At 38.6% G+C, this 71,339-nt stretch overlaps 1 long non-coding RNA gene and 4 other non-coding genes across 5 annotated transcripts; all 5 read right to left on the bottom strand.

Annotated features, from left to right (window-relative positions):
* Window positions 1-20,184: 20,184 nt before the first annotated feature.
* On the bottom strand, window positions 20,185-20,257 carry TRNAA-AGC. Its single transcript has one exon. It is a non-coding gene; the product is annotated as a tRNA-Ala (tRNA).
* Window positions 20,258-21,927: 1,670 nt separating this feature from the next.
* Window positions 21,928-22,000, bottom strand: TRNAA-AGC. Its single transcript has one exon. It is a non-coding gene; the product is annotated as a tRNA-Ala (tRNA).
* Window positions 22,001-25,323: 3,323 nt separating this feature from the next.
* On the bottom strand, window positions 25,324-25,396 carry TRNAA-AGC. The gene has a single exon. It is a non-coding gene; the product is annotated as a tRNA-Ala (tRNA).
* A 1,098-nt stretch (window positions 25,397-26,494) lies between these two features.
* On the bottom strand, window positions 26,495-26,567 carry TRNAA-UGC. Its single transcript has one exon. It is a non-coding gene; the product is annotated as a tRNA-Ala (tRNA).
* Window positions 26,568-57,770: 31,203 nt separating this feature from the next.
* Window positions 57,771-58,219, bottom strand: LOC122035704. The gene is made up of 2 exons (XR_006127297.1): window positions 58,183-58,219; window positions 57,771-58,082 (listed from the first exon to the last, which is right to left on the bottom strand). It is a non-coding gene; the product is annotated as an uncharacterized LOC122035704 (long non-coding RNA).
* Between the last annotated feature and the right edge of the window lie 13,120 nt (window positions 58,220-71,339).

The following is a 71,339-nucleotide window of genomic DNA, read 5'->3' as shown; positions in this document are numbered from 1 at the left end:
TCAAGGACGCTATTATACTTAGTTATTTGACACCAATACAAGTAAGTATAATAACCATAAAGAAATGCCTTTATTTATATACAAGAATATGATACAATGAGTCCATACAACAATTATTATATGATTGGCTCTAGGCCTCTAACTAACACAAACACGATGGTCAAGCTCAAGAGGAAATAGGAGCCGAGGAAGGTGCCTAAGAAGAAGCAACAGACGATAGTGGTGGTGAAGCAGATGGTTGTTTCAGACCTACTATTGCTCCTGAGCAGCCTAGAGTTACGTAGTGTTGGATGGTGATGGAGGTGTTTCGTGGTGGTGATCAAGTCGATTGATCTGAGTGGCTGCGTGGATCATTCTAATTTTTTGTTAAGGTTTTAACGACAGACCAATTAAAATGTTGAGATAAAAAAAAAATATTATCGACTTAGAAGGTAATAAACGAATGGAGCTCTATTCGGGCTATTGGTTTTAATGACAGCCCGATTAAAATGTTGAGATAAAAAATTTATTATCATTAAAAGAGTTATACACAAATGGAGATGCGGGGTATCAATCCCCGTATCTCTCGCATGCAAAGCGAGCGCTCTACCATCTGAGCTACATCCCCTAATGTTTAGAGCTAACTAAGTATCTGTAGTATTGGAGATGTAGCCATCCGAAATTGACGAAAGGAGCCACGAAGAAGGAAGGACGCAACTACAAAGGTGATCCCAAACATAGGCCAAACACGATTGTCAAGCTCAGGAGGAAATAGGGGCCGAGGAAGGTGCCTGAGAAGAAGCAACAGCCGATACGATAGTGGTGGTGAAATAGATGGTTATTTCTGTTGGGGTTGCAAGGTTAAACATAGTCCCACATTAAAATCACATGGGAAAGATCATGGGTTTATAAGAGAAAGATATCTCCATTTGGCATGAGGCCTTTTGGGGAGAGCCCAAGAGCAAAACCATGAGGGCTTAGGCCCAAAGTGGACAATATCATGCAATTGTAGAGATATCTAAATTTCTTACGATCCTACAATTGGTATTAGAGCCCGGACTGCCAGAAGGTTTAACCGTTGACTGTCCATGTGGGTACAATATTGACCTTGAACAAAGAAGGTGGGGGGGTTCCTATGTTCGGATCAAGAGGACCAGACACTAGGCAAGAAGTCTTAGTTATAGCTAGGCAAGGAAGTCCTAGTAGGTCGGGTGGACCGAGGGGCAGGAAGACTTGGTGGGTCGAGGATTGGATATTGTAAGCCTGTGGTCCTTTGTTTGAAGGGGGGGGGGGGATTGTTGGGGTTACAAGGTTGCAAACATAGTCCCACATTGAAAACACATGGGAAAGATCATGGGTTTATAAGAGAAAGATATCTCCATTTGGCATGAGGTCTTTTGGGGAGAGCCCAAGAGTAAAACCATGAGGGCTTAGGCCCAAAGTGGACAATACCATGCAATTGTGGAGATATCTAAATTTCTTACGATCCTACAGTTTCGAACCTACTGTTGCTCCTGAGCAACCTAGAGTTGCGCAGCGATGGATGGTGATGGAGGTGCTTCGTGGTGGTGATCGAGTCGATTGATCTGAGTGGCTGCGTGGATCTTTCTAATTTGCTATTAAGGTTTTAACGACAAATCAATTAAAATGTTGAGATAGAAAATAAAAATATTATTGGCTTAGAAGGTAATAAATGAATGGAACTCTATTCAGGGTATTGGTTTTAATGACAAACCAATTCAAATGTTGAGATAAAAAAATAAAAAAAATTATTGGCATAAAAGGTTAAACAAATAGAGATGCAGGGTATTAATCCCCATACCTCTCGCATGCTCGCGAGCGCTCTACCATTTAAGCTACATCCCCTAATGTTTAATGCTAACAAAGAATCTCTAGTATTGGAGAAGTAGCTAATGACAATAATGGAAATAAACTTTAATTGATTTCAATCAATTGGGATTTGTTATATTTGACACTTAATTAAGATCGACATGAATCAAATAGGGGAAATTATATTTCCAAGTATATTATATTACTATGTTTATAATTATTATGATTGTATGCCTTATTTAATCTTTTCATTATTATTTTAGACAATTTGTATAAATAAGATTATTGACTTTAATAATAAGATTATCAAAAAAAAGCTTTATATTATTTCTTTCCTCTACCTATTGATTTCAACATGGTATTTTCCTCTTAATTTCCCTCTTCCAAATTTTTATTATAGCAGCTACAGGAATTTATACATCGAAGTTTGATATCATCGTCTACAATGCGGCAACCTCGGCAACTTCGGCAATAACAACTTTTCTTCTTCTTTCATGAACAACACTTTTTTATCGACGGTAGTAACTACGACAATATTAATCATAGCAAAGCAAAATTATTATTTGTTTGTTTTATTTTTCTTTGTATTTTTTTCCTTGTCTGTTTTTTTTTACTCTCTTCCGCTTCTGTTAGAAAAAAAACAAAAGCATAAAAAAATTGAGCAAAAACAAAAGGAAAAAAACGTGGAGAAGAAAAAAACAAAAAAAAAAAAAAACAGAGAGGAAAAAAAAGCAAAAAAAAAAAAAACAGAGAGAAAAAAAAGTATGTTCTCGAGTCTTATTTTTCTTTCTTTCTTTGTCTTTTCTTCTGGCGTTATATTTTTCTCGAGTATTATTTTTCTCTCTTTTCTCGAGTCTTATTCCTCTCCATAGTAGTAAGTACTTCTATTCACCACCGATAGCTGCCTAAGTCAACGCAGAAAATCCTCTACTTTCTTATTGCCATCGAAAAGTTTCTCTGCCACCCACAACAATTGGTCGTCACCATCCACCAAGCTTCTGATTTGTCGCTTCCGTTGGATAGCAAGGTTCTAGTGCCAAGTATTATTTCCAGTCACCGAAAATTCTTCCAGCAAGGTCTATTACTATCAAGTGACGAGTTATTTATTTTCGATGTCTGATACTCAACGTCATCAAGGTGGCCAAAAGTAAAGGTTAGATCGATGTCAAATTTATCACATCGTTAATCATACTGGTATTCATTGCTCTAGAAGTTTTGATTGGTCTTATAGTCAGAGAAGATATCAAATTTGTCTAAGAGTTAGACATATAGGTATTCAATGTCCTAAAAGATTTGACTCAAATTTTGTTGGTGGTCCTGCAGCATTGGGACAAACAACTATTTCACAAGGAGAGCATGCATCTTCAAATCGACCACCACCTTCTTGGCATTCTACTGCCCAATCATCTCATACTGGAGCATTCTCACATTCTATCTCTCCTAATATTGTTTGATCGACTCTTGAGAACCCAGGATGACATCTGGATTCTGGAGCAACTCATCATGTTACACCGGAATATAATATTCTCACACGAGCTTTGCCTTATGATGGACCCGACATGGTACAAATAGGTAATGCTCAGGTTTGCAAATTACTCACATTGGAAACACATCTTTTTACTCATGTGGTCGTACTTTTCGCATGCACAACACTCTTCATGTTCTTTCTATTACTAAAAATTTGCTTTCCGTCTATCCGTTTGCTCTTGATAACAATGTGTTCTTTGAATTTCATCCTCGTCATTACCTTATGAAGGATCCCACAATAGAAAATATTCTACTTCGAGGAAATATTAAAGACGGTCTTTATCATCTTCAGCCCACCTATACTAATGCGTTTGTTGGAGAACGCACTGATAAATTCTCTTGGCATGCACGTCTTGATCATCCGTCTCTACATGTTGTTCAGAATATCATTAACCAGTATGATTTACCAATTTCTTTAGCCTCCTCTTCTCATTTATGCGAAGCTTGCATGAAAGCAAAATCTCATAAATTACCTTTTGTGTCTTCTTCTAGCACTTCTAGTTTTCCTTTAGAAATTATTCACATTGATGTGTGGGGTCCTGCTCCTAGTCTATCTAATTAAGGGTTTCTTTATTATGCTATTTTTATTGACAATTTTAGCAAGTTTACTTGGATTTTTCATATAAAAAGAAAGTCTGACCTCTTTGATAATTTTTGTCGCTTTAAAAAACAAATTGAGCGCTATTTTGATCGTAAAATCCTCTCCCTTCATTCTGATTGGGGTGAAGAGTCTCAAGCGCTTCATCGTCATCTTACTTCCTCTGGCATCATCCATCAAGTCTCTTGTTCCTACAGTCCTGAAAAAAATAGATCCACCGAGAGAAAACATCGTCATGTGGTTGAAACTACCTTAGCTCTTTTTAATCATGCTTCGGTTCCACTTAAATTTTGGGATGATGTCGTCCAAACCGCAGTCTACCTTATCAATCGTTTACCCACTCTACTACTTTAAAATAAGTGTCCCTTGGAAAGATTTTATAATTGTCTTCCAGATTACTTCTTCTTTCGTATCTTTGGTTGTGCATGTTATCCTTGACTACGACCTTACTCTAAGCACAAGTTAAACCCTCGATCTTTACAATGTGTTTTCCTTGGTTATAGTAATTTGCATCATGGGTACCGTTGCCTCCATATTTTGACTGGCCGGATATATATTTCTCGACATGTTACTTTTGATGAATGTTTATTTCCATTTGCAGTTGCTACCTCAGATTCTCCTTCATATAATCAAGACAACTATCTAATATTACCAAGCAATATACTAGAAGCTCCACATATTGATTCATCAGGACAAATTGAAAGTACAAGGGGGATGATATCTTAGGTCCTACTCCATCTCCACAAGTTCCTGTAGACTCGGCGGCTAGTGGTGATCCACTCTCTAGTTCTGATTCTCATCCGTCTGACCACTCATCTCCGAGTAGCTCTGATGATGATATTCCTCGGCGGATGCTTCCTCTAAGCGATATTTATGCACGATGTCAACATGTTTCCACTCGTTATCTTCTTCCACGTGCTCTTATTACTTCTTCAAATTTTGTTGAACCTTCTAGTTTTACACAGGCAGTCAAAGATCCAAATTGGCGTGTTGTGATGGCTATAGAATTTGATGCTCTTCTTCGTAATGCAACCTGGAGCTTAGTCCCTCGTACCCCATCTATGAATATTGTGGGCTCTAAATGGATTTACCAAATTAAGTATCATGCAGATGATTCTATTGAACGTTACAAAGCTCGCATTGTTGCTAAAGGCTTTAATCAATAGTCAAGTATTGACTTTAATGATACTTTTAGTCCATTCGTCAAAATTACAACTATCAGATTGCTACTATCTATAGCTGTAAGCTCCAATTGGCCAATACGTCAATTAGATGTTTCCAATGCTTTTCTTCATGAACACTTTGAAGAAACTATTTATATGGAGCAACCTCCTGGATTCATCCACCCGCAACTTTCAACACATGTGTGTTAACTTCAGAAGTCTATATATGGTCTTTAACAAGCACCTCGTGCATGATTTCATTGTTTATCTACCTGGCTTCATACTCTGGGATTTTCTGGCTCAAAAAAAGACTCTTCCCTATTCTACAAATGTAATGAGGAATTTTCAATATTTGTTCTGATTTATGTGGATGATATATTAATAACTGGTAGTGATCAAAACGACATTACTCCTTTACTACATCTTATCTGTCAAGAGTTTCCTATTCGGGATCTTGGCAATCAATGCTCGTTTTTTCCTTAGAATAGAGTTTCTCTCACATTCTGAAAGATGTCTTCTCTCTTAGAGCAAATAGATTACTGAGCTCCTACAACGAGCTAAAATGGATGGTACACACCCTATCTCCACACCAATTATTGAGGGTGGTTTCACTGCACCTTCATTCTCCTCTTTGATGTCTAACCCCCAAATCTACCGTAGTATTATTGGCGCCCTACAATATATCATAATTACACGACTTGATATTGCTTTCGCTGTGAATCATGCATGTCAATTTATGCATGCTACTACTGAACATCACTAGGAAGGTCTTAACAGAATTCTTCGATATCTCAAAGGCACTATTCTACATGGTCTTCTTTTATATCGTCAGTCTTCACGAGAGTTGATTGCCTATAGTGATGCAGATTGGGCTGGATCTCCTAAAGTAGACGTTCTACTAGTGGATATGCTATATTTCTTGGGTGAAATCTTGTTTCCTGGCTTTCAAAGAAGCAACCTACAGTCTCTCGCTCGAGTACTGAAGCTGAATATAAAGCTGAATATAAAGCAACATCAGAAATTATTTGGCTATAATCTCTTTTTTCATAATTGCACTTTTTCCTAATTGTTGCGCCTAAACTTTAGTGTGATAATATTAGAGCAAATTATCGTGCGACAAATCCTGTTTTTGATGCTCGTACCAAGCATGTAGAGATTAATTTTCATTTTGTTCGCGAGCGTGTGGCGACTCGACAACTTTCAGTTTCTTATATCTCTACGGAAGATCAAATTGCTGATATATTTACTAAGCCATTATCTAGACAACATTTCACCAAGTTAGCACTCTAACTCAACGTTCAGACACTCCTGTTGAGTTTATCGAGGGGTAATGACAATAATGGAAATAAACTCTAATTGATTTCAATTAATTAATATTTATTATATTTGGTACACAATTAAGATCGACATGAATCAAATAGGGAAAATCAAATTTCTAAGTCTATTATATTACTATGTTTATAATTATTATGATTGTATGCATTATTTAATCTTTCCATTATTGTTTTGGACAATTTGTATAAATAAACCTATTGGCTTGAATGATAAGATTATCAAAAAAAGCTTTATATTATTTCTTTTATCTACCTATTGATTTCAACAGTAACCACCCCATAGCAACGAAAGGAGCCACTAAGAAGGAAGGACGCAACCACAAAGCTGATCCCAAATAGAGGCCAAACATGATGGTCAAGCTCAGGAGGAAATAGGGGTCGAGGAAGGTGCCTGAGAAGAAGCAATAGATGATACGATAGTGGTGGTGAAGCAGATGGTTGTTTCGAACCTACTGTTGCCCATGAGCAGCCTAGAGTTGCGCAGCGGTGGATGGTGATGGAGGTGCTTCGTGGTGGTGATCAAGTCGATTGATCTGAGTGGTTGCGTGGATCTTTCTAGTTTGCTGTTAAGGTTTTAACGACAAACCAATTTAAATGTCGAGATAAAAAATAAAAATATTATTGGGTTAGAAGGTAATAAACGAATGGAGCTATATTTGGGTTATTGATTTTAATGACAAGCCGATTAAAATGTTGAGATAAAAAATAAAAAACAATATTGACATAAAAACTTAAAGAAATGGAGACAAACCAATTAAAATGTCAAAATAAAAAATAAAAATATTATTGGCTTAGAATGTAATAAGCGAATGGAGCTCTATTCGGGTTATTGATTTTAATGACAACCCGATTAAAATGTTGAGATAAAAAATAAAAAACAATATTGAGATAAAATGGGTATAGAAATGGAGATGCAAGTATCGATCCTCGTATCACTCGCATGCTAAACGAGTGCTCTACCATCTAAGCTACATCCCCTAATGCTTAATGCTAACAAAGCATCTCTAGCATTGGAGATGTAGCCACCCGATATAGATGAAAGGAGCCATGAAGAAGGAAGGACGCAACCGCAAAGGTGATCCCAAACAGAGGCGAAACATGATGGTCAAGCTCAGGAGGAAATAGGGGTCGAGAAGGTGCCTGAGAAGAAGCAACAGACAATACGATAGTGGTGATGATGTAGATGGTTGTTTTGTACCTACTGGTGCTCCTGAGCAGCCTAGAGTTGCACAACGGTGGATGGTGATGGAGGTGCTTCGTGGTGGTGATCAAGTCGATTGATCTGAGTGGCTGCGTGGATCTTTCTAATTTGCTATTAAGGTTTTAACGACCAACCAATTAAATTATAGAGATAAAAAAATAAAAATATTATTGGCTTAGAAGGTAATAAGCGAATGGAGCTCTATTCGGGTTATTGGTTTTAACGACAAATTGATTAAAAAGTGGAGATAAAAAATAAAAAAAATTATTGGCATAAAAAGCTAAACAAATAGAGATGCGAGGTATCGATCCTTGTACCTCTAACATGCTAAGCAAGCACTCTACCATCTCAGCTACATCCCCTAATCTTTAATACTAACTAAGAATATCTAGTATTGGAGATGTAGCCACCCCATAGCAACGAAAGGAGCCACTAAGAAGGAAGGATACAACCACAAAGCTGATCCCAAACAGAGGACAAACACGATTGGCAAGCTTAGGAGGAAATAGGGGTCGAGGAAGGTGCCTGAGAAGAAGCAACATATGATAGTGGTGGTGAAGCAGATGGTTGTTTTGAACCTACTGTTGCTCCTGAGCAGCCTAGAGTTGCACAGCGATGGATGGTGTTGGAGGTGGTTCGTGGTGGTGATCAAGTCGATTGATCTGATTGGCTGCGTGGATCTTTCTAATTTGCTGTTAAGGTTTTAACGACAAACCAATTAAAATGTCGAGATAAAAAATAAAAATATTATGGCTTAGAAGGTAAAAAACAAATGGAGCTCTATTCAGGTTATTGGTTTTAATGACAAACCAATTAAAATGTTGAGATAAAAAATAAAAAAATTTATTAGATTAAATTAGTTAAACAAATGGAGATGCAGGGTATCAATCCCCGTACCTCTCGCATGCTAAGCGAGCGCTCTACTATATGAGCTACATCCCCCAATGTTTAATGCTAACAAAGCATCTCTAGAATTGGAGATGTAGCCACCCGATATCGACGAAAGTAGCACGAAGAAGGAAGGACTCAACTACAAAGGTGATACCAAACAGAGGCCAAACACGAGGCCAAACACGATGGTCAAGCTCAGGAGAAAATATTGAGGAAGGTGCCTGAGAAGAAGCAACAGACGATATGATAGTGGTGGTGAAGCATATGGTTGTTTCGAACCTACTATTGCTCCTGAGCAGCCTAGAGTTGCGCAGCGGTGGATGGTGATTGAGGTGCTTCATGGTGGTGATCAAGTCGATTGATCTGAGTGGCTGTGTGGAGCTTTCTAATTTGCTATTAAGGTTTTAACGACAAACCAATTAAAATGTTGAGATAAAAAATAAAAATATTAACTTTATTCGGGATATTGGTTTTAATGACAAACCGATTCAAATGTTGAGATAAAAAATAAAAAAAATTATTGGCATAAAAAGTTAAAGTAATGGAGATACAAGGTATCAATCCCTATACCTCTCGCATGCTAAGCGAGCACACACTACAAGAAAAACCCTCATAGACATCGGTGGAACAACAACGGTTTTAAGCAAAAACCGATGTCTTTGAGTATTTTACACCGATTTTTCTAAAAACTGGTGTCTATGAGCGCAGATTTTCGCTCATAGACATCGGTTTTTTAGCTGGTGTCTATGAGCACCTTTTTTTTGTTAATAGACACCGGTTTTAACAGCGGTTTTTAAAACCCGATGTTAATGAACCAAAAAAAAATAATTTAATTTTTTCACCGGCCAAAATTTACAAGACTTCACAAAATTCCCTCCAAACCTAAACCAATATCGTGCCCCTTCTCTCAGCATAAACCTAAACCTAAACCTAAACCTCAGCCTCATCTCCCTCTTCCCCTTCCGCCGTCCCCTTCGTCTGCAAGTCCTGGTACCGCGCCTCCCTCGACCCTAGCTGCTGGCGCCGCCTCAACTTCCGCTCCCTCGATTTCTCGCCGTCGCCGTCCCCTTTGAACAGTGGGTTCATTTCCTCGTCACATCTCCCTGCCCGATTCCGCCGACCCTTCTCTTCTTTCCATTTTTCCCGAGTCGACAGAGCCACTCGTCGCGCCATTTCGCTGCCTAGCTGAGCTTCGCAGGCGGCGCCACAGCTGACGGGGCACAACGCGAGGACGAGTGGAGGCGAGACGAAGAAGAAAGAGGCAAGTGTATCTACCTGTGATAACTCGAAATCCATGAGGTATAGTGGGGTGGAAAACCTATAGAAAGTGAGGATTTGGTATGGATTTCGACTGGTTTTCTTCTGGTAAAGGCTTTGATTGTTCTTCCTGGAGATGTTTTGATTTACTTCTTTTGTAGACGCTTTCGATATGTTTTCCTCTTCTGTGGATGTGTTTGATTGGTTTTTCTTTGTATACGATTCGGGTTGGATTATTCTCGGTGGGATGTGTTCTTGTTGGAGGTTTCGGTTGAAGGTTACTGCTTGGTTTGCGTATGTTACCCAAAATTGTTTGACAGTGATTTCTGATGTGTTCACAGTAGGTTTTCCTAGAGATTTTGGCTGGTGTTCGATGATTTGAGGTTGAGTTGTGTTGTGTTTTCCATGATGAACAAGTTGTAGAGAGTTGCACGTTACCTGTTTGTTAGAATGGGACACAGAGAGGTCAGAAGTGATTCGAGCTTTCCTTGAAGTTTTGGTTCCTAATTGGAGGGTTTCGGAATGATTTAGAGTCGAATTTGTGTCTTCGTGAGAAGTTGATTTGAAATCTTTGGGTAATTTCCACTCAATGAATTTTCCCCTGCAACATCGTTTACAGATTTCTTTTGATTTGGTTTCTGGTTTAGCTCACTTAGAATGTGATAGCAGATTAGGAAAATTAATGATGCATTGTCAGGACTGGTGGGTGGAAGACCTTTCTGTGCTAAAAATTGATCTTTATCGACGAGTTATCGCTGCAATGAGGAGAGCTGGTGACTACGTATATTCTTGATGTTTATTTGTTCCCATTCTGTAACCTCTGCTGGTTCTTAGGCAGTATTTTGTTACTTTCTCCTATAAACATGATGTCTTGAGTTTGTGAGTCAGTGATTATATGCAGCCTTAGCATTTCTTTATCTATGATCATATTTTTACTCAGGTTTGTTGATAAGTCTGTGCATATGTTTGATCAACGTAACCTAACTTCTGGTGGTGTTGGTGCACCAGTACACAAACTTGATGGTCACAAGGTTGTTGTTCTCTATGTTCAGGCATGCTGTATTACTATATTATTAGCATTGGAATACTTCTGTTAACTGCTTCTATAACTTACTGTTCTTTTAACTTTATTCCAGTGGTTTCTTGATAAAGCATCAATTTTTAGAAGAGCTGCTGAGGATGGCTTCCTCAATATATGGGATTATGAAGGTATTTGTTTATCTATAATGAAGGTTATGGAAAGTCATTTTCCCATATATTTTTTTGAAGCGAGTCTTTAAAGACAATAGAGGACCACACTCGTCTTCTGTCCATGTGATGATGCCATTCATGCCCAACACTAAAGGCATTTTTTTTTTGGAGAAATAAGCATCACTGCAATCTTCCATCGCCTATATTGTCGGGGTTGTTAATTTTAATATAATTAACCTTTATCATGTTAATCATGATGTGTTTGTCTTAATTATTTGGGCTTAACTATATGGATCTTATCTTAATGAGTGTAGATCTAATGCTTGATCATTAGATCTAATGAGGTATCTGCAGATCTAATGCTTGATCATTTGTCTGTGAGTTCAAGATGACTTTTTTTTACGCCGATCAGCAATCTGTAGCAATAGCACATAGTTGTATGCAGATCTAATGCTTAGATCATTCCTCTATGAGTTCAAGATTACTTTTTTTTAACACCGATCAGAAATAAATCTACATATTTCCCAGAAAATAGAGAGGTTTCATCTTTCTAAGTGATATGAACTTGTTATCTCTGATAGTTTTTGTGATCATAACATAGACCAAGGAAGAAATCTTCAAGAAATGAGTTTTTTTTTATTTAATGGATCAGGCAAATAATTGTTTTGATATATGAAATTGTTTTCTTCTTGTCCAATTGATTTACATAGATTTTTTCTTCTTTTAATAATTGATAGAAGATTGATTTTTCAAATCTTTGATAATGTGATATTCCATAATGAAACTCATAAAAGAGGAGCACAGAGATTATAGTCTTCATTTCCATGTGTTATTTATGTTTCCTAGTATTGTTATGTTCTTTGGAAATCTCCTTGTAAGAGTTTGCAAAAGTGTTCTGTTTGTCCATCCCTGAAGCCTTGTCCCTTTGAAGCCTAATGTCTAGCAATGGGTTCATCAAGGCCTCATATAATGTCATTGTGCATAAGAGAGATGCAAGTTCTTCTACAGTGTATTTCGATACCTTGCTCAGATACACTAGTTTTGAATAGCATATATAAATTTATGAAGAAATAGTGAAGCAAATTTTGTATAAGCTAAATAGCCTTACCGCGACATCTACATGTGTCAGGATGGGGAACTAATGAGAAGACACTGATCAACATTTTAGCGCATAGAAATGCCACCCAAAGAAAGCAGATTCAGTTGGCTTACGAGGAATTGTACAACGAGAGTCTCACCAAAAAGCTCGAATCAGAACTGAAAGGAAACTTTGAGGTGGTTATTTTTCTCAACCTTTATTGTCCAATGAATGTTTTTATCTGTAGGGGCAACATCATTTGCAGAAGCTAATATTAATTATTTGAAAAATTTATAAATGTGAAGAGATCGACATGAACTTAGATATGACTTGAACCAATACTATGAATGTAAGTACATAATTAATGGTAGATTGATAGGACTTGTGGCTTGTTATGCGTGATATGCTTATGTACACTATCACATTGTAGCGGTGTATCTGATTATGTTTGATTCTTCAGAAAGTTGTATACCGCTAGAAACATCCACACTTCCAATCAAAACTTGACACTCTTAATTTGATAGCATGTAAACGTTTACAAAAAGCATTAGATGTTTTGTTTCACAAGAGTGAAAACTAGTTGCTTCTACTTAATATGTACATGGTTTATGCATATGGCTTAGGTGAAAAGGAGAAAAGAACCCACACAAATTGGGACGAATTTAGCTCTGACATAGCATGTACAGTAGCTTAGGGATGACCTTAAGCAATTCACACAACATAAAACACATGAATTAAACAACCCATATTAATTGACCTACATCCCATTAAAGAAAATTTATATGTTGACTTAAGCAATCCTTATGCAACCATTAATGAGTGTAGCATTCTCTCATTTCATAAGCTTATATGGTTGCTTTATTTGCCTAAAATAAGTTACAAACCGGATGCTATGCTTTTGTTACAAACCAGATACTAGTTGGAGACTAAATGATTGCCTAAGAAGAAAGGAATTAGAGATTAGGAGCTGCAGTGAGTAGAGTGGCTGGATAAGCTATCTTAAATGGTAACCTTAGGATTAAAGTATTGATTACATTTTTTAAACCTGCTCAACTTCCTCTAAATATCTAACACATAGATACTCGAATTTAACCTAACCTATTAAGATAAATGGGTAATCAAACCTAAAGGGTACCCATTACCATATTTAGCTATACCAATGAATTTCAAGTTCAACTAGAAGTAAGAGTGAGTGTCAATATGCCTGTGGGTACCTCAAGAATAGGGAACTCTTTGTTTTTATGATTTAACCCCTCTTCATTATTTTACTCACCTCTTTTGTTTTTACCTATATTCATGTTTTTCATTAATCAGATAGAGACCCCTAACTACATTATTTAGGCTACAAGCTCGACCTCTACCACATGGCTATAGGGAGGAAATGATCATGTTGATCCCTAATCTTATCCCTAGCCGATCATTAAACATTAAATGTGTGGGAATTTACTAGAATCTACTCCTACATGAAGCAAATGAATAAAAACTACAAGTAAAGTTTACCTACCCTGTTACTTCAAGTAAACATTGCAATTTTCCATGTATGCTGGCCTTTAATATAGAGGGCTACAAGAGGATTATATCTTAGGTCAAGACACTCCAAATCCATCATAAACCAAAGGGAAAATAGTTTCTACTTACTAGAGGATTGAATGGACCCAAAAGGAAGCTCTAACTTGCTATTTTGGGTGCTGAACTAAGGAGGCAGCTGCCTTCTTGCCGCATTCCTTGCTGCTGTGGTTGGTAGCAGAAATCACAGAAAATAGGGGGCTTAGTGCAGGATATTCAGGATACCAAGATGATATCAGAGGTAGTACAATAAATAGTATATCTCTTCATCAGAGGTAGCTTTGTTCTTCTATGCTTCACTAGATTTGTTGTGTAGTCATATTTCTTTGTTCAACCATTATCATGCCTAGTAAGTTGTTGTATGATGCTGTCGGTTCTTATCAATCTGTACACTTGAATTAGAAGGAGCAAATTATCTATGTTATATTCTAAGCAGCATATACTAAGTGTCATATATGAAAGTTTTAGATTCTATGTTATATTCGTTATCTTGCACAGTAGCCTTTAAAAACTCAGTATTCTATTTTATTTGATACATGTACACATTTGTTTTAGTTATTTGACATATGGTGGATTTATGTGTTTTTACAGTTTACAAATCTCAAGTACTCCAGAGTTGAAATTGATGAAGTGCGGTTCGAGTGGGCTGAATGCATGCTAGATTACATTTGAAGTGCGGTTCTACCTTGATGTGTTAAAAGAATGTTCTACCTTGATTTTGATATCTATTAGCTAGCTTTTGATGTAAAAAGAATGTTTGGGTATTTTATGGATATTGTTGTAAGAAGATTATTTATATAATTTGTGAATATTTGTGTATTTTATGGATATTATTGAATGAAGAATATTTGTATAATTTGTGAATATTTGTGTATTTTTTTTTGTTATTGTCGGTTTTTCATTGTTTCGGAAATCAAATATGCGCTGTTAAAAAATATACATATTACATCGGTTTTCCACCGCTGCAAAACCGGTGTTATTAACTAATATTACATCGGTCATTTGCTGCTGCCAAAACTGGTGTTATTAACATACAATATTACATCGGTTTTACACCGTTGATAAAACGGTGTCGTTAAGTGATACTACACCGGTTAATAACCGATTCGAAGACTGGTGTTGTTAAGTGATACTACACCGGTTTTAAACCGATGTCTAAAATGGCAGACTTTTAACATCGGCTTCATAGACATCGGTCGAAAATGAAATAGACACCGGTGGAAAACCGATGTCTATGAAGGTTTTTGTTGTAGTGACACTACCATCTGAGCTACATCCCCTAATGTTTAATGCTAACGAAGAATCTCTAGTATTGGAGATGTAGCCACCCCATAACAATGAAAGGAGCCACTAAGAAGGAAGGATGCAACCGCAAAGCTGATCCCAAAAGAGGCCAAACACGATGGTCAAGCTCAAGAGGAAAAAGGGGCCGAGGAAGGTGCCTGAGAAGAAGCAATAGATGATATGATAGTGGTGGTGAAGCAGATGGTTGTTTCCAACCTACTGTTGCCCCTGAGCAGCCTAGAGTTGCGCAGCGGTGGATGGTGATGGAGGTGTTTTGTGGTGGTGATCAAGTCGATTGATCTGTGTGGCTACGTGGATCTTTCTAATTTGCTATTAAGGTTTTAACGACAAACCAATTAAAATGTTGAGATAAAAAATAAAAATATTATTGGGTTGGAAGGTAATAAACGAATGGAGCTCTATTCGGGTTAATGGTTTTAACGACAAACCGATTAAAATGTTGAGATAAAAAATAAAAAAAATTAAGGTACAAATGGAGAAGGTAACCAAGCCACAGAGAGGACTTGCAGGCCTCGCCAACGACCGACCGACAGCCAGACCGCAAGGGGGGGATGACCCATGGGTCCGGGGAACAAGGGGAAGACAACTGAAATTGAAAGGGAAAGGCGACATAAATCATACTAACCAACAACACAGACCGCCGAATAAGGGAAACAAAAAGACTAGGCCTACTAAGGCCTTTTCGTTTTTTGGCCAAATTTTTCAGAACAACACTTTAATACCCTACAAAACACATAAACCTAGTAGTCGCTGCAGGCTTCCGGCTCGACCAAACGTCTATGGTCGAGTCCTCAGCTCAGCAGCTACATTAGTCGCTGCAGCCTTCCAGCTCGGTCAAACGTCTATGACCGAGTCCTCAGCTCAGCAGCTACAGGAGCTACAGGTAAGAATACACTCTCCTGCATCCACTGGGTTTTGTGGGCTCTCTTTTGGGGACGCCCGCAGCTCAGTGGATGCAGATAGGACATTACATTCTGAACTACCCTAACTACTGAGAAACAAACGATGCAAGGTATCGATCCCCGTACCTCTCGCATGCTAAGCAAGCACTCTACCATCTGAGCTACATCCCCTAATGGTTTTTGGTAACTAAGAATCTTTAGTATTGGAGATTTAGCCACCCCATCGCAACGAAAGGGGCCACTAAGAAGGAAGGATGCAACCACAAAGCTGATCCCAAACAGAGGCCAAACACAATGGTCAAGCTTAGGAGGAAAAAGGCATCGAGGAAGGTACCTGAGAAGAAGCAACAGACGATACGATAGTGGTGGTGAAGCATATGGTTGTTTCAAACCTACTGTTGCTCCTGAGCAGCCTAGAGTTGCGTAGCGATGCATGGTGATGGAGGTGCTTCGTGATGGTGATCAAGATTGATCTGAGTGGCTGCATGGATCTTTCTAATTTGCTGATAAGGTTTTAACGACAATCCAATTAAAATGTCAAGACAAAAAAAAAATATTATTGGTTTAGAAGGTAATAAACGAATGGAGCTTTATTTGGGTTATTGGTTTTAATGAAAAACCGATTAAAATTTTGAGATAAAAAATTAAAAAATTATTGGCATTAAAAGTTAAGGTCTACCATCTGAGCTACATCCCAGGATGTTTAATGCTAACGAAGCATCTCTAGCATTGGAGATATAGCTACCCGATATCGACGAAAGGAGCCACGAAGAAGGAAGGACTCAACTACAAAGGTGATACCAAACAGAGGCCAAATATGATGGTCAAGCTTAGGAGGAAATAGGGGCCGAGGAAGGTGCCTAAGAACAAGCAACAGACGATACGATAGTGGTGGTGAAGCAGATGGTTGTTTCGAACCTACTGTTGCTCCTGAGCAACCTAGAGTTGCGCAGCGGTGGATGCTTATTGAGATGCTTCGTGGTGGTGATCAAGTCGATTGATCTGAGTGGCTGCGTGGAGCTTTCTAATTTGCTATTAAGGTTTTAATGGCAAACCAATTAAAATATTGAGATAAAAAATAAAAATATTAAATCTATTCAGGGTATTTGGTTTAAATGACAAACCAATTCAAATGTTGAGATAAAAAATAAAAATAAATTATTGGCATAAATGGTTAAACAAATGGATTACATATGTAGAGTATCATTCCCTATACCTCTTACATTCTAAGCGAGCACTCTACCATCTAAGCTACATCCCCTAATGTTTAATGCTAATGAAGAATCTCTAGTATTGGAGATGTAGCCACCCCATAGCAACGAAAGGATCCACTAAGAAGGAAGGATGCAACCGCAAAGCTGATCCCAAACAGAGGGCAAACATGATGGTCAAGCTCAGGAGGAAAAAGGGGCCGAGGAAGGTGCATGAGAAGAAGCAACACAGGATACGACAGTGGTCGTGAAGCAGATGGTTGTTTCGAACCTACTGTTGCTCCTGAGTAGCCTAGAGTTGTGCAGCGGTGGATGGTGATGGAGGTTCTTCATGGTGTAGATCAAGTCGATTGATCTGAGTGGCTATGTGGATCATTCTAATTTGTTGTTAAGGTTTTAACGACAAACCAATTAAAATGTTGAGATAAAAAATAAAAATATTATTTTGGCTTAGAAAGTAATAAACGAATGGAGCTCTATTTGGGTTATTGGTTTTAATGACAGACCGATTAAAATGTTGAGATAAAAAAATATATTGGCATTAAAAGTTAAACAAATGGAGATGCAAGGTATCGATCCCCGTACCTCTCGCATGCTAAGCGAGCGCTCTACCATCTGAGCTACATCCCCTAATGTTTAATGATAACAAAGCGTCTCTAGTATTGGCGATGTAGCCACCCGATATCGATGAAAGGAGCCACAAAAAAGGAAGGACGCAATCACAAAGTTGATCCCAAACAAAGGCTAAACTTGATGGTCTAGCTCAGGATGAAATAGGGGCCGAGGAAGGTGCCTGAGAAGAAGCAACAGACGATATGATAGTGGTGGTGAAGCATATGGTTGTTTCGAACCTACTGTTGCTGCTGAGTAGCCTAGAGTTGCACAGCAATGGATGGTGATGGAGGTGCTTCGTGGTGGTGATCTAGTCGATTGATCTGAGTGGCTGCGTGGATCTTTCTAATTTGCTATTAAGGTTTTAACTACAAACCAATTAAAATGTTGAGATAAAAAATAAAAATATTATTGGTCTTAGAAGGTAATAAACTAATGGAATTCTATTCAGGGTATTGGTTTTAATGACAAACCGATTCAAATGTTAAGATAAAAGATAAAAAAAAATTATTGGCATAAAATGTTAAAAAAATGGAGATGCAAGGTTTAAATCCCTATACCTCTTGCATGCTAAGTGAGCGCTCTATCATCTGAGCTACATCCCCTAATGTTTAATGCTACCAAAGAATCTCTAGTATTGGAGATGTAGCCACCCCATAGCAACGAAAGGAGCCACTATGAAGGAAGGACGCAACCACAAATCTGTTCCCAAATAGAGGTCAAACACGATGGTCAAGCTCAGGAGGAAATAGGGGCCGAGAAAGGTGCCTGAGAAGAAGCAACAAACGATAGTGGTGGTGAAGCAGATGGTTGTTTCGAACCTATTGTTGCTCCTGAGCAGCCTTGAGTTGCGCAGCGGTGGATGGTGATGGAGGTGCTTAGTGGTGGTGATCAAGTCGATTGATCTGAGTGGCTGCGTGGATCTTTCTAATTTGATGTTAAGATTTTAATGACAAACCAATTAAAATGTCGAGATAAAAAATAAAAATATTATTGGCTTAGAAGGTAATGAACGAATGGAGCTCTATTTGGGTTATTGGTTTTAATGACAAAACAATTAAAATGTTGAGATAAAAATAGGGGATCTGAGCTACATCCCCTAATGTTTAATGCTAACGAAGAATCTCTAGTATTGGTGATGTAGCCACCTCATAGCAACGAAAGGAGCAACTAAGAAGGAAGGATGCAACCGCAAAGTTGATCCCAACCAGAGGCCAAACATGATGGTCAAGCTCAGGAGGAAAAAGGGGCTGAGGAAGGTGCCTGAGAAGAAGCAACACACGATATGATAGTGGTGGTGAAGCAGATGGTTGTTTCGAACCTACTATTGCTCCTGAGTAGCCTAGAGTTGTGCAGCGGTGGATGGTGATGGAGGTTCTTTGTGGTGTAGATCAAGTCGATTGATCTGAGTGGCTGTGTGGATCATTCTAATTTGTTGTTAAGGTTTTAACGACAAACCAATTAAAATGTTGAAATAAAAAATAAAAATATTATTTTGGCTTAGAAGGTAATAAACGAATGGAGCTCTATTTTTGTTATTGGTTTTAATGACAAACCGATTAAAATGTTGAGATAAAAAAAATATTGGCATAAAAAATTAAACAAATGGAGATGCGGGGTATCGATCCCCATACCTCTCGCATGCTAAGTGAGCGCTTTACCATCTGAGCTACATCCCCTAATGTTTAATGCTAACGAAGCGTCTCTAGTATTGGCAATGTAGCCACCCGATATCAATGAAAGGAGCCACAAAGATGGAAGGACGCAATCACAAAGGTGATCCCAAACAGAGGCCAAACATGATGGTCTAGCTCAGGAGGAAATAGGGGCCGAGGAAGGTGCCTGAGAAGAAGCAACAAACGATATGATAGTGGTGGTGAAGCATATGGTTGTTTCGAACCTACTGTTGCTCCTGAGTAGCCTAGAGTTGCGCAGCAATGGATGGTGATGGAGGTGCTTCATGGTGGTGATCTAGTCGATTTATCTGAGTGGCTGCGTGGATCTTTCTAATTTGCTATTAAGGTTTTAACTACAAACCAATTAAAATGTTGAGATAAAAAATAAAAATATTATTGGTCTTAGAAGGTAATAAACAAATGGAATTCTATTCAGGGTATTGGTTTTAATGACAAGCCGATTCAAATGTTAAGATAAAAAAAAAAAATTATTGGCATAAAATGTTAAACAAATGGAGATGCAAGGTTTCAATCCCTATACCTATTGCATTCTAAGTGAGCGCTCTATCATCTGAGCTACATCCCCTAATGTTTAATGCTACCAAACAATCTCTAGTATTGGAGATGTAGCCACCCCATAGCAACAAAAGGAGCCACTAAGAAGGAAGGACGCAACCACAAATTTGTTCCCAAATAGAGGCCAAACACCACCAATTAAAATGTCGAGATAAAAAATAAAAATATTATTTTGGCTTAGAAGGTAATAAACGAATGGAGCTCTATTTGGGTTATTTGTTTTAATGACAAACCGATTAAAAAGTTGAGATAAAAAAAATATTGGCATTTAAAAAGTTAACAAATAGTGGAGATGCGAGGTATCAAACCCCGTACCTCTCGCATGCTAAGCGAGCGCTCTACCATCTGAGCTACATCCCCTAATGTTTAATGATAACGAAGCGTCTCTAGTATTGGCGATGTAGCCACCCGATATCGATGAAAGGAGCCACAAAGAAGGAAGGACGCAATCACAAAGGTGATCCCAAACAAAGGCCAAACATGATGGTCTAGCTCAGGAGGAAATAGGGGCCGAGGAAGGTGCCTGAGAAGAAGCAACAGACGATATGATAGTGGTGGTGAAGCATATGGTTGTTTCGAACCTACTGTTGCTGCTGAGTAGCCTAGAGTTGCACAGCAATGGATGGTGATGGAGGTGCTTCGTGGTGGTGATCTAGTCGATTGATCTGAGTGGCTGCGTGGATCTTTCTAATTTGCTATTAAGGTTTTAACTACAAACCAATTAAAATGTTGAGATAAAAAATAAAAATATTATTGTTCTTAGAAGGTAATAAACGAATGGAATTCTATTCAGGGTATTGGTTTTAATGATTCAAATGTTAAGATAAAAAATAAAAAAAAATTATTGGCATAAAATGTTAAAAAAATGGAGATGCAAGATTTAAATCCCTATACCTCTTGCATGCTAAGTGAGCGCTCTATCATCTGAGCTACATCCCCTAATGTTTAATGCTACCAAAGAATCTCTAGTATTGGAGATGTAGCCACCCCATAGCAACGAAAGGAACCACTATGAAGGAAGGATGCAACCACAAATCTGTTCCCAAATAGAGGCCAAACACGATGGTCAAGCTCAGGAGGAAATAGGGGCCGAGAAAGGTGCCTGAGAAGAAGCAACAAACGATAGTGGTGGTGAAGCAGATGGTTGTTTCGAACCTATTGTTGCTCCTGAGCAGCCTTGAGTTGCGTAGAGGTGGATGGTGATGGAGGTGCTTCGTGGTGGTGATCAAGTCGATTGATCTGAGTGGCTGCGTGGATCTTTCTAATTTGATGTTAAGATTTTAATGACAAACCAATTAAAATGTCGAGATAAAAAATAAAAATGTTATTGGCTTAGAAGGTAATGAACGAATGGAGCTCTATTTGGGTTATTGGTTTTAATGACAAAACAATTAAAATGTTGAGATAAAAAATAAAAAAAATTATTGGCATTAAAAAAGTTAACAAATAATGGAGATGCGGAGTATCGAACCCCGTACCTGTCGCAGGCAAAGAGAGCGCTCTACCATCTGAGCTACATCCCCTAATGTTTAATGCTAACGAAGAATCTCTAGTATTGGTGATGTAGCCACCTCATAGCAACGAAAGGAGCAACTAAGAAGGAAGGATGCAACCGCAAAGCTGATCCCAACCAGAGGCCAAACATGATGGTCAAGCTCAGGAGGAAAAAGGGGCCGAGGAAGGTGCCTGAGAAGAAGCAACACACGATATGATAGTGGTGGTGAAGCAGATGGTTGTTTCGAACCTACTGTTGCTCCTGAGTAGCCTAGAGTTGTGCAGCGGTGGATGGTGATGGAGGTTCTTCGTGGTGTAGATCAAGTCGATTGATCTGAGTGGCTGTGTGGATCATTCTAATTTGTTGTTAAGGTTTTAACGACAAACCAATTAAAATGTTGAGATAAAAAATAAAAATATTATTTTGGCTTACAAGGTAATAAACGAATGAAGCTCTATTTGGGTTATTGGTTTTAATGACAAACCGATTAAAATGTTGAGATAAAAAAAAATATTGGCATAAAAAATTAAACAAATGGAGATGCGGGGTATCGATCCCCGTACCTCTCGCATGCTAAGCGAGCGCTCTACCATCTGAGCTACATCCCCTAATGTTTAATGCTAACGAAGCGTCTCTAGTATTGGCGATGTAGCCACCCGATATCGATGAAAGGAGCCACAAAGAAGGAAGGATGTAATCACAAAGGTGATCCCAAACAGAGGTCAAACATGATGGTCTAGCTCAGGAGGAAATAGGGGCCGAGGAAGGTGCCTGAGAAGAAGCAACAAACGATATGATAGTGGTGGTGAAGCATATGGTTGTTTCGAACCTACTGTTGCTCCTGAGTAGCCTAGAGTTGCGCAGCAATGGATGGTGATGGAGGTGCTTCATGGTGGTGATCTAGTCGATTGATCTGAGTGGCTGCGTGGATCTTTCTAATTTGCTATTAAGGTTTTAACTACAAACCAATTAAAATGTTGAGATAAAAAATAAAAATATTATTGGTCTTAGAAGGTAATAAACGAATGAAATTCTATTCAGGGTATTGGTTTTAATGACAAGCCGATTCAAATGTTAAGATAAAAAATAAAAAAAAATTATTGCATAAAATGTTAAACAAATGGAGATGCAAGGTTTCAATCCCTATACCTATTGCATTCTAAGTGAGCGCTCTATCATCTGAGCTACATCCCCTAATGTTTAATGCTACCAAAGAATCTCTAGTATTGGAGATGTAGCCACCCCATAGCAACGAAAGGAGCCACTAAGAAGGAAGGACGCAACCACAAATCTATTCCCAAATAGAGGCCAAACACGAAGGTCAAGCTCTGGAGGAAATAGGAGCCGAGGAAGGTGCCTGAGAAGAAGCAACAAACGATAGTGGTGGTGAAGCAGATGGTTGTTTCGAACCTATTGTTGCTCCGGAGCAGCCTTGAGTTGCGCAGCAGTGGATGGTGATGGAGGTGGTTCGTGGTGGTGATCAAGTCGATTGATCTGAGTGGCTGTGTGGATATTTCTAATTTGCTGTTAAGGTTTTAATGACAAACCAATTAAAATGTCGAGATAACAAATAAAAACATTATTGGCTTAGAAGGTAGTAAACGAATGAAGCTCTATTTGGGTTATTGGTTTTAATGACAAAACAATTAAAATGTTGAGTTAAAAAATAAAAAAATTTATTGAAATTAAAAGAGTTACAAATGGTGGAGATGCGAGGTATCGAGCCCCGAACCTCTCGCATGCAAAGCAAGCGCTCTACCATCTGAGCTACATGCCCTAATGTTTAATGCTAACGAAGAATCTCTAGTATTGAAGATGTAGCCACCCCATAGCAACGAAAGGAGCCATTAAGAAGGAAGGATGCAACCGCAAAGCTGATCCCAATAGAGGCCAAACACGATGGGCAAGTTCAGGTGGAAAAAGGGGCCGAGGAAGGTGCCTGAGAAGAAGCAATAGATGATACGATAGTGGTGGTGAAGCAGATGGTTGTTTCGAACCTACTGATGCCCCTGAGCAGCCCAGAGTTGCGCAGCGGTGGATGGTGATGGAGGTGCTTCGTGGTGGTGATCAAGTCGATTGATCTCAGTGGATGCGTGGATCTTTCTAATTTGCTATTAAGGTTTTAACGACAAACTAATTAAAATGTTGAAATAAAAAATAAAAATATTATTGGGTTAGAAGGTAATAAACGAATGGAGCTCTATTCGGGTTTATGGTTTTAACGACAAACCGATTAAAATGTTGAAATAAAAAAAAAAAAATTAAGGTACAAATGGAGATGCAAGGTATCGATCGAATACCTCTCGCATGCTAAGCGAGCACTCTACCATCTGAGCTACATCCCCTAATGTTTTTGGTAACTATGAATCTATAGTATTGGAGATTTAGCCACCCCATCGCAACGAATGGAGCCACTAAGAAGGAAGGATGCAACCACAAAGCTGCTCCCAAACAGAGGCCAAACACAATGGTCAAGCTTAGGAGGAAATTGGGGTCGAGGAAGGTAGCTGAGAAGAAGCAACAGACGATACGATAGTGGTGGTGAAGCATATGGTTGTTTCAAACCTACTGTTGCTCCTGAGCAGCCTAGAGTTGCGCAATGATGCATGGTGATGGAGGTGCTTTGTGGTGGTGATCAAGATTGATCTGAGTGGCTGCATGGATCTTTCTAATTTGCTGTTAAGGTTTTAACGACAATCCAATTAAAATGTCAAGACAAAAAAAAAATATTATTGGTTTAGAAGGTAATAAACGAATGGAGCTTTATTTGGGTTATTGGTTTTAATGAAAAACCGATTAAAATTTTGAGATAAAAAATTAAAAAATTATTGGCATTAAAAGTTAAGGTCTACCATCTGAGCTACATCCCAGGATGTTTAATGCTAACGAAGCATCTCTAGCATTGGAGATGTAGCCACACGATATCGACGAAAGGAGCCACGAAGAAGGAAGGACTCAACTACAAAGGTGATACCAAACAGAGGCCAAACACGATGGTCAAGCTTAGGAGGAAATAGGGGTCGAGGAAGGTGCCTGAGAAAAAGCAACAGACGATACAATAGTGGTGGTGAAGTAGATGGTTGTTTCGAACCTACTATTGCTCCTGAGCTGCCTAGAGTTGCGCAGCGGTGGATGCTTATTGAGATGCTTCGTGGTGGTGATCAAGTCGATTGATCTGAGTGGCTGCGTGGAGCTTTCTAATTTGCTATTAAGGTTTTAATGATAAACCAATTAAAATATTGAGAAAAAAAAATAAAAATATTAACTCTATTCGGGGTATTTGGTTTTAATGACAGACCGATTCAAATGTTGATATAAAAAATAAAAAAAATTATTGGCATAAATGGTTAAACAAATAGAGATGCAGAGTATCAATCCCTATACCTCTCACATGCTAAGCGAGCACTCTACCATATAAGCTACATCCCCTATAATGCTAATGAAGAATCTCTAGTATTGGAGATGTAACCACCCCATAGTAACGAACGGAGCAACTAAAAAGGAAGGATGCAACCACAAAGCTGATCCCAACCAGAGGCCAAACATGATGGTCAAGCTCAGGAGGAAAGAGGGGCCGAGGAAGGAGCATGAGAAGAAGCAACACACGATACGATAGTCGTCGTGAAGCAGATGGTTGTTTCGAACCTACTGTTGCTCCTGAGTAGCCTAGAGTTGTGCAGCGGTGGATGGTGATGGAGGTTCTTCGTGGTGTTGATCAAGTCGATTGATCTGAGTGGCTGTGTGGATCATTTTAATTTGTTGTTAAGGTTTTAACGACAAACCAATTAAAATGTTGAGATAAAAAATAAAAATATTATTTTGGCTTAGAAAGTAATAAACGAATGGAGCTCTATTTGGGTTATTGGTTTTAATGACAAACCGATTAAAATGTTGAAATAAAAAAAAATATTGGCATAAAAAATTAAACAAATGGAGATGCGGGGTATCGATCCCCGTACCTCTCGCATGCTAAGCGAGCGCTCTACCATTTGAGCTACATCCCCTAATATTTAATGCTAACGAAGCGTCTCTAGTATTGGCGATGTAGCCACCCGATATCGATGAAAGGAGCCACAAAGAAGGAAGGACGCAATCACAAAGGTAATCTCAAACAGAGGCCAAACATGATGGTCTAGTTCAGGAGGAAATAGGGGCCGAGGAAGTTGCCTGAGAAGAAGCAACAGACGATATGATAGTGGTGGTGAAGCAGATGGTTGTTTCGAACCTACTGTTGCTCCTGAGTAGCCTAGAGTTGCGCAGCAATGGATGGTGATGGAGGTGCTTCGTGGTGGTGATCTAGTCGATTGATCTGAGTGGCTGCGTGGATCTTTCTAATTTGCTATTAAGGTTTTAACTACAAACCAATTAAAATGTTGAGATAAAAAATAAAAATATTATTGGTCTTAGAAGGTAACAAACGAATGGAATTCTATTCAGGGTATTGGTTTTAATGACAAGCCGATTCAAATGTTAAGATAAAAAATAAAAAAAAATTATTGGCATAAAATGTTAAACAAATGGTGATGCAAGGTTTCAATCCCTATACCTATTGCATGCTAAGTGAGCGCTCTATCATCTGAGCTACATCCCCTAATTTTTAATGCTACCAAAGAATCTCTAGTATTGGAGATGTAGCCACCCCATTGCAACGAAAGGAGCCACTAAGAAGGAAGGACGCAACCACAAATCTGTTCCCAAATAGAGGCCAAACACGAAGGTCAAGCTCAGGAGGAAATAGGGGCCGAGGAAGGTGCTTGAAAAGAAGCAACAAACGATAGTGGTGGTGAAGCAGATGGTTGTTTCAAACCTATTGTTGCTCCTGAGCAGCCTTCAGTTGCGCAGCGGTGGATAGTGATGGAGGTGCTTCGTGGTGGTGATCAAGTCGACTGATCTGAGTGGCTGCGTGGATATTTCTAATTTGCTGTTAAGGTTTTAATGACAAACCAATTAAAATGTCGAGATAAAAAATAAAAATATTATTGGCTTAGAAGGTAATAAACGAATGGAGCTCTATTTGGGTTATTGGTTTTAATGACCAAACAATTAAAATGTTGAGTTAAAAAATAAAAAAAATTATTGGAATTAAAAGAGTTAATAAATGTTGGAGATGCGGGGTATCGAACCCCGTACCTCTCGCATGCAAAGCGAGCGCTCTACCATCTGAGCTACATCCCCTAATGTTTAATGTTAACGAAGAATCTCTAGTATTGAAGATGTAGCCACCCCATAGCAACGAAAGGAGCCACTAAGAAGGAAGGATGCAACCGCAAAGCTGATCCCAATAGAGGCCAAACACGATGGGCAAGCTCAGGAGGAAAAAGGGGCCGAGGAAGGTGCCTGAGAAGAAGCAATAGATGATACGATAGTGGTGGTGAAGCAGATGGTTGTTTCGAACCCACTGTTGCCCCTGAGTAGCCCAGAGTTGCGCAGCGGTGGATGGTGATGGAGGTGCTTCGTGGTGGTGATCAAGTCGATTGATCTCAGTGGCTGCATGGATTTTTCTAATTTGCTATTAAGGTTTTAACGACAAACTAATTAAAATGTTGAGATAAAAAATAAAAATATTATTGGGTTAGAAGGTAATAAACGAATGGAGCTCTATTCGGGTTAATGGTTTTAACGACAAACCGATTAAAATGTTGAGATAAAAAATAAAAAAAAATTAAGGTACAAATGGAGATGCAAGGTATCGATCCAATACCTCTCGCATGCTAAGCGAGCACTCTACCATCTGAGCTACATCCCCTAATGTTTTTTGGTAACTATGAATCTATAGTATTGGAGATTTAGCCACCCCATCGCAACGAATGGAGCCACTAAGAAGGAAGGATGCAACCACAAAGCTGCTCCCAAACAGAGGCCAAACACAATGGTCAAGCTTAGGAGGAAATAGGGGTCGAGGAAGGTACCTGAGAAGAAGCAACAGATGATACGATAGTGGTGGTGAAGCATATGGTTGTTTCAAACCTACTGTTGCTCCTGAGCAGCCTAGAGTTGCGCAGCGATGCATGGTGATGGAGGTGCTTCGTGGTGGTGATCTAGATTGATCTGAGTGGCTGCATGGATTTTTCTAATTTGCTGTTAAGGTTTTAACGACAAAACAATTAAAATGTCGAGATAAAAATTAAAAATATTATTGGCTTAGAAGGTAATAAACGAATGGAGCTTTATTTGGGTTATTGGTTTTAATGACAAACCGATTAAAATTTTGAGATAAAAAATAAAAAATTATTGGCATTAAAAGTTAAGGTCTACCATCTGAGCTACATCCTCTGATGTTTAATGCTAACGAAGCATCTCTAGCATTGGAGATGTAGCCACCCGATATCGACGAAAGGAGCCACGAAGAAGGAAGGACTCAACAACAAAGGTGATACCAAACAGAGGCCAAACACGATGGTCAAGCTTAGGAGGAAATAGGGGTCGAGGAAGGTGCCTGAGAAAAAGCAACAGACGATACAATAGTGGTGGTGAAACATATGGTTGTTTCGAACCTACTGTTGCTCTTGAGCAGCCTATAGTTGCGCAGTGTTGGATGGTGATGAAGGTGTTTCGTGGTGGTGATCAAGTCGATTGATCTGAGTGGCTGCGTGGATCATTCTAATTTTTTTTTTAAGATTTTAACGACAGACCAATTAAAATGTTGAGATAAAATAAAAAAAATATTATTGACTTAGAAGGTAATAAACGAATGGAGCTCTATTCGGGTTATTGGTTTTAATGACAACCCGATTAAAATGTTGAGATAAAAAATTCAAAAATTTATCCGGGTATCAATCCCGGTACCTCTTGCATGTAAAGCGAGCGCTCTACCATCTCAGCTACATCCCCTAATGTTTAGAGCTTACTAAGTATCTCTAGTATTGGAGATGTAGTCATCCGATATTGACGAAAGGAGCCACGAAGAAGGAAGGACGCAACCGCAAAGGTGATCCCAAACATAGGCCAAACACGATTGATAAGCTCAGGAGGAAACAGGGGCCGAGGAAGGTGCTTCAGAAGAAGTAACAGACAATAGTGGTGGTGAAGCAGACGGTTGTTCCGAGTCTAGTGTCGCTCCTGAGCAGCCTGGAGTTGCGCAACGGCGGATGGGTATGGAGGTGCTTCGTGGTGTGGGTGCTACTGCATGGTCATCAACACTGGCATGTGGCAGCAGCTGAAGCCAGAAATGATAATGGAGATTGATCTACCTCGTGGAGCAGCAGCGGTGGGAGTACATCAACAGACAACAGCCTGCACCGCACTGTCGACAACCTCAAGCTGCAGCTCCACATACAGAGTACTAATTCTATTACCATAATATAAAAGTAGTGCTGTATATTGTAAGCAATGGAAGAAAACTAACAGTTATGATATGTATTTTACTGTGAATGTCTAACCTTTTGAATGGATGATCACATTTAAAAGCGAATTGATTTTTGGATTACTCTTTCATGATATGTCAATTTTTTACTTTTAGGTACATTTGTGATGATTAAAATTTAGATTATCATATTAAATAGAGGTGCTTTTACATTGCTTTTCAAAAGACCTATAAATAGATATATTTCTCTTATTCTCTTTAAAATTAAACCTTTTTATTTTCTTGATATTTTATTTTACGTTATCAGCATGAATTTTGCTCGAATTTTATACAATCTTAACATCAAGATCATCTTCGACAATCTAAACTTGTTAGCAAATTGTTGCCCCCATTGATGTTTTGCTTTTATCTGAAAAAGTTAATCCTACTATACTTATTAATTTTAATCACATTTTGGTGACTTATGCAATTCAAGCACCTACAATTCTTTAAGGCCATGATGATTTTATTTGTCACCGGATCATCTTTCTCACAATTTTTTTTAGCAATTAAGAATATATTCTCTAATTTTATCTCATTGATGACATCTTTGAAATTTACATGGTATAGTGGAAATGTGTTAATTGCTGTTCCTTATGATTCTTTAGGGCACCCTGTGTGTCAATTTATTGGCTTTTGAGATTTCGGAAAAAAAAATTACTTGTCATGGATCGTTGGCGTTTAAATTCATTTAACAAAAATAGACTTAGAGAAATAATTAAAGATAATAAATAATTAAAGAAAATAATAAAGATACTTTACAAAATCAAGCCAAGGTAATCACTACTAGAAAAGTACTTTTGCAATGAAATTTGTCGTCACTAGAGTCATATGATTTCGTCGCTAACATTAAATAAAGGTGATAAATATTCGTGTATTCATCGTTGACATCGTTGCTATAAACTTGTCGCAAATCATATTTAGCAATGATATATAGTTAATATTTCGTCGCTAATATTACTTACTACCATAAAATATCACTAAAAATAAACATATTATTGGCATAAAAGGTAATAAACGAATGGAGATACGGGGTATCGGTTTTAACGACAAACCAATTAAAATGTTGAGATAAAAAAATAAAAATATTATTGGCATAAAATATTATAAACAAACGAAGATGTGGGGTATCAGTTTTAACAACAAACCGATTAAAATATAGAGATAAAAAATAAAAATATTATTGGTGCAGTTTGTACTAACGGTCTAACTCAGGTTTTGATGAATAACAAATAAGTTAAGTTAGATATAATTGTGATCTAACCACTTTACCAAGTGTGCAGGAGTTAACCAGATAGGTCGACAGGCCGATCGAATATCTGGTAAGAAGTCCAGATAGGTTGACGATATCTAGTGGGAAGTCAAGATAGGTCGACAGACCGATCGGATATCTGGCGAGAAGTCTAGATAGGTCGACGGGCTGATCAGATATCTGACAGGAAGTCTAGATAGGTCGACGGGCTCACCGGATATCTGACAAACTGGTAAGTAAAGGTAAGTCACTAGAGGAGAGTGACTAGGTGAGGACGCATCCCGATTGAGGGGACAGTAGGCGTCGATCCAGGTTAGGTCCATTTCGGATCTCTAATCTGAGACCTTGACTAGTTCCTAGTCTTGGGAGGACAAGAACTAATTACTACTACTCATTATTATTGTACTAACACTTGTCTTACAGGTTATTACTTGATTTATTGGACTAACATTGTTTTGCAAGATAAGGGAGCAAATTTACCTTCTGATGAACAATATCCGAAGGCGCCTTCTGTAGGACCGTTAGATTCGATAGAGGGGAGGGGTGAATATCGAGTATAAGCGCAGTGGAAAAGTAAAGTATACACAGGGTTTTTTACTTCGTTCGGAGCCTGTGACGACTCCTACTCGAAGGCCCGTACTCCTTGAGTACTTTCGTTGGGCAATTCACTAGCAATTCGGATAATTACAATTTAAGTACAAAAAGATGCTAATGAAAAGAAAAAAATCTTAAAGGAATTTAAAAGAGCGGATCGTCGTCGGGCTTTGTGAGCGCGAGCGCGAGCGAGTAATCTCGAGTTCTGGATGTGAAAGGTTGATTCAAGCTCCTGGCTTTATATGTTGCTCGGATTCCTTCCTCGGCGGTCAAACCGAGATGCTCCACGTGGCGGACTTGGCCCGGATATAATTTGCTTCCGGACGCCCCCAGAAAACTCCTTTTCCCGCAAAACAAAGTTAGTCCGAGGCAATATATATCCTGAAACATTGTTAGCACATTTTATAATAGTATGAATTAGACAAATAGTATGACTTAGATTCCGTCTTTCCGAGAGAATCTAGTCACGATCTCGAATTAGACATCCGAATTAAGTCTGATCGACGCCTAATGTTCCTTCCCGGGAACCTCCCCTCTGGTGACTTACCTCACTTACCTGCCGCCTTAACTTACCTGTCAGACATCCGGTCAGCCCGTCGACCTGTCTGGACTTCTCCTGCACACTCGATCAAAGTGTCAGATAACAACAAAACTAACTTAACATATTTGTCATTCATCAAAACCTAGGTTAGACCGTTAGTGCTACCCGCACCAACAATCTCCCCCTTTTTGATGGAATGACAACCTGGTTAAGTTAGTGAAAAGACGCAATAAATAAAACAGGTACATGGGTTTTAGTGTTTTCAATTTGGTTTAGCTTGGTTTAGCTAACTTAACCACCTAACCCTCCCCCTTTGGCATTCATCAAAAAAATAAGCAAGGGTAAACAAGCATAGTATAAGGTTACTGTAAAAAGTAATCAATTAAAAAACAGTTAATTTTAAAAAATATCTAAGTTTGATTCAAAATTCAAAGATATTGATAAAAGTATAAACACCAAGTTAAAAAGATAGTCAAGTTGACTTGGGGGAGACAAGTTTAATTTTGAAAAGTATAAGTTTAAAGTTAATCAAGTTTAACTTTTCAAACGTGTAAAATTTTTCAAATCAGGTTTTTCAAATTTACTTTTCAAGTTTAAGTAACATTTACTTGTCAAAAGGTAATTTCTACTTTTCAAATTCCAATTTTCAAATTTGATTTTTCAAAACAAAACAAAATTTTTAATTTTTCAAAAGACACGTAAAATTTTACCCAAAATAAATTTGTTAAGGTTAATTTGATAAAAGCTAAGTTTGGAAAGTTTAAGTGTCAAGCATATGTTACAAAACTGAATAAGTTTAGATTTGTAATAATTTTCAACTTTAAAATCAAGTTTAAAAATTAGGTGGGATTTTTAAACTTCCAATTTTTCAAACACTCAGTTAAATTTAACTTTTTGAAGACTGGTGTTCAAAAATAAGTTAGTTTTAAAATAGATGTACAAAAACATACAAAATTTTAATTAATTTCTCCCCCTGAACTTGACACTTAAAATTACACAACTGTCTAACCAATTAGGTACTAACTAACTATCAGAAGATAGTAGCTTTCACTTGGTTAGTCAGATTAAGTTGATTATAATGTCTGATTTGTATTTAACGTCCAGACTTATGCTGATGCACTGAAATAAGCATCTTAAGTCCAGACAGTTGGCCTATGCATCTCACCCCTTTCTATATTTGTCAAACACAAGCAAGGTAAACCTAAGGTGTTGGTGAGATGCTCAAAAACTAGTCCTATGGGTACATGTTTTCTAAGGATTCAAAAACTAATCTAAGGCCAAAACTATTTTTGAAAATCTAAAAATGGAAAGTTTTAAAAACAAACAGGTTTAACTTATAATTTGAAAACAATTTTTGAAAATAATTTTGAACTATGAAACTCCTAGTCTATTAAGATTGGACATGATCAATTCATACCAGAAGGAACACTAGGTAGATCAATAAGTATATTACAAGTGATGTAAATGTCTGAAATGTCACAACTAGAGCTACTGAGATGAGGAAGGGGGTGGGCCAGATCCCAAGCGTGACGTGGTGCTCGAGCTGGGGGCGGTGGTGGAGCCGGTGCGGCTTCCTCTGGAAACAGTGCAAGCATGAACTCGCCCCCCTCTGCGTCTGGATCGGGCTGGTGCTGTGCCCCCCTCCGCCAAGACATAGTCCCGTTATCCCTATCTACGTGGTAACAAGCAAGGTATATACAAATTTCCAATGACTAAACATTTACAATGAGAATATATCTCAACACAGGTAAGCATATCAACATATGTGAACAACAGCAGTAAGTAAGCAATAACAGCATATATAGACAGCAGTAGCCAAAGCAAATATAATAACAACAGCGTATGCACGGATGGTCACTCCCGCCCACCTCTCCGCACCATGACCCCGGTATGGTCGAGAGGCCGGGTCAGTGACAGACTGTACACCACTCCAGCTACCACTCACACGAGTGGCCGAGGGGACAGTTGCATAGTAGCTAACTAGCTACATCTGCGACGGGGTTCCTGCTGCTCGTACTCCAGCTACCACTCACACGAGTGGCCGAGTGCGACACGACAGGACAAGCGGCATCAACTCCAGCTATCACTCGCTCGAGTGGCCGAGGATGCGGCATGCATGCAATGACATGATGCGAACAATGCAACAGTCATCGTATATATATAAGTAGAAACAGGTATGCTACATGAAGCCAGCATGCTCAATACGGTACATAAACAAACAATAGTTAAAACATATAAATATGATATTTAGTATCTGCTACTGATCATGGACAATAACAAGAGATTGTATGGATATAGAAACGAATTTCTCAAAGATTGCGTGGAAGTATCAAGTGCAGGAAAGTAAGAGTGGAGTCAAGGTAAACAGTCCTTATCCAAAATAATTCATGCACTAAGGTCAAAGTACTAAAAGAAAATAAAGCAAGAAGTACCCGCCTTAAATAGAAGATCATGTCAAACAACCTCCGCGTCGAAGTGATCTTCTCGAAATAACGTCCTGCGAGTCATATACTATACAATTTAGCTAATTTCATAAACAACAACTAGCGAAACCCAAACCAACTTAATTAGGGAAAAACCCTAATCCAACCATGAACCTCGATTCACCCAAATCCTTCCATGATCACCCAATCTGACCAGCAAATTGAAAACAATGGGAAGAATAAGACGTGATTCACCAAGGTTTACCCGTCAACATCTGTGCGAAACCTGACGTCTGTGCGAAACCTTCGAAACACCAGGAGAAAGTAACTCACAACCAAACCAGCTAAACCCACAGCCATTTAAATAAACAGATCACCAAATGGAATTCTCACACAACCTTAGCTATCAACTGAAAGGGAGTACAGCAACCTGATTTCACCCAAACCCGTAGCCATTTGAAGAAACAAATCAACCTTGCATTGATACCCTCATCATCCCAGGTTATGCAATTAGGCAGTACACCCTCGACATAAATCCATAGAGAACCCACAACCAGTCAGGGAAATCGCACATCATCAAATCAGACCTACCCATTCCAAATCCGTTTAATCTCACCGAAGCAATAAGTCAACCAGAACATCACCGATCAAGGCTTAAAACTCCACAATATGAACTTCTCGAAACTCAACCGATGAGAAGAAACACAGCACATCAACTTCAACCAAAAGCCCCAAATCCGTGATTGTAAACCAAAATGAATCGCAGAAGAAAACAATCAAGGCAATCGAGAGTCGCAACTACCCTATGCTAAATTCTCCCTAAAAGCCATCCGAGAGCTCAAATCCAACAAAAAGAGACCAGGCGCTACAGGAAACAATACGGAACCCGTGCGATAAGAAAAGAACGATCAAGAATAACAAGAACATCATGATGACCTCAAATCGTAGCTCATTCAAGTAGAAAATCACCACAACCAAGCTTATCGTCTCCTCCCAGTACCTCACCATACTTCACTGATCTCATACCCACAAAATGAAAAGTACTTGCTATTAACCTACCAAAATCATCCAATCCATACTATAAGGGAAATTACTTACCGGGTCAGTTAGGGCACGACTCGGTGAAAAGGTCGTCGGATGTGGTTGCGGGAACTCGCAAGGAGAAGAGGGATGAAGGCTCGGTCGAAGCCGGGATGAGCAACGCCGGCACGATCCCGTGCTGTGGACAGAGGCGGCGGTTTGGTGATCGCGGGAGGGAGCGAGGTCGCGGCTATGGTGCACGCGTGAGGAGGAGATCGCCGACTGTGGCTTGAGGGAAGAAGAAGGCCGGCGGCGTCGCGAGGTGAGGGCTAGGGAGAGGAAGTCGGCGGTGGTTCGACGCGAAGGGAATCGGCCGCGTGAGGGGTTTAGAGGAGGAAGGGTTTCGGCGGTGAAGAGAGGAAGGAAGTTAAGGTTTTATTTATAACTTAGGTTTTGATTAATTCAACTATACGTTAATCAAATTGATCAACTCCCACTTTGGGTATTCCAAACAGACTTTTCTCCAGCCCAATAATTGATCCCCTTAAAATACATCATGCGAGCTCCAATTAAATCCCAGAAAATTTCTAAAAATTCTAATAAGATTATTTGTCAAATAATCCTATTTTTAATTATTATTTTGTTACCGTATTTTACAGATTGCTCCAGACACATGATTGGGGATCACACACCAAGTTTACTCAATTAATATACAAAAGCTTAAGAACCGTTGCTTTTGGAAACAATGAAAAACTCAAGGTAATTAGAATAGGTAATATCGAACTCAAAACTGGCTTTATTGTTAAAAAGGTGTTACTTGTTGATAATTTCAAATACAATTTACTTAGTATTAGTCAGTTGTGTGATTCTAGGTATAAGGTTATGTTCCTATCTTCTGAATGCTTAATTAAGCACATAGATAACCCTAACATAAATCTAAAAGGGTTCAGAAAGGACAACATCTATACAATTAACTGAACCATTTCTTGATTTAAGTGTCACTTGACACAAAAAGAAGAAACTTGATTATAGCATAGAAGAATGTCCCACACAAGCTTTAGAAACCTAACCAAATTAAATGGGTTAGTTAGAGGCTTATCAAAATTACTTAACTTAGACTCAACAATTTGTAATGTCTGTCGTCAAGGAAAACTAACAAAATCAACTCACAAATCAATTAATCAAACTTAAACTAACTCGATACTAGAACTATTGCATTTGGACCTATTTGACTCCTATGGAATCAAATCCATAAATGAGAGTCTTTATTGTCTAGTAATAATAGACGATTACTCTAAATTCACAAGGGTAAAATTCTTAAAAAATAAAGATGAAACATTTGAAGTCTTTAGTAATTTTTGCAAACAAATTGAGAATGAAAAAGATCAAAAAATAAAACAAATAAGAAGTGATAATGGAGGTGAATTTTAAAATAACAACTTTAATCTATTTTACCTTAAAAATGGTTATCATCACGAATTTTCATGCCCTAAAGTACCCCAACAGAATAGAATAGTTGAAAGAAAAAAATTGAACCCTACTTGAAGCCTCTAGGATAATGCTAAATGAATACCAACTTTCAAAATATTTTTTGGGTAGAAGCTGTTAATACAGTCTGCTATATACAAAATTGAACCATTATAAATAAAAATCATAATAAAAAAACTTCATTTGAACTTTATTATAATAAAATACCCAACATCAAGTACTTCAAAGTATTCGGGTTCTCAGTGTATATATTAAACACAAGAGAACATTTAGAAAAATTTACCTCAAAAATAGAAAAGAGAATTTGTATGGGTTATTCATTAAATAGTAGAGGTTATAGAGTATATAATAAAAACACTCTAAGAATCGAGGAAACTACAAATGTAAAATTTGAAGAATCCAAACAAGACTTAGAACAAAACCCTATTGATTTTATTCAAGGTAACACTAGTCAAGGGGGAGCAATTGAAAGTCTAAGTCATGAATACGAAGAAGAACATCAACTTTAGGAGAATGATGCTACTAAAACCATAAGAGCTAACCCAAACCATCCAATTGATCAAATAATTGGTGACCCAGACCTAAGTGTTCAAACTAGATCCACGTTTAGAAATCAAAGTCAAATTGCCTTAATCTCTAAAATTGAACCCAAAACAATAGAAGAATCTCTACTTGACCCATATTGGATCATAGCCATGCAAGAAGTACGAGCTCAATTTGAAAGAAATGAAGTATGAGATTTAGTATCACTACCTGTTAATAAAAGAGTAATAAAAACAAAATGGGTATTCAGAAATAAACTAAGTGAAAATGAAAAAATTTTGAGAAATAAGGCTAGACCAGTGGCTAAAGGGTTTAGTCAAGTAGAAGGACTTGACTATGATGAAACATATGCCCCAGTAACCAGACTTTAGTCCATTAGAATGCTACTTAGCTATACAGCCCATAAAGGATTTAAACTTTATCAAATGGATGTTAAGTCTACCTTCTTAAATGAGCTAATAAAAGAAAAGGTTTATGTAGATCAACCACCTGAGTTTGAGAGTCTAGATCATCCTGATCATGTCTTTAAACTTAAGAAGGTCTTGTATGGTCTTAAACAAACACCTAGGGCCTGGTATGAGAAGTTGACCTCTTACCTAATTTCCAAAGGATTCAACCAAGGAAAAATTGATCCAACACTATTTGTAAAATCAATCAAAAAAGATATCTTTATAGCACAAATATATGTAGACGATATAATCTTTGGTTCAACCAATTTAGAATTTTTACAAGAATTTATAACCCTAATGGAACAAGAATTTGAAATGAGTCTAGTAAGTAAACTAACTTACTTTTTAGGGTTACAGATTAAATAAACTAGTGAAGGAAATTATGTTTATCAACAAACATATATCAAAGAATTACTAAAAACAATTGGAATGGAAAATGCCAAAGAAATGAAAACACCAATGGCAACTAACTCAACCTTAGACAATGACCCAAATGAAAAACCTGTAGACCTAAGATACTATAGGAGTGTCATAGGCAGCCTCATATACTTAACTGCAAGTCAACCTAATATTTTATTTGCAGTTAGTATGTGTGCTAGATATCATGTAACGGCCCGGCCCTTTGGCTGCCGGCCGATAATCGGCTGTTTGGCGACCTCTCATATCGTCGATCGACGACTCTTGCGCGCTCAGTTACTCACTGACTTTCCACTGCGGTGGATTTGCCTCCCAGATTCGAACTCTAAACCTCCAGGCTTAAGTACTAGAGTTTATGAATCTTGGTAACCAAGTGAGATGATCTCACTTGGTTACCAGGATTCATAAACTCTAATACTTAAGCCTGGAGCTCTAGAGTTCGAATCCTGGGGGAGGCAAAAATCCACTGGCCAGGGGTGGAAATTCCGAGTGAGTAACGACATGGCCAAAGGGTCGTCGGTCGACGACATGAGAGGTCGCCAAATGGGCCAACGACATAAGGGCCGCCAGTTGGGCCGCCACAAGGGTCGCCCAAGAGGCCAAAGGGTCAGGTCGTTACATATCAAACCTATGCTAAGGAATCCCATTTAACTAATGTAAAAAGAATTTTTAGATATCTAAAATGAATACCAAATGTAAGAATTTGGTATCCAAGAACAACTAATTTTGAACTAATAGGTTACTCTGACTTAGACTATGTTGGCTGCAAACTAGATAGAAAAAGTACAAGTAGTGGATGTCAATTACTTGGATCATCACTTGTCAGCTGGTTTAGTAGAAAGCAATACTGTGTTGCTTTATCTACTACTGAGGTAGAATATATAGCAATAGGAGAATGTGTTGCACAATTGTTATGGATGATGCACACCCTAAAAGATTTTAACCTAAATTTTAAAAATATAAAAGTACTAATTGACAATATTAGCTCAATTAACTTAACAACAAATCCAGTGCATCATTCAAGAACCAAACACATCGAAATTAGACACCACTTTATCATGGATCATGTAGCTAAAGGAGACATTGAACTCAATTACATTGAGTCCAAATCTAACTTAGCTGACATATTTACCAAACCTCTCCCTGAAAGTGAATTTAGCAATTTACGTTGACAACTAGGAATGTGTTCTATAGAATAGGACTATTGTCTTCAAAAATAGTTTCTAAATGATTTGCAAATTCTAGGATAAACCCTTTTATATTTTTCAAAATTCCCATTTTCTAAGCATTTCAAAATCAATTTTAGCTTTAGTTTAGATTAAATCCATAGAAAGCATGTTCCTATAGATTTAGGACTTGAGCATCTAACAAATACAATAGGTCTACCTTGATCGTGTATTCCAAACTTAGAACAGTGTGAGATGCATAGACCCTTTTCCTGAACTTAAGATGCTTATATCAGTGCATCAACACAAGTCTGGGCGTAAAATACCAAACAGAACAGTGATCAGGTTAAGTAATCCACTTTTAGTCAAACACTAACTGGATACAATCACTTAACCTGACTAACCAAGTGAACACTGCTATCCTCTGATAGTTAGTTAGTAACTAACGGTTATACACTTAAGGACAATTTCTAGTTGATCAGATTATTTTAAAAGAATATCAGGTTTAGGGGGAGAATATTTAAAAATGACTTTCAAAATATTTTTTTTTGTGCTTACACATCCTTTAACTCCTTTTTTCAATATGCATACTTTGTAAATCATTTTAATACATGTTTTGAAAAATTTTGATACTTATCAAATCATATGTTTTGAAAAATTAAGTTGAAAACTGTTTCAATTTTTTAAAACCGCTTTAACCCAACTTTGAAAGGTGTTTTTGGAAACACCTTGGAAAGATTTTAAATAGTTTTATTCTTGAAACAACTTCATCCTTGAAAATTTTTGAAAAGTTTCATTCTTGCAAAACTTATTGTAAAATTTCCTTAAAACTTTTCAAGTTTAAAGCATTTGAAAAATATGTTCTAAACCTTCTTGTCCAAAGTATTTTGAGAAGCTAGTACACTTTGAAAGTTTCTTAACAACTATTTAAAGTTAGCTGTATAAAAGTTAGCTTTCAAAACCTAGTATAAACTTTCCTGGGAAAAACTTCTGACAATTTTTGAGTTGAAAAATAAGTGTTTTGTAGATTTTTTTTAATGATGATTTGAAAAAAATTCTTTAAACTCCCCCAATGAATCTGAAATTTTTGTTTCTTTGCCAAAAGTTACTTTACTTAGCATTATTTTGATATTTACTCATATTTTTTTGATGAATGTCAAAAGGAGAGAGTTGGGGATTAAGTTATCAAACAAAAGAAACGAAAATATTTAATCCTAAAAATGATGAAAAATCATTTTGTGCTTACTTTACATATTTTTTCCTAACTTAACCCAGATTGTCATTGCATCAAAAAGGGAGAGATTGTTGGTGTAACACTTGTCTTGCAGGTCAATACTTGGTTTATTGGACTAATGTTGTTTTACAGGACAAAGGAGCAAATTTACCTTCGGATGAACAGTGTCCGAAGGTGCCTTCAAGCAGCTCAAGGTGCCTTTGTACTATTCATCGAAGGCGCCTTCCATGGCTATGGAAGGTGCCTTCCGCAAGATGAAATTTGGACGAAGTTGCGGATAGAGGCCGGACTATTCAGGATCAACTTTCTCAAGTTGGAGGCGCCTTCCAAGGCTATGGAAGGCGCCCTCAATGCCCTATATAAGGCAATCTTGAGGAAGCTTCAAGAGACAACACATATACGAGCTACTACTCATCCATTTGAAGTTTTGACTGCTTCGGGCTCCTGCTACGACTCTGCTATGAAGTTGCTGTGCCTGACGACTGCTCTGAGGACTTCTGATCATCATTGGTAGATTGACATCGACTTACGAACAAGTTGCTTCATTTCCAAGTGTCGGTAACAATTTTTGTACTTAAAGTTTGCAAACGGGAAGTGCAGTCTGTTGCACTTTTCCGATCTTCTACGTATTCGATTCTATACCGGAAGAGGTTTCTAGTGAATTATCTGTCGATAGGTCCGCGAGACCTAGGTCTTGGAGTAGGAGCTGTCGAAGGCTCCGAACCAAGTAAAACTGCCTGTGTTTCCTTGTGTTATTCTTTTTAGTTTTCCGTTGTGTACTTGTTTCTTTCAAAATAATAAAACAAGATTTTCAAAAACTACGTGATTCACCTCCCTCTCACGTGCTATCAATCCAACAAATATTATTGGCATAAAAGATATAAAAAATGAAGATACAGGGTATCAATCCCCGTGCCTCTAACATGCTAAGCGAGAGCTCTACCCTCTGAGCTACTCCCCTTAATGTTAAAATCTATTTGAATACAAATAGACTTAGACAAATAATTAAAGATAATAATTAAAGAAAATAATAAAGATACTTTACAAAATCAAGCCAAGGTAATCACTACAAGAAAAGTGCATTTGCGATGAAATGTATTGTCACTAAAGTCGTATGGTTTCGTTGCTAGCATTAAATAACAGCGATAAATATTCATGCATTCGTCGCTGACATCGTCCCTATAAGCTTATCACAAATCATATTTAGCGATGATATATAGTTAATATTTCGTCGCTAATATTACCGACATACCATAAAACATCACTTAAATTTTAAAAAATATTATTGACATAAAAAGTAATAAACAATTGGAGATGTGGGGTATCGGTTTTAACGATAAAATGATTAAAATGTTGAGATAAAAAATGAAAATATTATTGCCATAAAATATTATAAACAAATAGAGGTACTGAGTATCGATTCCCGTGATTCTCGTATGCTAAACGAGCGCTCTACCATATGAGCTACAATCCCTTGATGTTAAAATCCATTTGAATACAAATAGACTTAGAGAAATAATTAAAGAAAATAATTAAAGAAAATAATAAAGATACTTTACAAAATCAAATCAAGGTAATCACTACAAGAAAATTGATTTTGCGATGAAATTTGTCGTCACTAAAGTCGTATGGTTTCGTCGCTAACATTAAATAATGGCGATAAATATTTGTGTATGGTTTCCTTACCAGGTTCACCAGATGAAGAGCACCTGGTGAACCTGGTAAGGAAGATGTTCACCAGGAGGAAGAGGAGCTTCAGCAAGAAGGACCTTCAGAAGATCAATTCTCCAACAGAATCAAGGAATGTGACGTGCTTCGGATGTAACAAGAAGGGTCATTACAAGAATGAGTGCCCGAGATTGAAGAACGACAAACCGAAGGCGACCAAAAAGAAAGCCCTCAAAGCGACGTGGGATGACACTTCCTCGGACGAATCGGAGGCCAAAGATCAGAAGCATCAGAGTTATCTTGCGCTAATGGCCTACGAAGCCAAGTTGGAAGGCGAATCAGAAGACGAGTCCGAACCCGAATCAAGCCACGAGTCCGTACTCGTTTCCGAAGGTCCCGAAGAGGTATATCTTAACTTAAATCGAAAATTCTTTAAAATTATTTCATGTGAATAATAAATTGGTAAAATTAGAAAAAGTAAATGAACTGCTCCTTGAAGAAAATCAAAATCTCAAGGAACAAATCATGAATAACAATCCAACTCAAGATCTAACACTTGAGGAGGAGAATTCATCATTAAAAATAGAAATTAGCAATTTAAAAGGAATGTTAGAAAAATTTACAACGAGATCCAAAAACTTGGATCTAATTTTAAATAACCAAAAAGCAATTTACAACAAAACTGGACTACAAGTCAAGTTCAAACAAAACATTTAAATCGTTAATAACCCAACACAAACCAACTAGTAAAGCTTGGGTCCCAAAAGCGTACTTAACCACGCAAATAGGACTTAACCAATATTACATTCTTAAAGACAAAATATATTATGTAAAGTCAATTAAATCAAGTCTAAGGCCAGAATACAAACCTAGACCAAAAAATTCAAAATCCAAGTATTCTAAAACTCACCAAAACTTAGACTATCATCAAGTAAATTATAACTATAAAAGAAATAGACATAAACCTAAAACTAAAAATTAAAAGGCCAATAATTCAGGGGGAGGCTCCAGAATAGCTGGCACCTCCAAAACTAACCTACCCGACAGGATAACCCAAATAAATCTACCCGGTAGGGTACTTAGGACTAATTAGAAAGGGACTCAAGTTTAACTTGAAAAATGGTACTGGTGAAATTTTGGATGATAGTACGTCAGGGAAGTTTAGTCTATGCATGTCTAGGAAGATATGACTTCGACCTGGTGCATTTGGCTAAGTGGAATTGACCAAAGCTACCCTTTATGGATCCTAACCAGTTAGACCAAGGTTTTGTACTAAGTCCAGTGGATATGACTATTTGGAAAACCTCGAAGGCATGGTTACTCTAATGATGTCCAAGTGACTCACCATAGCCCAGAAGTTTATCCAGAGAATGTCTATCTGTTGAACCCAAAGCTAAACCTGAATCTAACACCAAGTTAAAACTAAACCCTAAAATTGAACCTAATTCATCTCACAAAATTATAGGATTCACTGATTGAAAACGTAGATCGGGTGAGATGACTAAGGATTAAATTAAATTAAATTAAAATAATAAATTAAAATTAAAATTAAAATTAAAATTTTACTTTAAAATTAAACCTAAATTTTTTTTAACTTTAAAATTTATTTTAAAATTTAACTTAATTTTTTTTAACTTACTTTAAAATTAAACTTAAATTTTTTTACTTAAAAATTTAAGTTAAAATTTAACTTAAATTTTTTTTAACTTAAAAATTTACTTTAAAATTAAACCTAAATTTTTTTTAACGAAAATTTATAGGCCCTGAGGGCTATTTACTTAAATTTTAAATTTTCACCGGTACAGGGGAGATGCTGCCAAATTTTTGTCTGGGAGGGACTCCTTTGGGGCATGACAAGCACTTAAGTTATAAAATGTTTGTTTAAAAAGTTATCCAAGTACGAGAAACAAATAACTTATACTTAGGAGCATGTTAGCTCGGGTCACTTAACTTATTAAATTAATTTTAGAATTTTAACTTAAATTATAAAACTTGAGGATGAAAATTCTAACTTGAAAGGTCAAGTGAAGCAACTCAAGAAGACATTTAAAAATTTTTAATTGGGAACCAATTATTTAAATTTAGTACTTAGATTTTAACGATTTATTTAAAATAGATTTAGACTCGGATACAAATTAAAATTAACCAACAAATTTTTTTTTACTTAATTAAAATTTTAAATATTTTTTAACTTAAAAATTTATATTAAAATTTAACTTAATTTTTTTAACTTAAAAATTTACTTTAAAATTAAACCTAAATTTTTTTTTTTATTAAAAATTTATTTTTAAATTTAACTTAAATTTTTTTAACTTAAAAATTTATTTTAAAATTTAACTTAAATTTTTTTAACTTTAAAATTTAACTTAAACTTTTTTTAACTTAAAATTTTACTTTAAAATTTAACTTAAACTTTTTTTTAACTTAAAAATTTACTTTAAAATTTAGCTTAATTTTTTTTTTAAATTTAACTCAAACTTTTTTTAACTTAAAAAATTTACTTTAAAATTTAACTTAAATTTTTTTAACTCAAAATTTTATTTTAAAATTAAACCTAAACTTCTTAACTTAAAAATTTATTTTAAATTAATCTTAAATGTTTTAACTTAAAAATTTACTTTAAAATTAAAACCTAAATTTTTTAAACTTAAAATTTCATTATAAAATTAAACTTAAATTTTTTCTTGAAAATTAACAACTCTAAAAATAATCTTAAACGACTAACCTTAATTCCTACCTATTGTAGGAAACCAAGTGGATTTTGGACAGTGGTTGCTCCAAACTTATGACTGGAGATCACACCAAGTTCACCCAACTCACATACAAAAGTCTAGGAACAATTGTCTTTGGAAACAATGGCAAACTCAAGATAATTGGTATAGGTCATATTGAGCTAAACATTAATTTCATTATTACAAATGTACTACTGGTTGAAAGTTTTAAATATAATCTCCTTAGCATAAGTCAATTGTGTGACACTGGATATAAGGTTAGGTTTTTATCCTCAGAATGTTCAATCAAGCACTTAGAAAACCCCACAATAAGTCTAAAAGGGTTCAAGAAAGACAATATCTATGCGATCATCTTAACCACTTCTTCAGTTAAGTGTTATTTAACACAAAAAGAAGAAACTTGGTTATGGCATAGAAGAATGTCACACACAAATTTCATAAATATAAGCAGACTAAATGGATTAGTTAGAGGACTACCAAAATTACCTAACTTAGACTCAACCATATGTAATGGTTGTCAACAAGGTAAATAAACAAAATCTACTCACAAACCAACTAATCAATCACAAACCAACTCAATATTAGAACTTTTACACCTAGATCTATTTGACTCCCATGGAGTCAAATCAATAAATGGAAGTTTATATTGTTCAGTAATAATAGATGACTATTCTAGGTTCACTTGGGTTGAATTTTTAAAAAATAAAGATGAAACCTTTGAAATATTTACAAATTTTTGTAAACAAGTTGAAAATGAAAAAGACATTAAAATCAAAAGAATTAGAAGTGACAACGGGGGAGAATTTAAAAATCATAACTTTAATAAATTTTGTCTTGCAAACGGCTATCATCATGAATTCTCGTACCTTAAAACTCCCCAATAAAATGGAATTGTAGAAAGAAAGAAGAGAACTCTACTTGAAGCATCTAGAACAATGCTAAATGAATACAACCTACCTAAATATTTTTGGGCAGAAGCTGTTAGTACAACCTGCTACGTACAAAATAGAATAACACTAAATAAAATACATAATAAAACCTTTTTCGAGCTTTATTATAATAAACAACCCAATATAAAATATTTTAAAGTATTTAGATGCCCAGCCTTCATCCTAAACACAAGAGAACACTTAGGAAAATTCACTTCTAAAGTAGAAAATGGAATTTTTGTAGGCTACTCCCTAAACAGTAGGGGTTACAGGGTCTATAAGAAAGTTACATTAAGAATTGAAGAAACTACTAATGTAAAATTTAAAGAATCCAAACAAAACCAAGAACAAACCCAACTTCAACCAATTGAATTTGTTCAAGAAAATACTAATTATGAAGGAACCGATCAAAGTCTAGATCACGAAGAGGAAGAAGAACCTCAAGAGAGTCAACCTCCTAGAACTATTAGAGTCAATCTAAATCATCCAACTAGTCAAATAATTAGTGATCTAGACCTAAGGGTTCAGACTAGGTCATCCTTTAGAAACCTAAGTCAAATTTCATTAATTTCAAAAATTAAACCTAAAACAGTGGTTGAATCATTACTTGACCCAGACTGGATAATTACTATGCAAGAAGAACTAGCTCAATTTGAAAGAAATAAAGTTTGGGATTTAGTGCCACCACCCAAAGATAAAAAGATAATAGAAACAAAATGGGTATTTAGAAATAAATTAAGTGAAGCTGGGGAAATCATAAGAAATAAAGTTAGACTAGTTGCTAAAGGGTTCAGTCAAGTAGAAGGACTTGACTATGATGAAACTTATGTACCAGTGGCTAGACTAGAGTCCATTAGAATGTTACTTAGTTATACAGCCCATAAAGGGTTTAGACTGTACCAAATGGACGTTAAGCCAGCCTTCCTAAATGGACTGATAAAAGAAGAAGTCTATGTAGGACAACCACCTGGATTTGAAAATTTAGAACACCCTGATTATGTCTTTAAATTAAAGAAAGCTCTATATGGATTTAAGCAAGCCCTTAGGGCATTGTATGAAAGACTAACTTCTTACCTAATTTCTAAAGGATTCAACCAAGGTCAAATTGACCCAACCCTATTTGTTAAGTTAATACAACAAGATATTTTCATAGCCCAAATCTATGTAGATGATATCAGCTTTGTGTCAACAAATTCAGAATTTTTAAATGAATTCACAAGTCTAATGGAACAAGAATTTGAAATGAGTCTAGTAGGAAAACTAACTTATTTTTTAGGGTTACAAATCAAACAAACAAATGAAGGAAAATATATTTATCAACAAAAATACACTAAAGAATTACTTAAAAAATTCAGAATAGAAAATACTAAAGAAATAAAAACGCCCATGGCTGTGAACACAATCCTAGATAATGACCCAAATGGAAAACCGGTTGACTTAAAATATTATAGAAGTGTCATAGGTAGCCTACTGTACTTAACTGCAAGTCGACCCGATATTTTATTTGCAGTTAGTATGTGTGCTAGATACCAAACCTGTGCTAAGGAGTCACATCTGACTCAAGTTAAAAGAATCTTCAGATACCTTAAAGGAACAACAAATCTAGGTATTTGGTATCCTAGAACTAATAATTTTGAATTAATAGGGTATTCTGATTCAGATTATGCTAGGTGCAAATTAGACCGCAAAAGCACAAGTGGTGGTTGTCAACTACTAGGTCCATCACTTGTTAGCTGGTTTAGTAGAAAGCAACACTGTGTTGCGCTATCTACAACTGAGTCAGAATATATAGCCATAGGAGAATACGTTGCACAATTATTATGGATGCTGCACACTTTAAAAGATTTTAACTTAAACCTTACAAATGTAAAAGTATTAATTGACAACATTAGTTCTAGGGTTGTAAACAAGCCGAGCCGAGCCGAGCTTTGGGGTGTTCAAGCTGGTTTGATAAGGTAACCGAGCCGAGATAAGCCGAGCTTAAAATGAACCAAGCTTTTGAAATGAGTGTTCAAGTTTGGCTTGGTTTAATTTTTATGAGCTTGAGCTTGTTTGAAGCTTGGCTTGAGCTTGGTTCATTTAGATGTTATCAAGCTCTCAATTCAAGCTTGGCTTGAGCTTAGTTCGAGCTTGGCTTGAGCTTTGGTTTGAGCTTAGTTCGTTTAGATGTTATCAAGCTCTCAATGCAAGCTTGGCTTGAGCTTGGTTCGAGCTTGGCTTGAGCTTGGTTCGTTTAGATGTTATCAAGCTCTCAATTCAAGCTTGTTTGATTGGTTGAAACTTTTAATTGTTTGATTGGTTATTAAGATTGATAATTTAAATTTAATTTTTTTATTTTATTTTATTGTTTATTTAACATATTGAAAAAAGTTTTATTAATAAATATTGTTCACGAACGTTGTTCACGAACGTTAACGAGCTGAACACATATGTGTTCAAGCTTGTTTGTTTAGCTTATCGAGCTGTTCAAGCTTGTTTGTTTAATTAATCTTATGTATATTGAATGAACATAAACAAGCTCTTACCAAGCCGAACACCAAGCCTGTTCACGAACGCTTGGTTCATTTACAACCCTAATTAGTTCAATTAATTTAACAAAAAATCCAGTGTATCATTCCAGAACCAAACACATTGAAATTAGGCATCACTTTATCAGGGATCATGTCACTAAAGGAGACATTGAACTCAAGTACATTGAGTCAAAGTCTAATTTAGCTGACATATTTACTAAACCCCTCCCTGAAAGTGAATTTAGCAATCTACGTAGAAAATTAGGAATGTGTCTAATAGATTAGGAATTTTAAAATTGTTTTTAAAAATAAGGATTTTCAAATTCTAAGGTAAAATGCTTTTATGTTTTCAAAACTTCCTATTTTTAGAATTTCAAAAAGGTTTTAGCCTTAGACTAGAATAATTCCTTAGAAATCATGTACCCCTAGGGTTAGTATTTGAGCATCTCACCAACACCCTAGGACTCCCTTGTGTGTGATTGCCAAACATAGAAAGGGGTGAGATGTATAGGCAGATTGTCTGGACTTAAGATGCTTATATTAGTGCATCAATATAAGTCTGGGCGTTAAATACCAAATAAATATTAATCAAATTAAGTCATTCAGTATAGTCAAACGCTAACTGATACTTAGACTTAACTTGACTAACCTAGTGAAAACTGTTATCCTCTGAATAGTCAGTAAGTAACTAACTGGTTAGATAGATTTAACAATGTCAGGTTCAGGGGGAGCAATAATTATTTTCATATTTTTTTATTAAAAATATTTTTGAAATTAGGTTTTGGAAAATATTCTTCTAAAAATGTTTTAGAAACCTAACCTTTGTAAAACCAAGTTTTATATTACATTTTTTTTAGTTTGAAAACCGGTTTTGAAAATCGAATTTTACAAACTTAGTTTTTAAATATTGAAAATTAATTTAAGAAAATAAAACCTTAGTTTTGCAAATTAGATTTCACAAACTTAACTCTGAAGAATTAGATTTTGAACATTAAATCTCACCTATTTTTTTTTAAATCTTACTTTTGCAAAATTACTTTTATAAAATTTATGGTTGAAAAATATTTCAAGTTCAAACTTATTTTGAAAATTAAATTAATTATGAAATTTGGAACTTATACACTTATGTTTGAAAATTGGGCTTTTTGAAGTTAGCTTTAACTTGAAAATTAGCTCTTATAAATTTATGGTTGCAAAAATTATCTGTTGAAAATCCGCAAACTTATTACTAAGTTACTTTTCTAAAATTAGCTATTTGTCATAACTTAGCTATTTTGAAAAGGTTAAGAGATACTCTTTAAAGTAAAATCTTTAATTATTTTAATTCCTCCGAATCAATCTGACTTGTTTCTTGCAATTGTTCATATTCTTTATTGCAATTTTTCTGTATTTATAATATGTTTATGTTTGATGAATGCCAAAGTGGGAGGGTTAGGTGGTTAAGTTAGCTAAAACAAATTGAAAATAAAAACTAACTTAAAAACCTATTAATGCTTGTTTTACGTGCATTTTACACTAACTTAACCAAGTTGTCATTCCATCAAAAAGGGGGAGATTGTTGGTGCGGTTAGCACTAACGGTCTAACCAAGGTTTTGATGAATGACAAAATAGGTTAAAATTAGTTTTGTTGTTGATCTAACACTCTGACCGAGTGTGCAGGAGAAGCCCAGATAGGTCGATGGGCTGACCAAATGTCTGGCACGAAGCCCAGCTAGGTCGATGGGCCGACTGGATAGCTGACATGAAGTCCAAACGGGTCGACGGGCTGACCGGACATTTGGCACGAAGTCCAGCTAGGTCGACAGGCTGAGCGGATAGCTGGTGCGAAGTCCAGACGGGTCGAAGGGCTGACCGGACGTCTGGCAGGTAAGTAAAGGTAAGTCACTGGAAGGGAGTGACTGTGAGGACACGTTCCTGGGAAGGAAACTTAGGCGTCGATCTGACTTAGAACCATTTCGGAACTCTAAGTCGAGATCGTGACTAGATTCCAGTCTCGGAAAGACGGAATCTAAGTCATACGCTTTTTATTGAATTGTGAATTGTGCTAATAATATGTTTTGCAGGAGATATGAGTGCCTCGGACTAACGTTTTTCTTGCAAGAAGGAAACTGCTGGAAAACAGGGGTCTGGGCGTCCGTGAGGTACCCAGGCTCCCGGAGGTGAACTTTTATCCCCAACGTCATTGTGCCACGTGGAGTTCGCTGGTTGGCTCGGCTACGTCACAACCAGGGCACCCTGATGGTTCCAGGCGCCCCGAACCTCCTTTATAAGGAGGGTCAAGGCTGAAGCTCCAACAACAACTCACGATCAGCTCTTCAGTGCTCCTGCGACGCTACCAAAAGCTCACCGACAAGTTTCCTTTTCTTTCTGTCTTAGTTTTTATAATTGTCGATCTTTTCTTTACTAATAATTCCTGTACTTTCATTGTAATTTTCATTTCGAATTATTAGTGATTGCCCACCGAAAGCATCCTTATGTGCGGGCCTTGGAGTAGGAGTCGACACAAGCTCCGAACCAAGTAAAAAATTTACTTGTGTTATTTCTCTTTACCTTACTTTTTCCACTGCGTACTCTCGTTAATTTTTAATCGATATTCACCCCCCCTATCGAACATTCACAATCCAACAGTATGTAGTTGTTGTTCCAAAGCCTCTTCAAAACTGCCTTATAAAGGGCTTGGAAGGCACCTTTCAAAGGCCTTGAAGGCGCCTCCAATGGGATAGAATCTATCCCGACATCGCTGCGCCTTATCTGTGAACCAGTCCAATTTTATTCGTGGAAGGCGCCTTCCATGAACAATATCGAGGCGCCTTCCATAGCCATGGAATCAGAGCGAGGTCGCTTTTCACCAAAATCATCGTCGGAAAGGGCAACAAGCTAGAGGGAGAAGAAGTTGAAGCAAATTTCAACAAGTCAAAGACTTCATCAAAGGCTCAACTTCAAATGGAATTCCAAGATGGACTTGGCTACGACATAAGGGTGCCTCCACCATAAGCTTCGATTCTTGGAAATCAATAATCGAAAATTTCTTCATGATGGAGATAGAGCAATGGTTTGCTCTCATGGAAGGCTTTGAAGCTCCAAAGAATTCAAAAGGCAAAATTCTTAAGAAAAGCAAATGGAGCAAGGAGCAAATTTAAAGGTGCGAGGCGAATGATAAGGTAACCAAATTATTGGTTAGTCTATTGCCAAGCACAATCATTTGTAAAATTGGATAATGCAAGGATGCAAATGAACTATAGAGCAAGTTGGTCAAACTTCATGAAGAACCCTCCACTGCACCAAACTAAGAGAAATCCAAAGAGGATGACTCATTGGAGCAAGACCAAGAGGAAGAGGACTCCGAAGTTGAGATATGTTCAACTTTCGAAGAAGAAGTCCAAGAAGCTTCATCCTCAAAGGAGTGCAACCAAAAGAGCAAAGAGGGAGCATACTCTTTGTTTCATGTGCAAGAGGATGAAGATGAAGAGGCCTCCACCTCTAGGATTAAGGGGGAGCATCATTCCCTAACACCGGAGCAAGAAGAGGCTTCCACCTCCGGGTCAAATGAAGAAGAAGAAGATCTAGATGGTGCCACCTCCACAAGTCAAGAAAAATCAAGTGGAGGATCATGTTCAACCCCTACAAGCAAAGAAGGTATAAACATTTCAATGTTAAATAATAAAAATCACATTATATGCTTTGAGTGTAGGAAAAAATGATACTACAAGAGTAAGTGTCCTAAATTGGCCAAGAAGAAGGGTCATGTGGCACTAAGGGCAAGGAGAAGCCCAAGGAGACCGACCCCGTGACAAGGAAGAGCAAGGAACACATTGTGTGTTTCTTGTGCCATTGAAAAGGACATTATCAGAGCCAATGTCCAAAGGAGAAGAAATCGATCAAGGTTAAGGGAGGAATAGACCCGACCCCGGGCCGGGTCTGGCCCGGACCCGGCCCGGGCCCGTAACCGGGTCAACGGGTTGGTTGTCCATTGACCCGGTTCACCGGGTCGAACCGGAACCGGCCCGGCAAGTTGTCGGGCCGATTCCGGTTCATTGGTTGTAAAACCGACGAACCGCTGGTTAACCGGCGGGTTGAACCGGCGGTACAGCCATAAATTTTTTTTTTTTTTTTAAACGGCTTGAACCACCGGTTAACCGGCAGTTCATAGCCGTTGGAACCGTCGGTTAACCGGCGGTTCATAGCCGTTAGGAGGGGTTTTTGGGTATTTTTTTCAACGGTTAGGATCATTTGACCATTTGTTGATCAATGGCTATGATTTAGTGTCCGTTACTATCAAAACTCTATAAATAGAGAGTTCATTTCATCATTTTTCACACACATCTTCTCTACTCTTAATCTCATTTTCGTATTCTCTAATCTCTACACGCTTTCGTTTTCAATTTTCAATTACAATGGAAGGAGGCCGCGGAGGTGCATCATCTCGAGCTCGGAAGGGAAAGCAAATAATGAATCCGCGGGAGGAGGACCCCAATATTCAATCCACCGATGATGAGATCGAGCATCTTCCGAATTTGACACCCGAAACACAAGGAAGTACCGATGCAATTACTTCTAAGGTTCGGGAACTTCCTCCTCTAAAGTCTTCTATTTTCACTAAACATTTTGAGAAGGTCACTCTTCCGTCGGGAGAAATGCGTGCAAAATGTAAGCACTGCAATGCTTCCTACAAATTCCAAGTCGGCGGTGGCTATGGGTCATTGAAACGACATGTAGAAACGAAGCACCCGACGGAATATGGACTCGGTTGTTCTCAAATACAATTATCAAGATTTTCTCCTATAACGACCCGCCTCCTACTGGCTAGGCTGTAAGGCCGGACCGTCACATTATGTTGTGCTAAGCTATCCCCATGACCATTACTAAGTCTAGATACGGAAAACTGTACCAATTTGAGCCCTTGCTAAGCTAATACAAGTTCTTGGTACTACATGAGCTAAGGGATGCAATCTAGAGTATACATGGCCTATCCTACATCCCCTATGGTCAAGGAGCTGAATTACAGGGTTTCCTGGTCGAGACCCAGCTTCCCAATCGATTCAGATTCAACTCAATAGATTGCAAGCTGTTGGATCGATCCATGGATCGATTCAGATTGCTTCTATGCTCGGGGTAATATTCTGGATCGATCGGCTGATCGATCCAGGATGGCCAATCGATCCAGTGATCGATTCCAAAGCTCTCTGTTCGCGGGAGCAAATTCCCTGATTTCCTCGATCGATCGGTTGATCGATCCGGCAGCTCCCTGTTCACGACAGAAAGCGACTGGATCGATCGGTTGATCGATCCAGGAGCTTACTGTTCGCGGAATAAGTTCACCAATCGATCCTCTGATCGATTGAAGACCCCCAATCGATCGGTTAATCGATCAGGGTTTCTGATTTCGTATCTGAAGTCTGATTTTAGCACTGTTTCGTGCCTAAATCACATATCCAAGTTCTAAAGTGGCTAGGAAACATTCTAACAACAAATATTTAGTATTCTAAGCATAGCCTAACGCATAGTTCACGAGTTCATGGCATTTAACATACTAAGGTGCGGAACAAATAAAAATGCTACAGAGTTCTAATGCTTAAAACAAAACTTGCTAGATCCCTAAGATCTTTATTCCAAACTCCTTTTTTTTAGCACACACATCTTCGTTGCATTGACCTCCAGCCTCCGCTAGTCCATCTTTCCTTTACCTTTATCTGCAGTATAAGGAAAAGAGTATCTGTAAGCTTTCGCTTAGTAAGAAATCATCTACCTCACAAAACATGCATACGATGCAATTTATGATTTGAAAAACATGCTATTTGAAATATATGCTGAACATACTTAAACATGGCATACGATCATACAAAACATAGAAACCAAAAGCTAATCTTGGCTATAACTGAAATGTCAATAAGAAAGGACTAAACTGAAACATGCTGAGCTAAACTAAAGCTGAACTAGAACTGATTTTAAAAATATAATCACCTGACTGATTTGTGAGTTTGAAAGTTATTATCATACTAGATAAAAATACATAATCATGCTGCTGATGGGCCCGACAACTGTACTTGCTGTGCGCGTATCCCTAACTAGACCCGGGTTTGCAAGTCCCGAATTTAGTAGGGTTTACTAGGTTATCTAAACCTAGGGACGACTATGGAAGTCCAACCCAATGGATATCTAATCCAGTACAGTGCCACTGCTAAAATAAAATACTGATTATAGTTGAATTCTTCTTATATTTCTATGTCTAGGTTATCTGAAACTAGAGCTAGGTTATCTGAACCTAGAGGCGACTGTGGGAGCCCACCCATTGGACCGTAGTCCCATATAAGTTGTAGTAACACTGCATATGCTAATTAAATGCTTCTATCGCATTTAACTAAACCATTAAAATGCCTAAGTCGCGTTTTAATTGTATTGAACATACTATTGAGCACTTGACGTGCGCTATTGCGCACCCTATGCGCCAAAAATCCATAAACTACTAAACTAAAACATGCAATCACACGAAAGCTACTTATACTGCAGGTAAGGGGTTTCTTACCTCCTGCGTGAAGTTTCTTACGATTCTAGTCGCTAGATCTCTGGAGAAGACGATCCTTTCGACAATCTTCTCGCGTCTATGCGTTCTTCTCGCGGAGAGGAGCGCCTTCGTATCCTTGATGTCACCGGAAGGTACTCCCATGCTCCTTCCTTGGTTGGTGCGCCGAGAGGAGAGGGAGAGAAGAGGGTTCGGCGGTGAGGGTTTGGGGAAAAGGATTTAACGACTAAATTTAATCAATCCCCACTTAAATCTCCTATTTATATTAAGTGCTTAATTCGGCCAACTTAAATATAAATATAATTGGTTCCCTCTTCTTTCAGCATGACCCTGCTGGGTTCACTTGGTTACTAAAGCTATCTATAAGACATAGGGCCTTATAGGTCTCGGGTTCAATTCTCGCGTAGGCTATTTTCTCTTCTATTTATTTTTGCTACTTCCGCTACTCTAAAAATTCCATAAAAATATTCTAAAATTCCAGAAAAATCATAGAATATTTCTAAAATAATTTTGAGAATTTTCGGGCGCTACATCTCTAACTAGCGGTAGTACCGATTCTGGTTTATTTTTATATTCGGATAATAAATTAAGAGAATCATTAGCTAAATTTGTTTCCGTAGAAAATCTTTCTTTTAGTTTTGGATCTAAATGCACATTTGAAGATTTTTGTAAAGAATCTCTTAATCCATGTGCTAAACGTGTTCCTAGGACTACACTTACTCGTACAATTAAAAAATTAGTAAAACAAGGGGAAAAAAATTAATTGATGAATTTAGTAAATTAGATAATAAAGTTTCTTTATGTTCCGATATTTGGAGTGATCATTGGCAAACACATTCGTATATAGGTGTGACTTGCCATTGGATCGATAACTCTTGGAACCTCCAAAAAAGATTATTAGCTTATAGAGTTTTTGATGAATCACATAATGCTCATAATATCGCACAATTATTATGTTTAATTTTAGAAGAATATGGTTTAACTCATAAAATATTTTCAATATCATTAGATAATGCTAGTTCTAATACCGCTTGTATAGATGATCTAAAATTTGTTTGTCAACCTATTATTGGAGGTTTATTTTTTCATATTCGTTGTGTATGCCATGTTTTAAATTTATGTGTTCATGATGGTTTAAAAATTTTAGAAAGTAATATTAAACCAATTAGAATTGCAATTTCTTATTTATGGTTTCATCCATCTATAATGAAACAATGGGGTAGGTTTTGTAAAATTAATGGATTGAGACCTAAAAAATTTCTACGTGATGTGCCAACACATTGGAATTCAACATACCAATTATTACAAGATTCATTTCAATATAAAGAATTATTATGTTCATTTTTTGCACAAAACACTAATACTAATATATATTTATTTTCACAACAATGGAATATTTGTAGTAGTATTTGTGAAATTTTAAAAGTATTTAATGATGCAACCGAACAACTTTCCGGTGTTTATTATCCCACTGCTCAATTAGTTTTAGAAAATTTTTCTAATATAGTATTAGTTTTAAATGAACATATTAATAATGAATTTTTATCTCCTTGCATCTTAGCTATGAAAACTAAATGGGAAAAATATTTTTATTTAATTCCTGAAATTTATTTAATTGCATTTGCTTTAGATCCTAAATTTAAATTAGAAGTTTTACAAGAAATATTAACTTTATATTATGACACTTTAATTCCAATTAAAGATTCTTCTTCCCCTAATTATATATAATGTTAGAATTTATTTATATGATATTTATAATCAATATTATGCAAAATATGGAACACAAATTAATATTTCGAAATTCAACAAACTACTAGTAGTAATTTAAAACTTACAAAAGCACAACTCTTATTAAAAGACGGGTTTTGAAGGGATCAATTTCGGGTTCGGATAAGGCCTGTTTGGGATACCCGTTTAAGCGAGGAAATGTTTTTAAATATAATTTCCTTTTCTTATTACCTCCACACACGCCGAACCCGTCCCAATCCCTCTCTTCTTCCCCGACTCCTCTCTGCCCTATCCTCGTCTCTGCTCCGACGACGACGACGCTGACGTCGACGCCATGGAGTAGATCGCCGGCAGCAATCTTCCTCTTCCGAGCTCCGTCGAACTCAAGCGCCGGTCGTTCCCTCTCGTTGGCCTCGGTTGCTATGGCCGACATCAAATGCCAGCCAACGAGCCGATCCTCTCTCGCGTGGACGATGCGACGCCGACGATCGCCGGTGTAGACCTATCCTCGGAGCTTGCCAGAAATCAATCAAGGAGGCACGGATCATCTTGATTTCCTCTTCTCAACTCTTCCCCAATCTGATCGTCGGCTTGAAGATGCCCTAGGGTTTCGAGGGTAAGCAACCAATCGTCGGATTTCACTAGATTAGGGCTTGATTTTGGTTGTCTCCGGCCGATTGACCTTCGTTTCCTCCTTCTTGAGTTGTTCACAGAATGATCCGTGTATCCTCAAGTTGGATCGGATCGGGTGATACCTTCTGGAGATAATCGATTGAGGTAAGCTTAGGTCTTCTTCTTTGTTATCGATACTCTATTCTTGATCCTCATCTTCTTGCGGTTGATTTAGGCCTCAGTTGAAGATGATGGGATCATTTGAGCTGTCGGCAGAGGCTAGGAGAGTTCTTGCTTGATTCAATTGATCCAGTGAGGTTAGGTTCTGTGATTCGTGAGGTGAATCCATCAGTGAGGACCTGTTGAGTGTGATCTTGGTTCCAGTGGTGTTTCCGTGCCAGCAGCAGTCTCATCTAGCAGATTGCTTGGTTTCGGCAATCCACAGTAGCTTGATCGAGGTAAGGTGTGTAGGTTTTGTTCTTTGTTTTAGATGATTGATCTTAGTGTGGATGAATGAGGTTTATGTGTAAGTTTGAATTGGAGAAAGATGGTTAGTATATCATTAGTTGATACATGTTGTATTTAGTTGCTAATTTGTAATTAGATTTATTTACTTAGATTTAATCTAATGGAATGATTAGGGTTAAGACAATTAACCCTAGTCAACTATTGGATTTAATTTAAGTTTATATTTCTAATCTAATTGGTGATTAGGTACTAACCCTAATTGACCGTTAGGTTTAATTAGATAGGTTGAGATTGTGGATTAGGGCTTTACCCTAATTTAGTGTTAGAGAAATGCACTGAGGTGTTATATATATATATATATATTTACACGCATCAAATAAGTAGTCACTAACCAATTACTTTTATCGTATAATTAAAAGCTTAACTACGAACTTGTTCTCCTCTTCGACTTCGGTCACCGCCGGCGACGCCACCATGAAGTACTGCTGCTTGCACGCGCAGTACGTTACTTGAATCATGGCCGCGTTGGGGACCACAATCAATTAACGACATAGAGAGCTCTAAGAAATGGGTCAATATCACTTAACTCGATCCCGACGAAAGAATAGAAAACGTCAGTGTAAAACAGAAAAGTCCTTGATTCCTTCAACAGGGAGAAATTTAGATATAACAAGACAAATATGTTTATATCGTCTAGTTTATAGTATTAAATTCTCAGAAATATATATTGTGCTCCAGGAATGCTGCAACTAATTTAGCTTCTTTAACCCAAAAGCATATGTCAAGCATCATATAATATAACTTACCCAGCCAAAAAAAGTTCTGACACTAATACAGCATGACAATCTATATACGACGACATAACCCATGCAAAGCAGTTGCATAGTATTCCGAAAGAACAGTAGTTCTATCACAGTAAATGCTGACACACGGATTATACAAGAACAAAAGCATCGCACTCATTTAATACATAGCTGGTGGACGTGCTCTAAGAAACGGACTCTACCTTCTGTGCCTCCAATGCTTGGAATATGTCAGTTCGAGTCACCATTCCTGGTTTATCAAATCAAGTTTATACTAGTGATACATACATGGCTGCATGATATGAAGATGGATATTCATGATAACATTATAATTAGTTTGCGACTCTTACCTATAACTCTCTTTTCCACATCTAAAATAGGTACCCTCTTTTCTAATTATTTTTGCTATAGATTGTGCTTTATGCTATTGTTGGTTATTTCATTTATCTGTTCATCTATGACTAGGATATCAGTTGTCGATTTAAGGAACATACATATTTCCGGTTTAGGAGAATATGCAGACTTCTTAGAACTGATTGATATATATCTTTATCAGGGTTTATTTGTTCTACGCCGAACTCGGCTTATCAATATTTCACCCCATTACCCGTTACATTTTTCGTGTACTATTTTGTGTTGGGTGTATTTCCAACCAAAGCTAGGCCTTTCGTCAGATTCTGATATCGTTTTATTCGACTCTTAACTTACGATGACTGTGCTACTTGTATATGGACTTTATATATCTAACATTATATCATGTATTCATTCCCTGAATATGTGGTACATATCTAGTCGCGCTTTCGTAAATCGGGTATTGTTCGGAAGTGTGGATGATGTTCGTACTTGTTGATTATATACTGTGTGTATTGTATACCTATGATGATGTGTACGTCCGAGATTCAAGCTGCTGAGAGATCGTCGAATGTCTACTTGACTAGACTAGGGGTATTTTCTCGATTATGGCGCAAATTATTGCTCAAGTCACAGGAGATGTCAGACCAGGCTATCACTGACGAGTGTTATGGGATTTGTCCCTGATTGAATCTGCCGGGAACGGGGATTTGTATTGCCGATTTAATCGAATATGAGGCATTTGTGTTCTATAGCGTCTGACGGGACTAATCCTGCAAAATGATGAAATTATCTAATTCTCGGAGTAGTTGTTCTTGACGCCCACCGACTCATAACGTACACGTGGTCGCCCTTTCTACCGTGCATTGACACATACAGATCTGGCTTTGAGCTTGTCCGTCATTCCGGAGTCCGCAGAGACCGCTAGGCCAGCTCGTATTATATGATGTACTTACATCGATAGTGTACTTTACACTAAGACCCCCACTGCTATCGTACCGGTCGCGCAACCGACTCCACTACTAGTGGTTTACCACCGCGGCCTACTCTTCGTGTAGGCATCGAGTAGGTGCATGAGGACATGGAGATCTGGTGTACGCGGAGTGGGATATATATGCGGAGGCGAAAGTGACATTTATGCGACTGCATAGCGAAGTCGGATTCTGATGAATTCGTATCTGAGTCGTGTATAGTCGAGTCAGAGACTTCGGTTACGGTGATTTTCCGAGTCTTAACGACGTGAGTGGCCATGTCTCGCCGGATATACGGTATAACGCCAACCTAATGGCGAATTTCGTAATCTCACGTCATGCTGGGATGGATCTGATCTCGTTTTGTGGATAGATCATCCGTATGGATGTCGTCGCCGGATGAGTTCATGGTTGAAGAGCACAGAGTAGTTCAGATCAAGAGGCATGGATAGAACTCTTGATGATGATGAGTCCGTCTCACGCGGCTCGGTCTACGATAAGCACTAGAGGTAGCGCAGCCGCGGTAGCCAGCCATCATCTTGCATCACGGGAGGACCAACAAGCATCGACTCGCACTCTGATGGGTCGGGTACTTGGAGCGATCCGGCTTCGTCGTGTGATACTTACGGGTCATCCCCATGCCTGGCGCGCACTTTCTTAGCGATCCCGCAAAACCTCCAGTTAGTTAAGGGGTTACCAGCACATAGCCAGGCAGGTCAAGGTCAAGCCATAGGCCCGACAGAGGTTCTTAGCCCGCTTGACTTGATCCCTTCCCGCCGCGGCGAAGCCCAGGCTAGCAGAGAGGACATCATCCCACGCAGCACAGCTATGGCATTGTCGAGCAGTGAGAGCCGTTTATGGAATCTGCTAGTTCTATTGGACCCGACCTCTCGATGAGATATCATCGATTGGGAACCTATCGATTGCAATTGCATTAGCCAAATTAGATCCATGCGTGCTGAGATTATATAATCTTTGTATGTTTACTCGCATACACATGAAGCTAATCTATGCATTTTATACTCATTTTCCTTTTAGCATATTTACCTTTTTTGTTCGAAGATCTGCTTTTGTATAATTTTTGTACAGTCGATTTGGTGAAGAATCTACATCCTTGGGCAAGCACTGAGAAACAAAGGAAAAATGGTGTCGGTCGGTTACTTCCGCCTGACTGGACTGGGCCGGGTGTGTGTGGTGCTCAACCAGGAGAATGACATGGTCGGGACTTCTGCAGGGCGGCCGTTGCCAACACATGATCACCAGTACACGTGTGACGCAGATGTCAGCGAGATTAAGCTGGTCAGGTCGTCACTGCACTGCCAGCGTAGCACTCTGGTGCGTCAGGTGTCACAGTAGCGTCACGTGCTAGCAGTGCAGCCAGAGGTACAAGTTTAGCAGAGTGAGGCGCGTTTAATGTGGGGAAGGAATACTCGGCGGGCGTGTGGTCCAGATTGGCCTCCTCTATTTAAACCCTCCTTCATGAATTGAAGAGGATCTCTCCCCCTTGGGAGAAGGCAAGATTTGTGGTTTCCTCCCATTCTTGGGAGGATTGATTTCGGTGCAAAGTTCTTCGCGATCTAGCCCGGAGCATCGATCCAGGTTGGATCGAAAACTTTTCAGAATAAGTTTCTTTTCCCGGTTTCTTCTATTGAAGGAATGCTTGTATTCTCTATTTCTTCGGATTTTTTCTCGATTCATGGAGTAGATCTTGTATTCTAGGATAAGGGAGTAATTATGGATTGATGTAAATTCTTATGGATTTGCCATTCTCTTGTTTCAATGACATTATCTTTCTTGTATCAATTAGATCTTGAGTGAGTAATGATGTGTGCTTAATTCTCATTCTTAATTAATTGTTTGAATTTATGGACTGAAGATAAACTCTCCTCGATCATCAGGGATCCACGTTGATCAAAAACTGTGTAAGGCGCTTGAGAGACAATTGAAGAGGAAATAGGAATATTCAAAGAGAGTAGGATGGATTTTGTGATTAGTTTGTTGTATCTTGATAGATTGATAAGTGTGGCTTCTATGTTGATATCCGAGGAAGGCGTAGTAATAGGTGCGCTGTAAGGACAACATGGGTTCATCTAATTAATCCTATGTGAGACATTCTAGTAGCGATTGTCTATCTGTGCGCAAGCGACTTTCTTTTCTACATGTTGGCAGCAATGAGGAATAAGAATTGGTGAACCATTTACATGCAAGAAATCTTACAAAGAAACCGAAACCCCTAGAATCTCCCTTTATCATACCCACCCAAACACTAAACTCTTGTTTGTTGATCTTTAAAGATTAACACTATCTCAGTACCACCTTGATGTTGATTTTTAAAGATTCGCATTGAGACATTTCTAGTGCTTATTCCAATCCCTGTAGTGGCAGCTTGGGAGGCCTTGCTCCTCTTGATCAACGAACCCAAGGTGAGATTTTTGTCGCAGATTTTTTTTTTTTTTTACGTTTTCAATTGGGGAAGTTCGGAATCTTTCGCTAGAACGTAAAGTCATTTGTCGGTGTGATTGATCGCGCAGTTTTATCTTCAAAGTTTCGACTTTGGACAAACTGATTACTAGATTGAAAGCTCTATTTCAAAAGTTTGACCAAATGTTTGTTGGGAACTCTAGTACTTTTTTTTGTGAATTTTGTTGTGCAACTGGTCATATATATGATAATTGTCCAATATTGCTTGACCGTCCATATAGAATGCATGTTGAAAGAAGGGGTGTTTTCTCTAACTTTAATCATAGGTCAGAGCAAAATTTTTGTAAAGCTTGCAATGAAATAGGCCATTCAATTGAGAGTTGCTACAAGCTATACAATTTGGGATTATCAATAGATGAACTCGATAGAAAGATAGATGAAATGGCTTCATCAAATTCACACACATATGGCTCTGACTCGAATGACCCCCAATTTTCATCATTTATGGATAGAGTGTTGAAAGGTTTAGAGGAGGTTCTATCTATTCAAGCTGAATCACGCAAGGACATCAAGAAAATGCATGCTATACTTGATAGTATAGACTCAACAAATAATAGAATATCAGCTAATCTCGAGTCTATGATAAGAAAACGTTGTGATGAGCTTGAGGATCATGAATCTAAGATTTTGATAAAGGAGTGCATCACTTTAACTCCATTACCTCCTAATATTGAAGATCTAGAAGAACCTTCCCTTCCTACATCTGAATCAATTTATAGTCATGTTGTGGAGGGATGTGTAGGGATGACCCAAGAATCACTCCCCTTAATCACACAACCATTAGTCACTTTAGATGATGTAGGACATGAATTAGTTGAAGTTGAGAGTGTAGGGACTTGTGCAATAGAAGCTAAGTCTCAAGAATCACATCTTTTAGAAAGACTACCACTTGAGCCACGAAATTCCTTATCTAAATGTCAAACCATGCTTGATGACTTTCTTACATTAGTGATTGGTAAAAGTCAAATTTCAATTAATTTTTCTATTGTTACTAATCAATTCTTTTTTGAGCATGATGGTGGCAGGACATATGTTGCACAGGGTTCACAAGGTAAAGATAGTGTTGAACCTTTGAAGGAGAGCTTATTTGTTGAAAAACTGAGAACCCCTTGGTAAGAAGGTTCTAAAATATCTTACCCCTCCAAGAGCGAGATTTCGATGAATCTAATGAGGTGGTCGAGCTAATGACCTTAAACAAGCGCTTCTTGGGAGGCAACCCATTTTCTTTATGTCTTTAGTTCTTTCTTTATAATAAACATGTATCCTCTACTTAATTTTTCTGGTCTATCTTATTTTTGTAGAATTCAAAGTTGTGGAGGAATGTGAGCATTGGAGAGAGGAGTATTTTTAAAACATGAATGTCAACCATTTGGAGCTCATCACTTGGTAACTTCTCTAAATTTCATGAATATTCTCCACATTATTTTTAGTTTTCATTGGGACAATGAAAAGTTTAAGTCTGGGGGATGCATTAGATGCATTTGATTTAGTTTAGTTTTTTTTGCATAATAAGTTTTTTATTTTTGCTAGTTGCATCATTCATCATATCATGATTGTTTGTTCCTTAATGTAAAATACTAGCACACTTGTTCTAGATTTCATGTGGTTTATTGGTTACTTATGGTGCTAGTATGTTTAGTGATCTATCTTTTTCTATCTATGATAGCATGAAGTGAGCAATGTTTTTATTGTAAGAGTTTAAGTATTGACCTTGTTTTAGGATCTCCCCACACTTTGTCTAGTTTTGATAGTAGATAACTACCAAAATAGTCATGATTAATAGAACTTAATGAGTACTAGTATTTCCGTGGTGATTTCTCAAACTACATTTTGGTTACTGGATGAGACTCGAATCATGTCAGCTCATTTAAAAAAAATCAAAATATCCCTACATTTACATCGTGTGCATTTGTGTTCAAGTGTTACACCTTGCAATTACTTAGAGAAAAAATGAAAAAAATAAAAATAAGTTATTTAAGGGAAGGTTCGACACTTGTACAAAAAAATTTTGTACAATAGAATCAGTACGTTTTCCTAGGACTAACCAACACTAAACTCCTGCACACTTAGACACAGGGGTTAAACCAAACAAGACCTGACCTAACTTAACTTATTTGATCACATCAAAATAACCTTGGAGTTCCAACATATTGCACTGATTACGGAGAACTATTTCTTAGGTCATACTCGAACTACTTTTGTATCTTGCTCACCAATGAAATTATTTGATATGATTAGATTGATTCGCTAGAGATTACAATGCAATATTTAACGATATGAGTTTTGATATAGTTTTTGCTTGAGGATAAGCAAAGGTTTAAGTCAGGGGTGTGTGATGTGTATATGTTATATATATTTCTAGGCATCCGTTAATGCACATCTACTTGTCATGAATATATTCTATATTTATTGCACCCTATTTCATTGTTATGTCATAGTTCCATTTTATTTTATATGGAGATCTGCTCTTTCCTTGTTTTCATTGATAGGACGTGATTTAGAGAAAAAATAGAGCTTAAATGTAGTCTAGAGCCTCCAAAATACCTGGGTTGTGCTTATGAGGCACGACTATGTGAAAATATAGCACAAACTAGTATTTCTCACACGGCCGTGTGAACCTCACACGGCCGTGTGAGGTTTTCTGCACTGCAGACTGAAACTAAAACGGCCATAACTTTGTGCTCGGTTGAAGATTTGGGATGTTATTTATACCGACTTGTAGATAACTTCAAGATCTACAACTTTGATGAAGACTTAAACGGGAGAAAACCCCATCTTGGTGGCATAAAAGATGTTGCAATGAAACATAACTATTCAAAGCTAAGACAAAGAAGGGCAAGGCCATGTGGGTGTTCTGCACATATGGTATCCAAAGGTCGAAACTTACATGTCAGCAAATCTACGCTGCTGCAAAGGCAAAACAGCGTGAAGCGAACCTCACATGGACTGCTGTTTCCGCTACGCACCTGAGGTTGGGAAGGAGTGCGTGAAGTGGTGCGTGGTCTTCATGCTGCCGTCCCGTCAGCACGCACGTGCGCGCTAAGCCTTCCCTCTTCTCACATCTTGGGCTGGTCTTTGGCTTGGGGCTTCTTCCCCATTGCTTGGAAGGTTCTTCCCATTGGGAACAGATCTTCGATCTTCGATCCTTCGCCGATCCGTCCACCTCCGGAGCAAAGATTGCATCCAAGAAGACCGGTGCTACATGGATAAGCTTTCCCTTCTCTTCTCCTTATGTTTTGAGTTGTAGATAGCTTTATTTCTTGTCTCTTGATTGTAATTATCTTGCAATGGAGTAGATCTTTAGATCTAGGATGTAGGAAGTATTTGTGATGAGATGAATGATGTAAAACTATGAAGACACCATGATTCTATTCAATGACTTGTTGATGCATTGTTCTTGTTTGATGTAATGTGATTGTATGCAAACCTTTGTGGATTTGTCATTTTCTTGTTTCCATGATATTGCCTTGTTTGTACCTATTTGATCTTGTGTGGAATATGGTGATTTGGCTTAATGACCATGCTTGATTGAATGTTTGGATTTCTTGTGGACTTTGTAAAGATAAACTCTCACTCGATCATCCGAGGGATCCACGTGACAGGTGCAAGCCCGTGTAAGGACGTTTGAGAGATAATCTTGAAGAAGAAATAATATTCAAAAGAGTAGGATGGATCTTGTGATTAGTTTCTTGTATCTTGATAGATTAATAAGTTGTGGGCTTCTATGTTGATATCCGAGGAAGGCATAGTAATAGGTGCGCTTCTGTGTAAGGACAACGTAGGTTCACGTCTAATTAATCATATCTAGATACATTTCTCAGTCCTTAGCCGGTTATCTATTGCAAGAGAGAACCGACAACTTTCTACAAGTGTTTGGCAATTGAGGGATAAGAATTGGTGAACCATTTACATTGAATAACATCACAAAGAAACCAAAATCCTAGTATCTATTCCCCTCCATTCACTACGCTCATTCTCTCCCTTCTTACTCTCTTTCTTTTCTCTTCTATTTCTTATCCTAACATTTGTAAAGCACTTTTCGATTGTCTAGATAATTCGCCGTGCGAAGTTAACTAATGCTTAATCAACAGTCCCTGTGGATACGATAATCTTTTATATTACTTGCGACATTTCCGTACACTTGCGGAGAGCGAACATTAGGAATTATCAATTGAGTTAGACTAAACATAACATTTGTTTTCCTTTCATATTGCATAGTTGTAACTAATCATTAGATTTCTGTTTTTACTTTCTTGTATAACTTTCACTTCTTGTTAGTTCTTTTTGTACAAATTCAATTCTGCATTTTTGATTCTTTTATTTTTCTTTTTTTGGTGTCGTTGCTATCTTGTTCTTGTGTATGCGAAGATCTAACTGCGAAATTCTTTCCTTTTGACCACAGAAATTGATAGAACTTTCTATAAAGAAGGTGCGCAAAGGCAAATCGAAGAACAAGAATATCTAAACATGGTGTGCAAGTCACTAGGAGATTATAGAGCTCCGAAGTCTGCAAAACAAATGGGAGCAATTGTTTACCCTAACATACAAGCAAGAAATTTTATACTCAAACCATCTTTTGTTTCCATGGTTCAGAAAACTCAGTTTGGAGGATTAGAGATTGAAAATCCTTATTCCCATTTGATGGAGTTTTATAGATATTGTTGTACTTTGAAATATGAAGAAGTTTCATCTGATATTATTCAGCTGCTTGCTTTTCCTTTTAGTCTGAAGGGGTCTTTTGCAAAAAGATAGTGCGATTCTCTAAAGTATCGGAACATGGGATGAGTTAGAGCAAAAATTCCTTGACCAATATTTCCCTCCAAGGAAAACTACTTATTTGAGAAGTCAAATTTTAAATTTTAAGCAATTGGATGGAGAAAAATTGTACCAAGCCTGGGAAAGATATTCTTCTCTTCTGCAGTTATGTCCACATCATGGAATTGAGAAATGGTTAATTATGCATTTGTTCTATGTTGGGCTTTCTTTCTCAAATAAGAATCAACTGGATTTAGCATCTGGAGGATCATTTTTGAAAAAAAGTCTAGAAGAAACTTTTGAGATAGTTGGCAGAATTACGCAAAATTCCAATGATTGGGCAGAGCAAGATAGTTCATTCTTGACAATGGATATCATTAGAGAAAAGGATGATGTTGAAAAAGGGCTTATCTTGAATCAAAATGATTTCCAAACATTATTCCCTTGGTGTTGTGAATCATTATCAAAAATGTTTGGTGAAAAAGCATTTTCAACAGAAAAGGGGTATGTCTTGGTGATCATAAGGAGGAAGATCTGTCTTTAGACAATGAAGAGTTGTTAGAAAAAAGCTTGGCTGAGGAGGAGACTATGTTGATAGAACAAGAGCCAGTTTTTCCAGAGATAGTACCACTTCAACTTGAACTTAAACCATTACCCCCAAATCTTAAGTATGAATCTTATCTAGTTATAATTAATGCTCAGTTAAATGAGTTTGAAACAAAGAGACTGTTGGATGAGTTAAGGTTGCATAGAAAGGCCATTGGATATACAATAGATGATATAAAAGGGATTAGTCCATCTCTCTGTATGCATAGAATTTTACTTGAAGAGGGGTACAAGAACTCAATTGAGCATCAAAGGAGACTAAACCCAAATTTAAAAGAGGTAGTAAAGAAGGAAGTGATTAAACTACTTGATGTGGGGATTATTTTACCCAATTTCGGATAGTGAATGGGTGAGTCCCTCGTCCACGTGGTTCCAAAAAGGAGGAATGATCGTTATCAATGATCCTATGGACGGGACCCTGCTGAGGGTCAGGCACGAGTTCAACCCCAAGTTCGCTCACCTTCGATATGTGAATGTAGTGCCGGCCGATCGACATGCGGACGTAACGAGCGAACTCATGCAAGCGGAGCGGATGTGACGGAAGCCGACGACGTCAATGTAACAAGCAGCATGATGGAAATGCCATGGCCATCGAGCGAGCGGCTACATGTCAGCATGGCGGCGAGCGAAATGAATGGAAGCATGGACGGAAGCACATGTGGGGAAAATGAAGGAACCACGCTCAACGGAAGCACAAATAATGAAGCAGGAGCAATGGCCGAGCGCCGAGTGCCGGTTCTCGGTCGCATCTACTGACGTCTCGAGTACGCCGCCGAGCTTGTAACGGAAGTAACGGAAGACGATTGCAGCAGAATGGAGTACGAACGAGCATGCTGAGCATGGTCGGAACGAGGAAGCCGCCTGACGGTCATATGAACGCCTGTGTCGAGAAATGGCGCATTGGCCGGATGTCGCGCCATGAGAGCCGCAAGCGCGCGGCTCTGAACCCGACACCTACCGCCCGATGAAAGGCGAATGTACGGGCTTGATGGTTGATCCGGAAGAGGAAGTCAAGACATGGACAAGAGGGACGCCATCTTAGTAACTCCGGAATAGTGTTCGAGAGGACTAGGCCATCTTTTCCGTGCGTGCGACGATCGATCTGTGCGATACTCGCCCATCCGCCCCAAAGAGCGGCTTCGGGACGAATCTGAATGATGTGGAGCGCGTTAGTTATGCCATGCCTACGAAAGCCCATGTCGCCAGGACAGCTTTGCATGCAAAGCTCCCTAGAGCTCACTCTCCTGCCGAGGTACTCTTCGATATTGGGAGCCACTTCTGCTGCGTGCTGCTGTCCACTGACTGCCGAAAGCCCGCCGCGGAAACTCCTCCTCGGCCCGCACAGCAGGCCCACTTTGCCATCGACATTGAGAGGAGACACGTTCCACAGCTGCGATTAGAGAGCGAGCCCTTGGAGCGACACCTGGCCCTTGGTTGTGATCATGGGTATGGCGCCGTGGCAGGAGCGCACTGCATCCTGCACGAGGGCCGAGGGACGAGGACTCACGTGACCACGTGATGTTCCCACGGCGAACTCGGACGGCGGCGCTCTAATCAAGGCAAGAGCAAGAGGCCAGCAGCGGAGCACAGAGAGAGAGATGCGTGTTTATGCGTGCTAGCATGGACAGCCTAAAGCGCAGAGCATGCGGATGCGCCAACCTGATCCAACCCACCCTGCATTAGGCACCACATGAGCGGAAGATGGATTGGGACTTGGATCAACCCGAACCTGCTGGGGAATGGTCTACTACCGTCATTTATATGTTTTGTTTTGGTTTATCGGTTGAAGGAGTTCTTGTAATGGTGAAGGAGAATGAATTTAAGTGCCGTGCACATTGCAGATTGAATTGGCTTAAGTTTAAGGCCGCGAGCGGCCGATTGTGTGTAAAAGGCGAGAGAGCCGACGCCCGACGTATCTAAACCGAGCGAGCGGCAGCGTCCAGCCAGGCCGAGAAGAAGTCGCCGAAGAGCACCAGTTAAGATAGCTCTAGAGACGCCCTAGCCATAAACGGTACCGCCGACTCAAGAGTCCGAGAAACAGCGCCGGTTCGTCACGCTATAAAGAAGCGAGAACGAGTTTATGAATCGGTAGGCGACTCCTTCTTAAAGTTCTAAATAGAGTTAGCCTAGAACCGACAGCCGGCGACTAGGCAACCACGAGCCACGAAGCCTAGTTAAAATATCTATCGATCGAGTCCGAATAAGATATCGAGCTATGAAGGGCTCCGGACGCTCCGGCTGTCCGAACGGCCGAGCCTAAAACGCCGGGCCTATAAACCTTGCCTATCAACGCCTGAAGGCTCACGCTAAATATCCACGGAGAGATATCGAAGTGAGTTTAGAGCGAAGGCGGCGGCTCAACATAATAGGTCGAGAGAGACGAGTAATAGAGAGGACGACGCTCGACGATCGAGCAGCGGCGTTATAAAAGAGGACCGGAGCGGCCCGAGACGACAGACAGCCGATCACGCCTGAAGACCGACAGACCAGGCCCGCCGGCTTGCCGAGCGGTTAAAATCGCTCGACGTATACATCTGTACGAGACCGCCGCTTAAAATCTCGCCGTCCGAAGACCGCGTAACGAGTCGGCGCTTATAAAGGTCGGCTAGGAAGACGCGAAGAGCGGACGGACCGCGACGCAGGCGAAGCCCGCGAGGCAGAACCGCGGCCTGAAGTTGCAATATACAGGACTCTCAAGCTTGAGCCTTCACGTTATAAGAGAAGACCGCCATAAACGCCTCGAGAGCCTCGACGCTAGTTTCATAAAGCGCGGTTAAGAAGAAGGTGAAGACGTCTATAAGTGAAGCAACCGTTTCCGGCGGTTAGGCTACCGCCAGAACTCAGGCGACCGCCGGCCGACGAGTAGGCGAAGAGAGCCGCCGCGTCGAGCCGCCGACGAGAAACTAGACGGCGACATGTATCATAACCGACGGTTCGGACGCCCAAAATTAAAAATGCCGAAGCGGAACGACGAGCCGCGAGCCACGGACGACGAAGATAGCGAGCCCGGCCGGACGAGGCCGCCATATAACGAAGCGAAGGCCGTGAGCCTCGAAGAGCCCGGACAAGATATCTAGACGACCTGTCATAAACCGCCGAAAAAAGCTTGCTCGCCCCGGCGAGGACCTCTCGACGCTTATAATATAGAACGACCCAGTAGCAATATCGAGCATAAGCTCGAGGCGTGAACGACGGGCGAGCCGCGTTTATAAACGGGAAGCGGAAGACCGCCGGCGCAAAATCGGAGACGAGCCGAAAGCCGCGGTTGCCGCTAACCGAAGCGGAAGAGCGGCGGCGGAAGGGACGCTTCCGGACGATAAGACCCGGGCGGAAGACCGCCGGCCTCGGACGACGCTATAAGGCTCGAGAAACCGCCTCGGACGCAAAAATCGGAGGCTTAAAAAAGTCTCCGAAAGAAGAGAAGACGAATCGGAAATCGCGAGCCGACGGTTAAATTCACGCACAGCGACAGACAAAACTAGAAATTCAAGGCAAACATGAGTGGTGAAACTAAGGAAGGGGGCCATGTACTACACGCCCAAGCACGCGTAGGCACCTTGGGTGACTTCTATCATTGCGCCTCCTTGGGGGAGGGTGAGGCATGTGTAGTAAGCGACTGACTGCGGTACCATGCGACGGTCAACCCGTGGGGCACTCAAAGCGAGTAGTGTATACCGCTAGCGGCGGCTGACCCGATGCCTGCAGCTATCGATCGAGTGGCCCCTGAGCATGCGGACGGATCGAAGCATGCGAAGTACGCAGAAGCATGGTCCGGTACAGCCGAGTCGGGAATGTCGAGCCGGAAGCATGCCGCATACGAAATGTCACTGATGGGTCAGCATTGGAAGCATGCCGTAGTCAAATCTGGGGCACGTCGCGCCGCCGCATGCCGCCGATCAATGGAAGCGTTGCACTGAACATCTGCGGAATCTGCAACGAGCAGCAAGCCTTGAAGCGCCCCACATGCCGAAGGTGCAAGCCCGAAGCCGACCGATGCAAAAGCAAGGCATGGAGTTGCTGCCAAGCCCGATCGGCGATGCCGCCGTCCAAGTCAAGCTTGCTCCGCCCATGCCTGCGATGTATGAGAGCACGCTGACGCGATTCAACCTTCCTGACTTGGGCAACACACGCTCGCCCGGCTGGCGGATGGCATGCGCTGCTGATGGTTGATCAAGAGGAAGTCAAAAGACATGGGACAGTAGGGACGTCATCTTAGTAACTCCTGTTGCTGACAATAGGCATGTTCGAGGACTAGCATATCCAGTGTCGCACGAGAGGATGATTCCGATCACCGCCTCAAGACGCGCCGCATACTGATGAGGCGCTAGATGCATGCTTTACTT

This window comes from Zingiber officinale, chromosome 1B, assembly GCF_018446385.1.
Source record: "Zingiber officinale cultivar Zhangliang chromosome 1B, Zo_v1.1, whole genome shotgun sequence".
Lineage (NCBI taxonomy): Eukaryota > Viridiplantae > Streptophyta > Magnoliopsida > Zingiberales > Zingiberaceae > Zingiber > Zingiber officinale.
This window is presented reverse-complemented; position numbering and strand designations above follow the sequence as displayed.